At 35.4% G+C, this 70,276-nt stretch overlaps 3 protein-coding genes and 1 long non-coding RNA gene across 5 annotated transcripts; 1 reads left to right on the plus strand and 3 right to left on the minus strand.

Moving 5' to 3' along the window:
* Positions 1-14,510: 14,510 nt before the first annotated feature.
* On the minus strand, positions 14,511-21,262 carry LOC128236729 (uncharacterized). 2 transcript variants are annotated; one of them, XM_052951806.1, is made up of 4 exons: positions 18,925-21,262; positions 16,399-16,534; positions 15,486-15,668; positions 14,511-15,172 (listed from the first exon to the last, which is right to left on the minus strand). In XM_052951806.1, the coding sequence occupies exons 1-4, from the start codon at positions 18,925-18,927 to the stop codon at positions 14,901-14,903; spliced, it is 594 nt and encodes a 197-aa protein (XP_052807766.1). In that variant the 5' UTR covers positions 18,928-21,262; the 3' UTR covers positions 14,511-14,900. Both variants share the same exon structure in this region; 1 of them encodes a protein (XP_052807766.1).
* A 9,715-nt stretch (positions 21,263-30,977) lies between these two features.
* On the minus strand, positions 30,978-32,477 carry LOC128230178 (uncharacterized). The gene is made up of 3 exons (XR_008260180.1): positions 32,343-32,477; positions 31,430-31,612; positions 30,978-31,116 (listed from the first exon to the last, which is right to left on the minus strand). It is a non-coding gene; the product is annotated as an uncharacterized LOC128230178 (long non-coding RNA).
* A 1,747-nt stretch (positions 32,478-34,224) lies between these two features.
* Positions 34,225-37,204, minus strand: LOC128238055 (toll-like receptor 1). The gene has a single exon (XM_052953634.1). It carries the CDS (start codon positions 37,108-37,110, stop codon positions 34,897-34,899), a length of 2,214 nt encoding a protein of 737 aa, XP_052809594.1. The 5' UTR covers positions 37,111-37,204; the 3' UTR covers positions 34,225-34,896.
* A 4,271-nt stretch (positions 37,205-41,475) lies between these two features.
* Positions 41,476-45,423, plus strand: LOC128227857 (uncharacterized). The gene is made up of 3 exons (XM_052938759.1): positions 41,476-42,220; positions 42,672-43,060; positions 43,732-45,423. The coding sequence occupies exons 1-3, from the start codon at positions 41,476-41,478 to the stop codon at positions 45,421-45,423; spliced, it is 2,826 nt and encodes a 941-aa protein (XP_052794719.1).
* The last annotated feature ends 24,853 nt before the right edge of the window (positions 45,424-70,276 follow it).

Genomic DNA, 70,276 nt, shown 5'->3' on the forward strand with positions numbered 1-70,276 from the left:
GTGATATTGGCAAACATGAATTAATCTGCCCCAGCTCACTTTGTTGTGGAGTCGAAGTAAAACTTCTTGCCGTCGTAACTATCAGACTTCTCAAGCTCGTCCCGCGAACCGACGGAGACCAGAGCGTCCATGTCGAGTTGGTATGGCTGGGTAACTTCGATGGAGTAATAGCCATCACTTGGAAAGCAGATTCCGATGACCAGGAAGTCGCCACTAAAATGTTAGAGAAAGAAACGTAAGATAACAAACAAGACAAACATTTATGTTATCATACATGTGAAACATTCAATTCTGTTTACCCATTTGTGGACGCATATATGCATTGACATTTAATGACCACCAATACAGTGGTGGATTTATCTTCCATGGACTCCTACTTGCTGTAATCAATCATCATCATCATCATTTCATTATCATTATCATTATTATTATTATCATTATTATTATTGTTATTGTTAAAATTATATATCCTGTTCTTAATTTTATTATTATATTCATGACTAATTTCTTCATTTGCTTAAAGACGCTTGTCCAAAATATTTACAGTAACACACATATTAGTTTTAACGAAGGTTCAAAGGTATGAATTTATATGAAATAATTGATCTTTACATACTTTACGTCCTTGTTAATGATTTTAATAAACACTATGAACGTGGTAACTGTACATAAAGAAGTAGTCGTACATTGCCATATCTAGCCGTACACAACGCAAGACGCCACTCTTCCCGCAGGTAGCAATCAGGAGCATCCGCCGTCAGATGGTCCGGTCGAACCACGTGGTACTTCTGCTGGGAACCATCCTCCATTTCCTGGTACCAGGTGAAACCGGAAATGAGTTCACCGTCTTCGCTCCCTTCCCAACCCGCATCGCTTGTTAGGCCGGAGACGGTGTATCGGCCTCCACCGAGCTGAGTAAAAAAAACAGTTAAAATATGTGTAAATGGCAATTTCCGTGATTAAATAAAGAAATAGGTATATAAACAGTTTAATATGTATGAATAAAGATTGGAACAAGTTCATGTAAATATATATGCGTAAATATCCATGAAGTAGTACTCATTTTAATAAAACAGTATGGCCTCGTCGAATCCAACATATTTCAAAACAAGTTCAGAATTTCATTTTTAATTTAGTATCGTAGTGAAATGTTTGAGAGAGTAAAATATACATGCAATTTTATGGAAAAGTATTTTGACAATGTCAAAATGTTTAGGTAAATAATGTCAGAACTTTTGAGGTAAAAAATGTCAGAATGTTTGAGGTAAACAATGTTAGAATGTTTGAGGTAAAAAAGAACCAAGCTATTCAACATTTTTGTTATATATTTTTAAATGGGAAATATATTAAATACAATTGTGAAAACTAGTGACTAAGAATTTCTTCAAAGTTTTTAAATGCTAACATATTTTTAAAATATCACCACAAAGCCGCAACACATAATTGTTGTTTGAAGAATGTCAAAGATATTGGCACCCGAAACCATTTCTAATCTTATTATGATTCTTTAGGAGCCAAAGATACATATTGCTTAGAAATTTTGCATAGCTCTCAAAAAATGTCCACAAATTTTGAAGAGCAGTTGTATATATTTCTTCAAATTCGTTACACCTTGAAAAGACATACAAGAGAAGAGGTATGTTTTGGTATTCAAACCACATTAAATTTTGCTCTGTGAAAGTTCCTCAATTATATAAGTTTTGATTCCATACCTTTCCTATGATGAAAATACAACTGTACTTAACAAAGGACATAAACAGACATATACTTTCTGTGATCCTGTGTACATGACTGTGTTCATGACTGTGTACATGACTGTGTACATGACTGTGTATGTACATGACTGTGTACATGAATGTGTACATGACTGTGTACATGACTGTGTATGTACATGACTGTGTACATGACTGTGTACATGACTGTGTATGTACATGACTGTGTACATGACTGTGTATGTACATGACTGTGTACATAACTGTGTACATGACTGTGTACATTGTCTTATCTCATATGCAGTAATTTCCCTTGGCGCAAACAGAGAATATTTCCGTCACCACGTACGAAAACTAGCTGTATATCAGCTTTTGAGAGTTTAAGTTATTTATACACGTTTTATATTATTGGCGTGTTGTTTTGTTATTACTAAAACAAAGTTTCATATCTACAATATACATTTAAAATAAATGAATATTTGACGATTTTGAAAAAGCCGTCATGTAATTCTGATCCTGTTCACGTGATACGCGCAAACGACAGGGAAGGGAAGTAACCAGGGTTTGGAGTTTGTACCTTGTCATCGAAGTTGAAGCGTGCATCTCTCAGCTCTGTCAGAACAGAAAGAAAGTAGTCCGTATCCCTCTGTTCAGCAACAGCGGCGCTGTCATAACAGGGGCTGTTGTGAAAGCCGTCGAAGTAAATTTCGCTGAACTTCTCTGGGCCTTGCCATAGTGTGAGACCTGACTGTACTTCGGATCTGGAATTGTAGATAAGAACAGTAGCTTATGTTGTCAGCGATGTGAATGCGATTGATATTATTTCGATAGGAGAAAACAATGTAAAATACTTTTTCAAGTCAAATGTTTTAAACCACCTGCATTTTTTTTAATACGGCATTACCGTTTCTCAAGAAAGAAAGAACTACTATCTTAATTCAGTATTTCGGGGCAACACTGTATGTGTGTTTGAATAACTTTACTGGCTATGTTATCTTATACCTGCGGTTCATCCGAACGTGTGTTGCTATTATGGTATTATTTTATTGTGTATGTATTACATGAGACTTATAGATACAATATCATACTTGTCCCATGGTGTAGGTAGGCTGTTATCCCCGCATGAAGGGTCAGTGACATCGCCGAAGTTGTTACTATTGCCAATAATTACCAATTTGGAAGCCTTTCCGCTGTAGTTTGCCCTAAGATTGGCACTGGAAAATATTTCTACTGTATTTTCTTTCTCAGAAGATTGGACTGAATGTGTACAGTATATATTACAAACTGCTAATTTAAATTTAGAAATTTAATGTCAGTGTAATACGAGTTTTACTTTGCCTTGAACTTATGTGAGAGAAGAAATAAAAAATGTCTGGAGATATCTAGTGATTAATTATTATAAATAACGGAACGCTCCCAATGTAAACTGCTATTAATATATCTTATTTTTTATCATTTCCGTTTGAAAGATGTGAATGTTCTAGTGATTTACACAAAACGTCCAAAATGTGACAAAAACTACTTACTTTGTTAGAACGAATCCATTCTTGCTACCCACGACACTGCGGATAATAAACACCGTTAAAGTCACTGTTTAGAATAAACATTTTGACTCTAAATCGACCTTATTCATATGAAGTTAAAAAAAGGAAAACTTAAGTTTAAACTTATTTCTTTAAGCTCGATTGTGACGAAAGCTGGCTTCTAATAGAGTCACGCTCAATTCCGTTTCCTGGGTAGAACACAGTACTGGAGTCCATTATGAGAGGCCGTGAGAGGGTAGCCCTGGTGGGGATCGAACCATAGCAACTTGATGAGAGACGGACACCTTTACCTTCACCTTTACTCGACCTTGGAACCCTTTGATTTACACCATTTAAGTTTTTTTAAAGTCGCTGTGGACACTTAAACTGTATCATTTACTTACAAAAATGTTCCAATTTTATCACATTTAGCAATGATTAATATTTACCTGACTCTCGAAATGTCCACCACTCCTCCCTCTATCCAAATGTTCATACCACGATTTTTGTAGCCAAAAATAATTACTATTTTAATACAGGCTGTAGTTTAAAAATAAAATGTAAAACGCAGAACATGTCTTATGCACCAGTCAATTGTAACCACGGCCCCCAGGTCCGGGGAATAGCCGGTACTTTGACTTTCGGTCCAGCCAACCCCGGGTTAAATCTCCGCCCTGCGGGGACGAACTTATGGTCAAATCCCCGCCAAATGCCCCCGCACCTCAGGGAGCCTAAGTAAGGCAAATTCCCCGCTATATTTTGCGCGAAGACAAAACCACCGCATTCACCCGGCACTGCGGGGCCACCTGAAAGGTAAAAACACGGCCCATTCCACGGCTATCCCCTGTATACCCCCGGACCGGGGATGGGGGGGGGGCATGGTTACAATTGACTGGTACATTACGTACGCATACGTTTCAGGAAAAGTATCATCTCTCACAATGGAAACCACACTTTTATGGAAAACTTAATCCATGTGAACATTTCTCATTTTTGCAGAATACCTTCCACGGGTCCTTCGGTAAATTTTGTATAAATTGTATGCCTTTAATTTAAAAAAATACGTCACAGTCGATATACGATATATCGTAATTCAAAGGGACTCGCTCATGCTTTTTTAAATGCACCTTTTTGTATTTTTTTTCTGCATTTTAGATATCATATATAGAGTAAAATAATGATAAAATATTTAATGTTTATTGATGTATTACCAGGAAAACTTATTTTAGGTCCAAGAGCATAAGCAAGTCCCTATAAATCAAAACACAGCGCCAAATTTGCTTTTTGCATTAGTGATCATTTGTTTTATTTGATGAAAGGTTTCTATCCATTTAGTCGGACTGTGAAATAAAGCATGCATGCTTACTCGTTTGTTTCAATACTTCAATACATCTTATAGTAAAGTGAAATACTCGTACAGCTATAAGTATAAAATTACCTGTAAGGTTTGTAAATGTGAGCCACTGTTTCTCAGAATGTCCATTGGATCTGCTAGGGGCTGAGTGACCCCACCTCCGGCAGTTGTCCCGTTTGGGTGCAATATCCCACCATATTTTATTCCGAACTGAGAGAAATAACATAAGTTTGAAGCAATATGTGTACAAGCTAAACATGTACAACCACACCAGAATATAACAACATCTATCTTCGTATGAGTAAGTATGGTTTGCCTTATTTTTATGGCTAACACTCAATTGTATGTTGTAGCAGTGAACCAATCCAATGCAAACAAACTAAAATTCCCAAACTGAACGAATCTTCAAATTATCTGACAACCATTTTCTTAACACAAGAATTGAAATGATGTACATTGTATGATTTTCAACTGCATTCGGTTTGTTTAGTCAATGTAAATTGAAAGCAGTTTAGAGCAAAGCCTTTTGCTTTCATACATACATTTAAATTGGAGTGTGCAACGTTGTTGTACACCCCGCGGTGGTTGGTTCGGTTGTTCTCCCCCTCGGCCATGAGCCCCAGTGACGCAGACGCTCCAAACGGAAAAAAACAGAATCCAAAGCCTTGTCCTCCAGCTGCCGCGTTGTTTACGACTTTATTCTTGGATTTGTAATCCAAAAACTCGATGGTTTGCTGTAAATAATTATATACGATACAAGTCAAATTAAATTTAACGCCTTGCTGCAGTTATTGCTGAAAAATGGGAAACTACCAACTGTTTTGGTTTGTTTAGGAAAGGTGCGGGTACATACTGTTTGTCTGAGAAAACGGTAACAGATTTAAGCACGTTTTCCAATTTTCATATACCAAAAAGATATGGGCAAAGTGCCACTTATTGTTGATATAAACACAGAGTAAGTTTAAAGTAAAGACTGCTTCAGCCTAACATTAAACAAGAACAACATATTTCCGAAGCACACACACACACACGCACACACACACACACGCACGCACACACACACGCACGCACGCACGCAAGATCGATCAAATATGTTGCCAGGTTAGTGCATGGGTTAGGGAACTCTCTGTTTACCAATGCGTTTTGGGTTCAATTACAGGATGTACGTGAGCTTGGTGTATGGTCACAAAACCGAACAAGCGGGGGATTTCCGGATACTTATGTTTCCTGTAACAACACAAGACCACACTCTCGGAAAACATCGTGCCAACGAGATTGATTTAGAAACGTTAATATAACTTCCTTTACAATCCTTGTAAATAAGTAAATAAGGCGTTAAGGCGTCCGCCTACGGAGCGGGAGGTAGAAGTTCGAGTATCACAAGGGGCTTGTTCTGACATGGCCGGTTGCCGACCCAGCAGCTAGTTAAATCGAGGGGTACCGATTGCCTTCCTGCCCGGCGCCTGGCATTTGGGATAAAGGAATCGGGGTAAAGATGTTCACGAATGTAGGTGTCTCATAAGACCAACGGGCTGGCCCTTAACTAAAAGGGGTGGTACTATAATAAACAAACACTTTACTTTTTACTTTACTTTATTAAACTAAAATTAAGTAGTGTTTTTCTGAACTGACTGTTATAAGCTGCTTAAATATCTTAAATTTTGAGCAACTTAAAACACATCTAGGTGATCATACTCATTATCTTGTGGGTCCAAGGGTTCAGGGTTTGTTCCTTTCAGCGTGGAGATAGCAAGATTACCATTCAATACGTTATAGGTTTCACCTCCCTCTTCAAGGAAGAAACAGTGGCCTTCTGTGTGGTAAGCAACATTGTCTACAATCTGCAATGAAATCATTCCTGTCTCTGAACTATCGCTGATGCGTTTTTATACAGCCCGCGTCAGAATAAGCCTTGTTGTTTGAATATTCTGTTAAAAGGATTGCTATCAAACTCTTCCAGAAAATGAATGAGATCAGAAACCGTGAAAACCATCACTTGTTACGACTACAACAAAAGTAGCGACGACTGTCTAATACATTATATACTCTTATCTAGATTTTTTTATATCAAAATTTATTTTATTTCAATCTGCTTCGTAACCAATGCGTAAAATATGGTGTAGTTGGTATTATTTTACTTAAGTATATGAACTTGGGTGAAGTCATGGCCCCAATTTCTCGAAACTTCTTAAGTCTCTTATAACTGGATTAAGCTAAACCCACTATTTTTGTCTTTCAATATTTTGCGTTTATATACTTTTTTAATTGTTTTAATACTCAAAATAAGAATTATCATTACGATTATCACAATAAACAATTTTTCATATGTAAAAACATCACTATCAGCATGTATTTTGTCTAATTGAAATAAGCAACTTAAGCCTGTGAATCTTAAGAAGTTTCGAGAAATTGGGGCCTGCTTTGTGGGTATTGGTTCTGCTTGTAATGTGATCGTGTGTGTTAATTCAACATTAGCTAATTACTTCGTACTTACCTCTATACCCGTAGCTCCATGAATCGTCACACACCTTGCAAAAGAATGATGGATGACACTTTCCCGTATGTACGGAGGGGATGATGATACATCCGTACACAGGTGGAAATGTATCGGGTAGCGCCCTTTCACCGCCTGTTGACCTACATATCGTAGTTCAGCGTTCTCGATATGCACGAGTTCATACCCGTTGAAGATCTGTTTACGGTATAAGGGAAACATTATTGGAATCATAATTATCAGATTCAATGTGTTCTCATTCAATTTTCTTCCATCTGTACGACATTAAAATAACCGAAAAGTACATAACACAAACTGCATGTGTTTACAATAAAAGCTTTTGATACTGTTTTCGATAAGAATATTTGAGTTAATCTTATAATATATATATATATATATATATATATATAATCCTTATAATATATATATATATAATCACGCGAGTAACAAACCATTAGAAAATCGGTTCATTATTAGCAATGCTGTACATATAAGTCTGTACAATTTTGAAAAACCCAACACATTCTACAATATCATTATTAAGATACCTTGATATGACATCCGAATTTATCTTGAAGATCATCAGAATCCTCTACGACGTCACCTTGGATAACAATGTTTCTAGTCAAAGCGCCTACTTCACCCCTCATATCAACAGTACCGACATAGTCAAGTCCACCGTAATGTGTATACTGAGGTCGATCTGATGAGAGTAACATAAACACACATATATTATGGATAAGATATGAGTTTCTGGTGAAAACTCAGAACCACATATTTCTTAAAATTTGGTTATTTTATTATAATCATATTGTTTTGATCGTTTTTGAAAACATCAATACATTTTATAGACAAATTATACATACACGTACAAAAACATCACACACACATAACAAACGGGTAAGGCTACAAGTTATAACGATATTAGTTTCAAGCCTTCACAGAATATAGGCTCAAGGCAAGTCAAACAAATTGTCCCGGTTTATTTTTCATAATTCGAGAATACATTTCTAATAGCAATCTTTAGCCAATAGCCGCACAAGTCTTGCCTTCATCAGACATTTTTTTTCTTTGTACAACTGTAACATGATTCCTCCTCATTTTTGGTGGGTAAGCGCTATACGTTGTATAAAGCATATCCATCAACATAATAAACGCTACAATGGCAACTAAGGGACACGCCAACCCAGTGACTTAAAACCTAACCAAGATCCTGTTGAGAGGCACACGGATCAACACCAAACAAAAAAACAAACATGAGACACAACGCTGCAAGAAACAGTAACCAAAGTATGAACATAGACGAATCTTCCTTGGTAGATACTGAAGTAATCGCTTTGGCATAGTTAGTGCAAACTAATGACGATCTCACTGGAGGTTTAAACCGGTTAACGAGTGCTAACCCCCACATTTTAACTCACCTTTAGCATCCACTCGGAACTCATTATCAGCACAATCAGTACATAGAACCACTTTGGCCTCTTCTGCTTGTCCGTAATCATAGTCAGTGGACGCGAACACCACATTCTCACCTGAAAAAAGAAGACAATATTAGTCTGGCCAACTAAGATGTATTGAAAATTGTGTGTAAAATGTATTGATTGTCATTGATTGTCAAATTAATTTTCGTGTAAAGTAAGGTGAATAGGGAACATGAAAATTAAGAACAAATTTCGAAATGCTAGTAACGACACTGTGAGGGAGCAAGAATTGTGACGTCACCACAAATGTGTACGACCATGGCGATCTTGACACAACAAAAGGTATGTTTTTTAATATTTTCTTTAGTAAATTGAATCAAATTAAAACAAGACCTAGCGCATGGTACGCCACATGATTTCAGCTATCACGTGGTATACTGTCTGTCATTCTTGATGTTTTAGTTTTTGAGAGCATTCAAAAACAAATTTGGAACCGGCGATGCAGACGACCACACATTTTGTTAATTTTGCAAAAACAATGATACATCGGCTAGTTTCAACTGGTTCTTTACAAAAAAGATATATAAACAGCAAATATATGCCAGTTACAATACCTTTTTCATGGCGAAATGATGTTTTTGAAAGAAATCGTACAATATTAAATTATGCGAACGACCACACTCGAGAACCACACTATTTTTTTATCTCATTTTGATAGGAGTGCGAATAAAGCTTTAAATACTTCATTTGTTAATATATATGGTATATCTTTTAGATGGAGAGTCGACAACCTCAGGTCTGCAGATATTGTGGCAAGGTCCTTGCGAACATTTCCACACTGCGACAGCAGGAAACAACACATATTGGAACGGGCAAGGGTTATATGTGCTGTGAAATGTTTTAAAAACAAAGTTTTCGTCGTCGGCTTTTGTTGTCGTAACGTCATAACCGTGTCTCTAACTTCATTATATTTTACACAAAGCGTTGTATATGTATTACCAGTGTAAATAAGCCAATGTATAGCGTGGCTGTTTTTGTTCCTAGATAGAAAAAATATAGCGGTGTTTTATCTTCTTGTGTTGCTGTTCTTTAAAGGGGTTATACACCGTATGATGAAATGAGCGAAAAAAATTGTCACAATTGACACAATCTTGGCATCGATGTTTACAATGCATTGAAACTAACTAACTGAAGTACCACATAGTTTACAATTAATTTATTTTTCGCATTTTTTCGTATTTTTCCATTAAAAAAGATTACTAGGTATGTATACCTAGTATAATTCATTCTTATTCGTGATTGATTGGCTAGTCGATGTTATCACGTGATATTACTAAGTTAGGTATATTGCTTAAATACTGCAATTGTATAAAGGGTAAGCCTTCGTAGCACAGTGGAAATAATACCGGACTGCAATTTTGAGGACACCGGTTCGCACCCGGTCTCCGACTCCATTTTATTACATTTTTGTATTTTTGCGAGAAGTCGTTTCCAACCAATGCTGATCTTCAAAAGCATATTCGACGTGAAAAAGCAGGGGTGTAACTGTCACGAATGTGGGATGTCTTTCTCAGAAAAGTCAAACCTGAAGGCACATTTGGATATGCACAGGGGGGAGTCAAGGCTTAAATGTCCTGAGTGTGAAAAAGTGTTTCGGCACCGGAGCAGACTTTCCAGGCATAAGAAAATTCACAAAAGCAACATGGATTAATTACAATAATGCTCTATGTTACGTTTGATCAATCTTAATACTACTTTTCCTGTTGTAACATGGTTATTAGAATAACATATTGTATGTTCTAACAATATTTTTTTTAAAGTTATCGCCGTAAGTACATAACCAGGAAGGCATTTTCTGTACGGTTCTAATAAATTCTTGCTTTTGTTTGAGGCGATGAGTTTTTAGCTCGACTATTCGAAGACTAAGGAGAGCTATACTACTCACTCTAGCGCCGGCGTCAAACCTTGGTTAAGGTTGTGCATGTAAGCAGCTTTAAGTCATTTTCTCAGCAAATACATGTATTGCATTGAAACTTTAGATATGTGTTCTCAACTATACAACCTAATTCATTACTCAAGCGAGATAACTCTATCTTGTATATAATTCAAATTATTGCCCTTTATTATTCAACATAGACATTCTGGTTAAGGTTTTGAATAGAAGCACAGTTAGGTTACGATCTCTGCAACTACTTGATGTATTGTATTGATACTTTATTCAATGGTACTCAACGATCGAGCGTGCTAAAATAATTAAGTAAGATACCTGCATTTTGCATATTATGCAAATTATGGTCCTTTATAATTTGATTAAGAAATTCTGGTTAGGTTTTGCAGGTAACCACATTTAAGTCAATATATCAAGCAAATAACCCATGTATTGCATTGAAACTTTAGACACATGATTCCAACTATCCAATCAACCGACTTAATAAATCAAGTAAGATAACTCTATTTTGCACATAATGTAAATTATGGTCCTTTATTATTCGACTAAAAGATTCTGGTTAAGGTTTTGCATGTATTACCAAAACTTTGCAATCCAAACTTAAAAGCGACGGAATAGTTGAGCGCGCAGTCTCTGTGACAGCTCTTGTTATAAAAGATCATTATACTGTGATAAATTTTGTGATTTTTTTTTCTCCATAACTTTAAAAGTAAACTTTTGTTTTAGTCTGAGTCGATGGATTTGCATTAATGATTATTGTAATGTGATTCATTTCACCTTTTTGTGGTTTATGTTTAAGTTTTGCATGTAAACAGGCTGATCAGTAGTACATGCTATATCAATCTTATGTTGATGTGATTTATACTCTGTGATTCTTTATTGTGATTAGTTTGTATTTTTAAAATAATCACAATACATGTTTTCAAATATCAGTTTTATTTGATTTATCTTAGCAAATATTGCCATATAATAACAATTATTGCCATTTAAGTGACATGTCAATACAGAATTATGGCACAACGCATATTTAATCAGAAACAACTTTGTAATTGAGTAATGACTACACATGTCCTTCGCTGGTTATAAATGAACTACCCAGTAGCATTTGAAGTTGCTTTTCGATTGCGTCCATTTCGGTGCATTATGTGCATTGATGACCACGTTTAGAGGTACATCAACATGGACAAGGTCAGACCGTCTGTTCTTTCTCCGGTGAAGTCTCAGCCCAGTTTTCTTCCGCATCTTGTTTTATAGCTGAAAAAACGGTATGAATTTGTTTAATGTAAATCACATGATTTTATTTAAACATGCTGCACTATCCATTGACAAAATTTTATTGTCAGTTATCAAAATATCAAATAAAACAATTTGGACCACAAGTAAACACGTGACGAGGTCTGAACACATTTGATTAAATTGCATTCTGGATGAAAGCTTGCGGGTCTTAAATTTGCAACGCCAATTTATTTCGTTGATCAGTGAAAAACTGACCATTTTATTTATTGTATATCAACACAAAACATAACAATTTGAGATTTTTTTACGCATGTAAGATTATATAACAAATACTATTTTTAACGGAATGCCGTTAGGGCCATCGCCTGTGAATGTGTTGATCTGAAACGCGATACTCGATAGTACTCGATAGTACGTGTGAAAAAGGGAAATCACGAAACTACGATGGTGAAAACTCGACAGTACGATGATGAAAACGCGATAGTACGATAACGAAAACGCGATAATACGAAAGTACGTTGATGATAATGCGATTAACTTTCGTGTTTTCACCATCGTACTTTCGCGTTTTCACCATCGTACTATCGCGTTTTCATCATCGTACTGTCGTGTTTTCATCATCGTACTATCGCGTTTTCATCACCTTACTGTCGTGTTATCATCATCGTACTATCGCCTTCCGGTGCGCATGCGCATAGAAGAATTGACCCTCCATGGGACAAAAGTCGGTTTCAGTGGTCCTTGTATTAAGTCATTGAATCATGTCGTCAACTGAAGCTTTTATAACGCATTTTGAATTGAACTGAAATACTGCTCATTAAAAGTTTAAACAACGATTGACACAATAAAGATTTAATAATGAATTGCCTTTATACAATAAAACCAACCAGTCAAAACAGTATCTTCGAACAGTTTTCCAAATGCAATACCTCTGAGGTCACATCATCATCATCATCATCATCATCATCATCATCATCATCATCATCATCATCATCATAATTAGCAGCAGCAGCAGCATTTTAGACACTTTTTAAGAGTACAACGTATAAGACTGATATATTACAGATACATTTTACAGATATTACATTGGTGGTTGAAGTAGAAATAGTAGTAGTAATAGCAACAGCAGCAGCAGCAGCAGCAGCAGTAGAAGAAGCAGTAGAAGTAGCAGTAGTAGCAGTAGTAGGAGTAGTAGTAGTAGTAGTAGTAGTAGTATAGTAGTAGTATTCAGTTGTTGTAGTGGTGGTGTATGGTAGTAGTAGTAGTAGACGTAGAAGTAGTAGTAGTGGTGAATGGTAGTAGTGGTAATCGTGGAAGTAGTAGTACTTTTAGTAGTAGTAGTAGTAGTAGTAGAAGTAGTAGTAGTAGTAGTAGTAGTAGTAGTAGTAGTAGTAGTAGTAGTAGTAGTAGTAGTAGTAGTAGTAGTAGTAGTAGGAGTAGTAGTAGTAGTAGTAGTAGTAGTAGTAGTAGTAGTAGTAGTAGTAGTAGTAGTACTAGTAGTACTAGTAGTAGCAGTAGTGGTGAATGGTTGTAGTGGTAGTTGTGATAGTGGTAGTGGCAGTGGCAGTGGCAGTGGCAGTGGCAGTAGTAGTAGTAGTAGTAGTAGTAGTAGTAGTAGTAGTAGTAGTAGTAGTAGTAGTAGTAGTAGCAGCAGCAGCAGTAGTGGTGAATGGTAGTAGTGGTAGTTGTGGTAGTGGTAGTGGCAGTGGCAGTGGCAGTGGCAGTAGCAGAATCAGTAGTAGTCATTTATTCATTCATAAAACAGACAGGTGCTCTTCCTAGGTTTAAATGACAAGGCGTCATCTTACTTCAGGATGTGTCATTCGCTTGACCGCTGTGCTATTGTTAGTGTTTTTGTTCTAAACGAGTGGAGAGTTTACGAGACGTTTCTTGTCATTAAGTTGGTCGTAATTATGGTCGTACATTTACGATAATAGCAGATCGTAAAAATGCTATGATGATGACGAAACCGCGACCGTATGATGATGAAAACACGACGATACCATTCTATCGTGTTTCAGACCAACACATTCACAGGAGATGGCCCTAACGGCATTCCGTATTTTTTGCCCAGTAGTGCTAAGAGCACATAATCAGTGTAATTTGAAACAAACCTTGGTGTATTCAAGCGTGGCTGGCTTTTCTCAGCATGAATAGCTCATATGTACAGGCATGTTATGCGGTCGTGTCCGCAGTACTTAAACAGAACTAGCCTGATGTGAACGTTCCATCTAAAAAGTATTATTCAAAAGCAAAATGTTAATTGATGGTGTCTGTCAAGACATAAACAAAGTTAGTTAGTTATTATGTTTTAGATGCAATCGTTCAAAAGGTTCCATTTTATGTTATTATCAATAGAAAAAACAACAACATTGACATCACGGAGGTTTTATTCGCACCCAATTCATATTTAATTTAAAAAGTGTGGTCGTTCGCATAATTTTATATTTTAATATTGCCTTCAAAAATATCAATACGCCTGGTAACGGTACTCTAAATGGTATATATTTGCTTTAATTTGTGTTTCTTTGTAAAGAATCAGGTGAAACTAGCCGTTTTATCTACGACACCAAGAATGTCAGACAGTATACCACATGAAATCGTAAATTATGCGGCGTACCGTGGGCTATGTTTTGTTTTACTTCGATTCAAAATAATAAAGAAAACATCAAAAACATACGTTTTGTTGTCTGAATTTCTCCGTGGTCGTTCGCATTGTGGTCACGTGATTATTTTTGCTCCCTCACAGTGGTAACGAGGTCAAGACAAGACATCGTAAAATAAACAAATTAATGTAAATACTTTTGGGAATATGTATGACATCGACTTAAACTCTTACCGATTTAAATAATATCCGGTTAAATTTATTTTCATTTCAAATGAAACAGGCAAATTCGTTTGGAAATATGTATCAAAGTCATCAAAATTAAGGTTTCGAAGACTTAATTTAACTAAGGCGGCCCAACATGCTGACCGATGCTGTTTATTCATTAAAACGTCTAGGTTTGCTGTATTACTATTTAGTTCGTATTAAGTTTGTCAGCCTTTTATCTTTGCTGTGTGATATACAGGTCTGACTCTTAATCAGAGTCTTGGCTAAGGAGTAATTGTATAGATGTTTCACATCAGGAATTTTAATGATGGAAATGAAATTAAATGGTGGATTGCCTTTGTACATAAGTCCACTCATGGGTAAAACTATGGTGACACTTTTACTGATACTTGGTATCGAACACGCGGTCCGTTATAAAACGTTGCATTTGCTTCCACTTCTTACCTGGCTGCCAAGTGGAAACATCATCCAACACTGATACTTTGGGGTAGATAGCGTCATTGTCACCTACACGGAAATTGTCTTCCTGTTTCCTGTAGTCTGAAATGCCTATACTCTCTGCGAGAAATAAGAGACCATTCCCTGCGTCTAGAACTGCGGTCGATGTGTGGCCAAGAGCATTGACCTCTTCTTGGAAGCTAATTGGATTTCCTGTTACAAAATGAATATTCAAATTTAAGTAAGCCTATGCCAGTTTTAAATATATAATCTGCTATTCTTGTTTTGTTTCTATTTGTTTTTGCAAATTAAATGTCTTTTTTGATAACATTGAACAAAATCAGGTAATTCCAGGAAAACAGCATTTTTTTGAGAAAATTATCGGCAGCTACTTTACTGAGAACGATCAGCACGGCATTAACGTATAAAAAGCATTCAAATTATAGAAACAATTCCCAAAATAAAAATAATCGAACAGTAATGGACCATTTTAAAGAGCGTTTATAACTTCAAGTCTTTACAATACCTTTCTGATAGACACATGCCCATGTTCCTTTGTCAGGTACGGATCGCAGCAAACCATTTCCAGTGACTTCGCCATAAATCAGCGTTTCGAAGGCGTCAAAGGCAAGCTTGACATTAATCTTTGTCGGGCTAGCAACACGGCGACGTTGACTAGCCAAAACCAGGATCTCTCCGTCTTGCAAACCTATGTTGCAAAGTTATGAGTGTCATTGTGTATAGTTCTTTTGATTAAGAGGATCTAATAAAAACGATACTATTGTAATTATACAATATTTATGCGAAAAGCTACAAAAACAAGCTCAGTAGCAAAAAGTTCAAACATAAACCCGGTTTAATGGCACTGGGTCAACATGGCTAAGATTATGTAAACTAAACACTACCGTTCTCAGTCTCTGTAACACTGGAAATTGACAACATTAAAGAAAACATATTTCACCACAATGTGTTGATGGCAATGATATGTGAGTGTCTGCTGACAAATTATGGACTTGGCTATTAGTAGATTGTTATTCGGCAGATTAACTGGCCTGCTAACCGTATACAGTATTCCAAAGTTTATCTTTTGACCAATGTCTGGTTAATGCATTCAGTCGTTGATTAATTCAAGCATACATTTACTCAAATACCTTCAATCGCCCCCAATCACTTGCACATACCAGCATGAGATCTCATGAATTAATTATTTAACACATTCACTCCATCATTCATTCTATTATGCACTAAATTTTATTTACAACTATCCACTCATAGGTTTAACATTACTTGTGTCTCCCAACTTGGATTGCGGTTATCAAGCCGTTTCCTCAGAGTACTCCATTGTTAACACCGTGAAGACGAGATTTTTTAATATAACGTTGTAATATAAATTAACATAAACTTAGTTTCTATTTACTTGTATAAGCTTACTCCCTTACCACTGAAGAGGTCAGCGAGCTTTCTACCGTCCCACTCAACGTGGTAGACGTCAAAGTCTTGCAATTTCGTGCCATCCGCTAAGAACTTGTATGCACCTATACCATCTCTGTATTGCCGATAATTCGACCCGTCGCGCTAATATAAAAAAATAAACATCAAGATATATAATTACATATCTAACTAAAGATAGTTCTGATTCCGACACTGATTGCTTTTAAATGCATCCGACCCATGAACAAATATAAGGTGGCCGATTTCCGCCATTTCTTTTTTGTTTCATGTTTATCTGGTATTGTACACCTTTGCAATAGTACATTGTTAAAATAACTTTACTAGTGTAGTCAATTATTCCGAAGTTGTCAAATGTTCACTGCCGATTATTTCAACGGCAGATCCCGCACAACTGCATTATTACACTCTTCCTGTTACCAGCATAGTTCTTACAATCCTTCTTTTAGCATCATTAGTATTTGCATGGCCTCTACACTTGTTAAAACCCTTCAATTTTGTATAGTTTTGTATTTGTATGACCTCTACACTTGTTAAGCCTTTCTATTTTGTATCTGTTTTTATATTTTTGGAAGGCAAGATTAAGTATTTATAATTGTCTGTCTCAGATTGCTGTTGTTTTTCTAAAAAAAATATTTTTAAAAAAATAACCTTCTATTGATATATATTGTTCAAAGAATAAGTACTATTATTATTTATTCATACATGGCATCTTGTTCATGTTAGTTTATAAATGTCCCTGGCATTCATATATACGTATATAAGACTAAATGATGTTCATTCCACCGACCGCCTTCTATATCATTTTCAGGAACATCTACTGAAGACCAGATAATACTGGTCCAGAAAATCGTTCATGTTTAATAAAAAATAAAGTTATAAAATAAGTCAAAATCAGTTATAAGGATATTTAGCTCTCTTAAAAATCCCCTAAAACACATTCGTGGGGGCTTTTAAAGTTGACCCCAGAATAAGTGCATAATTGCTGTGTTGCCAGGAGTTAAATATTTACTTCTGATGTCCACATAATTAAATTCCATTAGAGCTTGAGGGCTAATTTACATAGCATTTAATTTTATTGTTACAGAAAAGAGAAATGCTATTAAAATTTCTAAACCGCAAGGAAATGAATGCAATGTTCGCCTCCTGTAAGTATACAATGTTTCAGAACGGCGACTCATCGATGTTTGTTTGATCAGTGCACGGGCAGTGAAGTCCGACTTCCCGATTTCGACTTCCCGATTCGGACTTAACCATTTTCCACACACTAAGCTTCAAACACTGAAGAACAGCAATTCTAACATAGAAAATGTTATTATCATTATTACACCTTTCTCTGGTACTTTCAGTCTAAAGATCCGCAAAAATAACGCTTCCAAGACTATTAAACAAAATTTTCCTTCGGCGGTGTTTGTGTACCGTGGGTATTCAAACGATGAATGCAATTAAAGCGCAACCTGAGTGTTAATATATTAAGAGGTTTTTTTTATCAACCTATACCGTGTGAATATTTAAAGAAGTTTATAGGATCAACCTAGACAATGTAAAATGTTAAGTGTTTTGTAAACTTTAAAGTATATTTTAACTCGTTCTTTGATAAGTTTTTCACTTCCTAGTTGTATTTTATAGATAAACAATGAATAAACCCCATCATTTTTAGTATGAACAGCCGTGTTGCTCAGTTGTACGCGCCATATTGGGTTTGGCCCGTAAAACACAACCTTCCGTTTGGCCTTAGGACAAGTGGCGATCGGGATGGGCGAACAACAATCTTACATTAGCAACATATTCCACAAAATATATTGAGCTGGGCTTTAAATAACAAATTTACCGAATATCTTTATAAGGAAGATTCAAAACAATGTCACCATAAGTTTATATTATGAAATACGATGGCTTTATTTGATCATAACTGCTAACATATGTTCATACTAACGTACTATAGCAAACATTCATCTGATATTCAATTAACCTTTAAATTATTCAATAGTTAACGATGAGATAAAAACAAAATACAAAAAATACAAACAGTCACTTCCATAGGTAATAGCAATGTTATATGTTGTTACATTCTTCATACTACGTTACATAACTAACGGAGTATTAAGGTCCCGAAAACAGCGAAAACATGTTCATAACAGAAGCACAGACATTGTTCCAAGTACTTAAAAAGTCATCTTCCATTCTCAAACGTCCTTATTATTCGAACATTTCTCTTCTACAATTCTTCTTTACGGGTGTCATCAGCTTCAAATAAAGTGTTTCCCTCACTAAGAATACTATCTGTTAATTAATCATAAGCGCCTGCCCATATTCCTGCAGGCGATACACACCTTGAGTATAAGCATCGGACAATTCTATATATCATCAAAGTGTGTCAGATATATACAACATTCAAAGAAACATATTCACTTGTTAACAATATGATATAAAAGCGAGACGACATAACATTGATGCAAATGATACAATCTATAACCTCCACACTTAATTACAATGCTATTCAACCTTAGATATACCATTAGATTTGGAGTTTTAAAGTCCCGATTTCTTCGAGAACACGTCTATTATAGAAGCGCAGACATGGTTCCAAGTAGTTTTAAGAAGATACCTTCCATTCTCATAAGTCCAAATTATGCGAACGTTTTTCTTGTACAATTCTTGCATTGTAGGTGTCAGCAGCTCTTCTTGGATTGTGTCCTTCACTAAGAATATAATCGCTTTATCCATTATAAGGGCCTGTTCAAATTCCTGCCGGCAATACTCGCTTTGGGTATACGCATCGGACAATAATATTAGAACCATGGCCGATTTCCGCAGAGAATGGACAATTTCGTCGGAGATGGGACGTCCTGGTATAAATTCCCTATCTCCAATACATACTGTTGTTCTGTCTATTCCAATTGCATCTTGCAGATGTTGATCTAATGGATTGATCACGTTTCCTCTTAGGAAAGGCTCGTCCTGACTGTTGAATGATAGAAAAACAACGAACCTCAATTCATCTTCGCCTGCTTTAAGTAATGCAATGACGTCTTCTTTCTTTTGTTTATGGTTTATTCTACGTTTTGTCAATACAACGACACAGATTGTTAATATCGCAAGTAATGGTGCTCCTACGCCAAACCCAATCCATAGTCCTATTCGCTCTCGTTTTTTACATATGTATTGTACTGATGATATAACGGAGGCGTCTATAACTGTTATCGTCCCGTCTTTGCCAACACATGTTATTGATTGACTATTTCTTCTTTTGAAATCCAATAGCCATTGAACTGACTGAAGATTATTGCATTCACTACATGGGAACCTATTATGACTTAAGTCGACCAGTGTTGTTTTGTTGTGCTTAGATTGTATAATTTCATCAATGACGTCTCTTGATTCATCATTCAACGTTTCTATGGTATTATATGATAAGTTAAGATATCGTATTTGCTTTGCTGTTTTTACGTTTAGATCTAACGTACGCAAATAATTGTGTGACAAGTCTAAATTTCTAAGCAGAGTGTTGTGGATGAACAAGTCTTTTGGTAAATAATTAAGGTGATTGGATGAAAGGTTTACAGTCTGTATCTTTAAAAGACTATTGAAAAGTACACTGAATAGCGATTTGTTATTAAAACTCATAGATTGTAGCTCGTTGTAAGACAGATCAATTGATTGTAAATCATTAAAAACGGTGAAAAAATCCGGATGAATGAATTTTAGATTGTTTCGGCTGAATGAAAAAGATCTAACGTTCCTTAACGGTGCGATAGTTATAAGCTGAGTATCAATAATTTGAAGGTTGTTACCTTCGAATGATATATTTTCTATATTCCACACGTAGTTGGATGTAAAACTGATATTTCTTTCATGTTTAATTATCATAGGATGTCCGCTGTTACAAATATTATTTAAGAATAGTTTTTTTGTATGCCGTAAAAACGCATAAGCGTCCAAACTATAAATGTAATTTTGCCTGTTAGCAATATTCACGAAGCAGAAAGGCCTTATCCTGTTAGGCAAAATCATACCTGTAACATCAATTATATCGAATGAACAAACGGCTGTTTTATCTAAAAGTACATTTGTGAACTGCTTTATGTTGCTTGAACGTAAAGACAACTTCCTTATTTTTGCACAATTTTTTGAAAATTCTTGTACATCAAATGTTGATATCTCTAAAAAGTCTAGGTCAAGCACCTCGACGGGTCTTGAACCGACAAAGCGCCAAAACGAAGCATTTAAATCAAATGAACCCTGTCTCAATCCGACGGATCTATGCAAAGCTAATACTCTTAACTTTGTCATGGATTCTTTTTCATACATTTCATATATATTTTCCGGCAACATGGTATAACATTCCGATACATTAAACACACGAATGTTATCGAGTCCTTTAAGCCATCCTCGGTGTATATAAGTTCCCGCAACGCTCAGATGTAACTCAGATAGTTCTTTCAAGCCCAAGAAACAGTTTGATTTAAACGTGATCTTATAATCGTAAGGACTGTATATAATTAACGTTTTAAGTTTCTGATAGCTTTTGTCGGCAAAGGTATTATTGTCCAATGCTATATTCCTGTGTACACATTGTATTGTTAACGAACCAGCGTTCCCTGAATACACCGTAGGAATCATATTGTTGCACACATAGTCCTTGCCTTGGTGCCAACACGTCCTTGTCTGATTGGTGCAAGTAGGTGGTCCTGCCCTTACTTGCACAACGGTTAATGAAAGCGTCATGTAAAGAATGAACATCATACTGAAATTATCAGTGTCTAAAGATGTGAATACTTCAATCTGAATAAAGTCCTCGATCTTCCTCGCTTGCACAGAGAGTATTAAGAATATGATTTTATTCAGATTGGTTGCCATTCGTTCAACTAACACTTCCTTAATTTAAATGCGAAATATTAAAAGAAAGTTCAGTTTTTATTGAGCTCTATTGATAAATACTCAACCCTGAATGCTTTAAGCAATTAAGCGCACTATACCTCGTTATTAAATATTATTTGTAAAGATTTGGTCGACGAACGTTATCTATTACATTGAAAAGCCGTAATTATACCAATTTTGAAAGATAAGCAAACAATGGCGTAATGATCGTTACACGGAAGTGTAAAACGACTACTAAACATATTTTTTGGGAGATTTACGCCAAAGCCTTTATTAAAACTCCATTGCAGGTGGGTGTGCATTTATTAAATGATCATCTATGAATCAAAGTCACCACAGTACAAAAGAAGCTAGCATTTATGCATAAAATCATTTAACTGTTTCCATAATGAAGGGAGACTATTACATAGAGAACGTTTTGAGTGGCAATGGTAAGAGAACATAGGGAAAACTAGAAGGTTTGTTGTATTGTACAAATTTACACGCGTGAGCAATGACACTGACCAAAAAGGACCGCACATTAGAAATACGTACAAAGGAAAAAAATAGGGAAAACGTAGCAGCAAACCATTGACTGGTATGATCCCGTATAAGATCACATAGGTTACTTTAACGATCCCGTATTACAGCCCATAGACTACTTTAATAAGACACGCATTAGATCCTTCTTACTGTAATTGTTCATGTTACCGTTCTTGATTAGTGGTTTGCATAAAACATGTGGTCTGGGATTTATTTGGATTTTAAATATCTGTGAGCGTTTAGCCTCATTAAATTTGGTATGGATAGACAGATAAAGACATTTTCTTCATGCGTATATTGGATATATCGCCTAAAAATCAACAACCAAGAAAAAAACGACGACGGAAGAGAAACAGCAGGTCGCTGACTCAGGAGGTGCACGTGGATCACGAACACGGATCCGCCATTACACCGTGTGATGGTATTCAGAACTATCCTAGTCAGCAATACATAAACTTTAACCCGGCTTACAATTCATCTTTTTGGAGTAACATTTTAACTGATACCAATATGCAAAATTCATTTGGTTTTCCAAGCGCCCAGTCGCAACTCTACGCATCGAGCCCGCCACCTGCCCACGGTGGAGTGTTCCCGGGAGCCTTGATGTTGTTCCCAGCGCAAGGTGTACCACCATGGGCTAACCAAATTATCGAAGATATGAAACACATGTCGTGCGTTCGATTAAGTGCGACATCGAATGAAAACTGTTGTGAGTATTCGAACATTTCGGACTTGAAAGTAGTGTCTGTACAGTGTTTAATTCAATTATCAAATATATAAATGATTTGTTTCCTATTTAGTATTTATTCACGTTTTATTTTGTGTAGTGTATTTTATTTTTCATACGATATGTAAACATGTTTAGTTTATTGATAAATAAAAAATTACACGCATGTAAATAAAGAAAAATCAGATCGTCTTTTTGTCTTCTTATCTTTTCCGCAATTATATCCTTCATTACAAAACACCGTAGAAATTGTAGGTATTGCATTAAATCAAACAATGTAATGAAATCAAATTACAATCGACTATCAAATAATCAAAGCGTCATTTAACATGAAACCTGCTGATATTTACTAAATATGAAAACACTAATTCAGCAAGCATATACAGAGAGCTTAATTCAGCATGAAGATCGATTCCTTTAACGTTCGATTGGTGAAATATGTTGCTGTCTTACACTGAAACAGTAATCACCGCCGCTATATATAAGCATTATAAAAATGACGTCTGAAAATACTTCGCTCCTAACGATGTATAATTGGCATTTTACCTTGATGTTTATGCGAAACTCTCTGCTGGGCCTAATTGTTGCGCAACAGTGACAGTGACGTCATTATCGTTTCGTGTAGCTCTGTAAACTTGCCATATTTAGCTCGGTCGTATGTACTCATGTCTTTAATGGAACATGAAATTAATTAGTTTCGATTTTAAGTTTAATCTTTTATTGACAAATCAACCGGTGTGAATGCACGGGTATTTTTTATATTGAGTGCACATTCCATTGTATACCTACACAGTGCAGTTAAATTACATTATAAAGAACATTATCTTCGTTAATAAGGTTGAAAATAACTAATCATATTAGCGTGACACAAAGATATGTTATAAATGAAACATGTTGTCAACGCTTTAATTTGCCGTTTTCTTAAAAAATCATTCAAACAAATTGTTCAGGTCTTAATGTGCATACACTAACTTAATTAATTCATGGAAAAGAAAAAATGACCCAACTCAACTCAAAACTTGTTATATTTACTCATTCAGCTTACAATGTATGCAACAACATCAATAGGATATATGTACGTGTATAAAAGCTTAGCAATGCCACCTCGTCTACTTTGTTATTCAGACAGCGGTATTAAACACCATTCAGATTCGAAACACAGAATCTTATAATGCAATTAGGTGAGTGCTTATGTTATTATATTTTTGAATCAAATTGGTACTTTTTAGAGGTCAGACCCTATAGTATTCTTCCTACGTGAATTTCACTAGCGAATTTTAACAGTCCTTACACGGACCATTGATTTCCTTGCTTCAATGGTGCTATAAGTTAACCCACGCCCTCATATGTGCGTGTTTAAACGAGGAAGAGGAAGAGAGATGCAATTGAGGAAGCTTGAAAATACTCAAATTCAAGTGTGACCAGTGAATTAGTCTTATTGTATATGTATGTATATCAACATGAGGTTGGAAGTATGAAGTATCCACATTTAGACTGATTTATGCTTATGCAAACATGGGACTTACGTTTCAGGACTATGAATATATATCATCACAAATTCATACTAAAAAATGCGAACTATGGTTACAAACAAATGTTATAAGATACAAGTTTCTCACAAGATTATTTCTTCAATTTCAAATGTCCTTTAATTAACTCCCCACAAATAGAGATGATGCAAAAAAATATTTTTTTCAACAAGGGCGTAAACCAATGCTTTGTTGGGTCTATTCACCTTTATTCAACTTTCCATCAGTGCTCTTGTTATTATAACGTAATTATCCTATTTTTGCTATGATCATGCTTTTAATGCGTCGATGCGTGTCCTATTGTATTGCCATATATGTACGAATATATGTAGGTACAATGTTTGAATTAAATTCACGATGTTATTTTATATCACACTTAATTTACATTTAATGTTACTTAAACGCTTTTGACATATATTTATCTTAGTTAATTATCAATGAATGGGAACCAGTGATATAAGACTGTTGACAAAACATCAGATCGCAGTTTTTCACATTTACGTTCTAAAATGGATGTTTTATGAAGAAACACTCAATTTTCTTAGAGCATTAGTAACGCCTTCAGCTAATAAAAATCAATGTCCCTTGACTCATCTAGCATAATGTATGCCAGATTGAATTATTTTTTCCATCGTGGCTATATTCACTGGGAATGCATATCCGATGTGGAAACAGAACGTGATATCATATGGTTCTCAGAGATACAATGCCATATTGTACAATGATTAATTTTAGCATTTTGTTATTATAATATTTATAAAGGATCCCCCTTGCAACACCAGTGCTGTTAACACGGGTATGTAGTTCAACGAAATGCATGTAGTTTAAAATGGAACTGTGACTATTTCATTTAACGAAATGCGAAATGGGACGGGAGTAACAATTAACTATGTTTTATTTTAAAATTTAAAAATAAATTAAATGTGACAGACAGAGTCAGAGGGGAAAAGACAACCAAGAATGAACAAGCAATGTCTTTAATTAGGAATACTATTGATTCAGAAAGCCGAAACTGTACATAAAATATGGTTACTCAAAACAGTAAATGAAACCGTGTCAAGAATATGTGATGTGATTGTGTATACAACATTAGAACCGGGCAAGGCAAAGGATTAATCTAAATGGTGTATTAACACGTATTAACTGAGGTGAAAGCAGGTTATCACAAAGTGCTGCATGGTTGTGCAGTTTTAGACATGTTTGGGCAAGTGATATATAATACTGATGTTGTGTGCTAAAGTATTGCGACTGTATTCGTCGTCCAAATGCCTCCATGAGCGAAGTTGTCAAATTGTCTACATTATAGGATACTCAATAAAAGACCATTAAAAATATAAATTCTTGGACGCAGTTAGCAGGTGTAAATCGACCAAAGTGACTTAAATATAAATGGTTTTAAAAGTGATCATATTTATGGAAATAAGGCTAAAAGTACATCAAAAGGACGATTTAGCGGAGGTATATCAGTTTATTTTAAGTCAAATCTAGAAACATTCATTAAAATTGTTGATAAAAGGCAAGAGGGAATCTTATGGATTGAATTATCGTCAGATTTATTTCTGTCTAATTGCCCTAGCTATATATGCCATACATATATTCCACCATTTATGTCGAAAGTTTTAGATATTGATATTGACTTGTTTGAAATTCTGAAAACTGATTATAACTTTTATTGTTCTCAAGGAAATGTCTATTTTACAGGTGACTATAACAGAAGGTCGTCAATTGAAATTGATTATTTATTAGTTGATAGATACATCAGTAATAATTTTATTTTTGCGGAGGATATAAGATTCCCCAAAAAGGAATAATAACGATAAATATGGAAGAAAATTATTGGATTTATGCATTAACACAGGTTTATTAATAGTAAATGAGAGGTATAAAAACGATATACAGGGAGAAGTTACATATAGCTCATTAAATGGGTCAAGTACTGTAGATTATTTATTAACTAACTTTGAGAACTTAAGATGCATATCGGACTTTAAAATATTAGAGTTCAATGAATTCTCTGATCACCCTCCTCTTTATTTTTGTTTAAACACTTATACTTATGACGAGCCCGTAAACACAGAATCCAATAACAGTACTTGTTTTACCTACATAAAAATGGACGAGTCGAAACCCAACCACTTTAATACTTTACTATCAGATGACAGTCTGAAATTGGAGAATTTGATTTCATTAGTCGATACGGCAGGTGTTGACCACGTAGTCAGTGAATTTACTACGCTTTTGAATGAAAAAGTAATCGAGGTATTTACTATGACATATCGGCCAGCGAAAGGTCAGAATAGCAAAGATAAACAACCATGGTTTAATTCTCAATGTCGAGATGTAAAACAAAACTTTAATACAAAATGAAATTATATACTAAGACTATATTAAATCAAATACAAATAATACAAATAATTTAGAATTAGATGACTTATTTAGACATTTAAATATATGTTTGATAAGAAGACAGACTCTTACCAAACAATGAATGATTTACCCGAATATGACTTATACGCAGAGGAGTTCGATTGTGATTTTACGCAGGAAGAATTGCGTTCTGTAGTTTTTAATCAAAATAACAACAAAGCCCCAGGCTTAGATAATATACCAACTGAAATATTTAAAGGATCGTATGAGATTTTATCTCCACTCCTCTTGCGTATGTATAACAAAATTTATGCGACAGGAATCTACCCCGATTCTTGGGGAAAGGGCATTATTACACCAGTTTATAAGAAGGGTGACCCAGATCTTGCAGAAAACTATAGAGGAATAACACTTATAAACTTTCTTGCAAAAATTTATTCACAATTGTTGCTTAATCGTTTGACAAAATGGTCAAACAAATACCGAAATATATGTAAAAACCAATTTGGGTTCCAAAAAGGAAAGTCAATTATAGACTGCATTTTTATATTACAATCAGTAATTAATAAAGTTCTTAATTCAGGTGACAAACTGTATGCTGTGTTCGTAGACTATGAACGTTGTTCATTAAAGAAATATGTTGTGGCATAAACTGGTGGCTGAAAATATCCATAGCCGCATGGTGACTGCTTTACAAGCAATGTATAACTCAGTAAAATCGGGTGTACGACTTAAGAAAGAGTAATCGCCCTTCTTCGACTCAAACGTATGGGTAAAACAGGGGGACCCTAGTTCTCCAATACTTTTCATGATGTTCGTGAATGATTTGATAGAAAATATTAATGATAACATCGATGATATCTTCAATTGTAACGAACTACGTCGTTTCCATTTACTTTACGCCGACGACCAAGTCGTATTTGCAAAGTCAGCTCAGTCGTTACAATCAATGTTAACAGACATAGAAAACTATTGCTACATTTGGGGGCTCAAAATAAACACAAATAAAACAAAAGTAATGATATTTGAAAAGGGACGCCTTAGCAAAAAAGATTTCTTCATATATGGGGAAACGCTGGAAGTAGTAAAAACGTTTAAATACCTTGGTTTAAATTTATACAAGAATATACAATGGTACCGAAGACAAAAATCAATTGCTCAGCATGCATCATATGCACTAAATAGACTATTTTCTATATGTTATAAAGTTGATTTACCTATAAATCAAAAGCTGAAGTTATTTGACTCCCTAGTTTCATCGATTCTTCTTTTTGAGAGTGAAGATATTGGCTTGCACCCGTGCCCGGATTTGGAATTAATTCATACCAAATATTTAAGAAAGTTATTAAATGTTAAGAAATTAACTTACATGTCCGCATTATATGGTGAACTTGGTAGATTTCCGTCGATAGTTATCCGTAAACTCCGAATGCTTAAATATTGGGCCAAAATACTAAAATCAGACAAAAATTTACTTATACGCCGAACATATACAATGTTAAAATGTGACTCAGACAATACTATTACGTATGGTGGCAACAACTGGGCTCACCAAGTTAAAATTATCCTACAAGAGCATGGCTTAGAGAATATTTGGACTAACCAAAACGACATAGATATACCAATGCCGAAAAAAAAAACAGCGATTGTTTGATATGTATCATCAATCATGGTATGCCGATATAAATATGCATGCGCATAGAAGAATTGACCCTCCATGGGACAAAAGTCGGTTTCAGTGGTCCTTGTATTAAGTCATTGAATCATGTCGTCAACTGAAGCTTTTATAACGCATTTTGAATTGAACTGAAATACTGCTCATTAAAAGTTTAAACAACGATTGACACAATAAAGATTTAATAATGAATTGCCTTTATACAATAAAACCAACCAGTCAAAACAGTATCTTCGAACAGTTTTCCAAATGCAATACCTCTGAGGTCACATCATCATCATCATCATCATCATCATCATCATCATCATCATCATCATCATCATCATCATCATCATCATTAGCAGCAGCAGCAGCATTTTAGACACTTTTTAAGAGTACAACGTATAAGACTGATATATTACAGATACATTTTACAGATATTACATTGGTGGTTGAAGTAGAAGTAGTAGTAGTAGTAGTATAGTAGTAGTAGTAAGTTGTTGTAGTGGTGGTGTATGGTGGTAGTAGTAGTAGACGTAGAAGTAGAAGTAGTGGTGAATGGTAGTAGTGGTAGTGTGGAAGTAGTAGTACTTTTAGTAGTAGTAGTAGTAGTAGTAGTAGTAGTAGTAGTAGTAGTAGTAGCAGTAGTAGTAGTAGTAGGAGTAGTAGTAGTAGTAGTAGTAGTAGTAGTAGTAGTAGTAGTAGTAAGTTGTTGTAGTGGTGGTGTATGGTAGTAGTAGTAGTAGACGTAGAAGTAGTAGTAGTGGTGAATGGTAGTAGTGGTAATCGTGGAAGTAGTAGTACTTTTAGTAGTAGTAGTAGTAGTAGTAGAAGTAGTAGTAGTAGTAGTAGTAGTAGTAGTAGTAGTAGTAGTAGTAGTAGTAGTAGTAGTAGTAGTAGGAGTAGTAGTAGTAGTAGTAGTAGTAGTAGTAGTAGTAGTAGTAGTAGTAGTAGTAGTAGTAGTAGTAGTAGTAGTAGTAGTAGTAGTAGTAGTAGTAGTAGTAGTAGAAGTAGTACTAGTAGTACTAGTAGTAGCAGTAGTGGTGAATGGTTGTAGTGGTAGTTGTGATAGTGGTAGTGGCAGTGGCAGTGGCAGTGGCAGTGGCAGTGGCAGTAGTAGTAGTAGTAGTAGCAGTAGTAGTAGTAGTAGTAGTAGTAGTAGTAGTAGTAGTAGTAGTAGTAGTAGTAGTAGCAGCAGCAGCAGTAGTGGTGAATGGTAGTAGTGGTAGTTGTGGTAGTGGTAGTGGCAGTGGCAGTGGCAGTGGCAGTAGCAGAATCAGTAGTAGTCATTTATTCATTCATAAAACAGACAGGTGCTCTTCCTAGGTTTAAATGACAAGGCGTCATCTTACTTCAGGATGTGTCATTCGCTTGACCGCTGTGCTATTGTTAGTGTTTTTGTTCTAAACGAGTGGAGAGTTTACGAGACGTTTCTTGTCATTAAGTTGGTCGTAATTATGGTCGTACATTTACGATAATAGCAGATCGTAAAAATGCTATGATGATGACGAAACCGCGACCGTATGATGATGAAAACACGACGATACCATTCTATCGTGTTTCAGACCAACACATTCACAGGAGATGGCCCTAACGGCATTCCGTATTTTTTGCCCAGTAGTGCTAAGAGCACATAATCAGTGTAATTTGAAACAAACCTTGGTGTATTCAAGCGTGGCTGGCTTTTCTCAGCATGAATAGCTCATATGTACAGGCATGTTATGCGGTCGTGTCCGCAGTACTTAAACAGAACTAGCCTGATGTGAACGTTCCATCTAAAAAGTATTATTCAAAAGCAAAATGTTAATTGATGGTGTCTGTCAAGACATAAACAAAGTTAGTTAGTTATTATGTTTTAGATGCAATCGTTCAAAAGGTTCCATTTTATGTTATTATCAATAGAAAAAACAACAACATTGACATCACGGAGGTTTTATTCGCACCCAATTCATATTTAATTTAAAAAGTGTGGTCGTTCGCATAATTTTATATTTTAATATTGCCTTCAAAAATATCAATACGCCTGGTAACGGTACTCTAAATGGTATATATTTGCTTTAATTTGTGTTTCTTTGTAAAGAATCAGGTGAAACTAGCCGTTTTATCTACGACACCAAGAATGTCAGACAGTATACCACATGAAATCGTAAATTATGCGGCGTACCGTGGGCTATGTTTTGTTTTACTTCGATTCAAAATAATAAAGAAAACATCAAAAACATACGTTTTGTTGTCTGAATTTCTCCGTGGTCGTTCGCATTGTGGTCACGTGATTATTTTTGCTCCCTCACAGTGGTAACGAGGTCAAGACAAGACATCGTAAAATAAACAAATTAATGTAAATACTTTTGGGAATATGTATGACATCGACTTAAACTCTTACCGATTTAAATAATATCCGGTTAAATTTATTTTCATTTCAAATGAAACAGGCAAATTCGTTTGGAAATATGTATCAAAGTCATCAAAATTAAGGTTTCGAAGACTTAATTTAACTAAGGCGGCCCAACATGCTGACCGATGCTGTTTATTCATTAAAACGTCTAGGTTTGCTGTATTACTATTTAGTTCGTATTAAGTTTGTCAGCCTTTTATCTTTGCTGTGTGATATACAGGTCTGACTCTTAATCAGAGTCTTGGCTAAGGAGTAATTGTATAGATGTTTCACATCAGGAATTTTAATGATGGAAATGAAATTAAATGGTGGATTGCCTTTGTACATAAGTCCACTCATGGGTAAAACTATGGTGACACTTTTACTGATACTTGGTATCGAACACGCGGTCCGTTATAAAACGTTGCATTTGCTTCCACTTCTTACCTGGCTGCCAAGTGGAAACATCATCCAACACTGATACTTTGGGGTAGATAGCGTCATTGTCACCTACACGGAAATTGTCTTCCTGTTTCCTGTAGTCTGAAATGCCTATACTCTCTGCGAGAAATAAGAGACCATTCCCTGCGTCTAGAACTGCGGTCGATGTGTGGCCAAGAGCATTGACCTCTTCTTGGAAGCTAATTGGATTTCCTGTTACAAAATGAATATTCAAATTTAAGTAAGCCTATGCCAGTTTTAAATATATAATCTGCTATTCTTGTTTTGTTTCTATTTGTTTTTGCAAATTAAATGTCTTTTTTGATAACATTGAACAAAATCAGGTAATTCCAGGAAAACAGCATTTTTTTGAGAAAATTATCGGCAGCTACTTTACTGAGAACGATCAGCACGGCATTAACGTATAAAAAGCATTCAAATTATAGAAACAATTCCCAAAATAAAAATAATCGAACAGTAATGGACCATTTTAAAGAGCGTTTATAACTTCAAGTCTTTACAATACCTTTCTGATAGACACATGCCCATGTTCCTTTGTCAGGTACGGATCGCAGCAAACCATTTCCAGTGACTTCGCCATAAATCAGCGTTTCGAAGGCGTCAAAGGCAAGCTTGACATTAATCTTTGTCGGGCTAGCAACACGGCGACGTTGACTAGCCAAAACCAGGATCTCTCCGTCTTGCAAACCTATGTTGCAAAGTTATGAGTGTCATTGTGTATAGTTCTTTTGATTAAGAGGATCTAATAAAAACGATACTATTGTAATTATACAATATTTATGCGAAAAGCTACAAAAACAAGCTCAGTAGCAAAAAGTTCAAACATAAACCCGGTTTAATGGCACTGGGTCAACATGGCTAAGATTATGTAAACTAAACACTACCGTTCTCAGTCTCTGTAACACTGGAAATTGACAACATTAAAGAAAACATATTTCACCACAATGTGTTGATGGCAATGATATGTGAGTGTCTGCTGACAAATTATGGACTTGGCTATTAGTAGATTGTTATTCGGCAGATTAACTGGCCTGCTAACCGTATACAGTATTCCAAAGTTTATCTTTTGACCAATGTCTGGTTAATGCATTCAGTCGTTGATTAATTCAAGCATACATTTACTCAAATACCTTCAATCGCCCCCAATCACTTGCACATACCAGCATGAGATCTCATGAATTAATTATTTAACACATTCACTCCATCATTCATTCTATTATGCACTAAATTTTATTTACAACTATCCACTCATAGGTTTAACATTACTTGTGTCTCCCAACTTGGATTGCGGTTATCAAGCCGTTTCCTCAGAGTACTCCATTGTTAACACCGTGAAGACGAGATTTTTTAATATAACGTTGTAATATAAATTAACATAAACTTAGTTTCTATTTACTTGTATAAGCTTACTCCCTTACCACTGAAGAGGTCAGCGAGCTTTCTACCGTCCCACTCAACGTGGTAGACGTCAAAGTCTTGCAATTTCGTGCCATCCGCTAAGAACTTGTATGCACCTATACCATCTCTGTATTGCCGATAATTCGACCCGTCGCGCTAATATAAAAAAATAAACATCAAGATATATAATTACATATCTAACTAAAGATAGTTCTGATTCCGACACTGATTGCTTTTAAATGCATCCGACCCATGAACAAATATAAGGTGGCCGATTTCCGCCATTTCTTTTTTGTTTCATGTTTATCTGGTATTGTACACCTTTGCAATAGTACATTGTTAAAATAACTTTACTAGTGTAGTCAATTATTCCGAAGTTGTCAAATGTTCACTGCCGATTATTTCAACGGCAGATCCCGCACAACTGCATTATTACACTCTTCCTGTTACCAGCATAGTTCTTACAATCCTTCTTTTAGCATCATTAGTATTTGCATGGCCTCTACACTTGTTAAAACCCTTCAATTTTGTATAGTTTTGTATTTGTATGACCTCTACACTTGTTAAGCCTTTCTATTTTGTATCTGTTTTTATATTTTTGGAAGGCAAGATTAAGTATTTATAATTGTCTGTCTCAGATTGCTGTTGTTTTTCTAAACAAAATATTTTTAAAAAAATAACCTTCTATTGATATATATTGTTCAAAGAATAAGTACTATTATTATTTATTCATACATGGCATCTTGTTCATGTTAGTTTATAAATGTCCCTGGCATTCATATATACGTATATAAGACTAAATGATGTTCATTCCACCGACCGCCTTCTATATCATTTTCAGGAACATCTACTGAAGACCAGATAATACTGGTCCAGAAAATCGTTCATGTTTAATAAAAAATAAAGTTATAAAATAAGTCAAAATCAGTTATAAGGATATTTAGCTCTCTTAAAAATCCCCTAAAACACATTCGTGGGGGCTTTTAAAGTTGACCCCAGAATAAGTGCATAATTGCTGTGTTGCCAGGAGTTAAATATTTACTTCTGATGTCCACATAATTAAATTCCATTAGAGCTTGAGGGCTAATTTACATAGCATTTAATTTTATTGTTACAGAAAAGAGAAATGCTATTAAAATTTCTAAACCGCAAGGAAATGAATGCAATGTTCGCCTCCTGTAAGTATACAATGTTTCAGAACGGCGACTCATCGATGTTTGTTTGATCAGTGCACGGGCAGTGAAGTCCGACTTCCCGATTTCGACTTCCCGATTCGGACTTAACCATTTTCCACACACTAAGCTTCAAACACTGAAGAACAGCAATTCTAACATAGAAAATGTTATTATCATTATTACACCTTTCTCTGGTACTTTCAGTCTAAAGATCCGCAAAAATAACGCTTCCAAGACTATTAAACAAAATTTTCCTTCGGCGGTGTTTGTGTACCGTGGGTATTCAAACGATGAATGCAATTAAAGCGCAACCTGAGTGTTAATATAGTAAGAGGTTTTTTTTATCAACCTATACCGTGTGAATATTTAAAGAAGTTTATAGGATCAACCTAGACAATGTAAAATGTTAAGTGTTTTGTAAACTTTAAAGTATATTTTAACTCGTTCTTTGATAAGTTTTTCACTTCCTAGTTGTATTTTATAGATAAACAATGAATAAACCCCATCATTTTTAGTATGAACAGCCGTGTTGCTCAGTTGTACGCGCCATATTGGGTTTGGCCCGTAAAACACAACCTTCCGTTTGGCCTTAGGACAAGTGGCGATCGGGATGGGCGAACAACAATCTTACATTAGCAACATATTCCACAAAATATATTGAGCTGGGCTTTAAATAACAAATTTACCGAATATCTTTATAAGGAAGATTCAAAACAATGTCACCATAAGTTTATATAATGAAATACGATGGCTTTATTTGATCATAACTGCTAACATATGTTCATACTAACGTACTATAGCAAACATTCATCTGATATTCAATTAACCTTTAAATTATTCAATAGTTAACGATGAGATAAAAACAAAATACAAAAAATACAAACAGTCACTTCCATAGGTAATAGCAATGTTATATGTTGTTACATTCTTCATACTACGTTACATAACTAACGGAGTATTAAGGTCCCGAAAACAGCGAAAACATGTTCATAACAGAAGCACAGACATTGTTCCAAGTACTTAAAAAGTCATCTTCCATTCTCAAACGTCCTTATTATTCGAACATTTCTCTTCTACAATTCTTCTTTACGGGTGTCATCAGCTTCAAATAAAGTGTTTCCCTCACTAAGAATACTATCTGTTAATTAATCATAAGCGCCTGCCCATATTCCTGCAGGCGATACACACCTTGAGTATAAGCATCGGACAATTCTATATATCATCAAAGTGTGTCAGATATATACAACTTTCAAAGAAACATATTCACTTGTTAGCAATATGATATAAAAGCGAGACGACATAACATTGATGTAAATGATACAATCTATAACCTCCACACTTAATTACAATGCTATTCAATGTTCCATTCTTCCTACGACATAACATTAGATTTGGAGTTTTAAAGTCCCGATTTCTTCGAGAACACGTCTATTATAGAAGCGCAGACATGGTTCCAAGTAGTTTTAAGAAGATACCTTCCATTCTCATAAGTCCAAATTATGCGAACGTTTTTCTTGTACAATTCTTGCATTGTAGGTGTCAGCAGCTCTTCTTGGATTGTGTCCTTCACTAAGAATATAATCGCTTTATCCATTATAAGGGCCTGTTCAAATTCCTGCCGGCAATACTCGCTTTGGGTATACGCATCGGACAATAATATTAGAACCATGGCCGATTTCCGCAGAGAATGGACAATTTCGTCGGAGATGGGACGTCCTGGTATAAATTCCCTATCTCCAATACATACTGTTGTTCTGTCTATTCCAATTGCATCTTGCAGATGTTGATCTAATGGATTGATCACGTTTCCTCTTAGGAAAGGCTCGTCCTGACTGTTGAATGATAGAAAAACAACGAACCTCAATTCATCTTCGCCTGCTTTAAGTAATGCAATGACGTCTTCTTTCTTTTGTTTATGGTTTCTTCTACGTTTTGTCAATACAACGACACAGATTGTTAATATCGCAAGTAATGGTGCTCCTACGCCAAACCCAATCCATAGTCCTATTCGCTCTCGTTTTTTACATATGTATTGCACTGATGATATAACGGGGGCGTCTATATCTGTTATCGTCCCGTCTTTGCCAACACATGTTATTGATTGACTATTTCTTCTTTTGAAATCCAATAGCCATTGAACTGACTGAAGATTATTGCATTCACTACATGGGAACCTATTATGACTTAAGTCGACCAGTGTTGTTTTGTTGTGCTTAGATTGTATAATTTCATCAATGACGTCTCTTGATTCATCATTCAACGTTTCTATGGTATTATATGATAAGTTAAGATATCGTATTTGCTTTGCTGTTTTTACGTTTAGATCTAACGTACGCAAATAATTATGTGACAAGTCTAAATTTCTAAGCAGAGTGTTGTGGATGAACAACTCTTTTGGTAAATAATTAAGGTGATTGGATGAAAGGTTTATAGTCTGTATCTTTAAAAGACTATTGAAAAGTACACTGAATAGCGATTTGTTATTAAAACTCATAGATTGTAGCTCGTTGTAAGACAGATCAATTGATTGTAAATCATTAAAAACGGTGAAAAAATCCGGATGAATGAATTTTAGATTGTTTCGGCTGAATGAAAAAGATGTAACGTTCCTTAACGGTGCGATAGTTATAAGCTGAGTATCGATAATTTGAAGGTTGTTACCTTCGAATGATATATTTTCTATATTCCACACGTAGTTGGATGTAAAACTGATATTTCTTTCATGTTTAATGATCATAGGATGTCCGCTGTTACAAATATTATTTAAGAATAGTTTTTTTGTATGCCGTAAAAACGCATAAGCGTCCAAACTATAAATGTAATTTTGCCTGTTAGCAATATTCACGAAGCAGAAAGGCCTTATCCTGTTAGGCAAAATCATACCTGTAACATCAATTATATCGAATGAACAAACGGCTGTTATATCTAAAAGTACATTTGTGAACTGCTTTATGTTGCTTGAACGTAAAGATAACTTCCTTACTTTTGCACAATTTTTTGAAAATTCTTGTACATCAAATGTTAATATCTCTAAAAAGTCTAGGTCAAGCACCTCGACGGGTCTTGAACCGACAAAGCGCCAAAACGAAGCATTTAAATCAAATGAACCCTGTCTCAATCCGACGGATCTATGCAAAGCTAATACTCTTAACTTTGGCATGGATTCCTTTTCATACATTTCATATATATTTTCCGGCAACATGGTATAACATTCCGATACATTAAACACACGAATGTTGTCGAGTCCATTAAGCCATCCTCGGTGTATATGAGTTCCCGCAACGCTCAGATGTAACTCAGATAGTTCTTTCAAGCCCAAGAAACAGTTTGATTTAAACGTGATCTTATAATCGTACGGACTGTATAAAATTAACGTTTTAAGTTTCTGATAGCTTTTGTCGGCAAACGTATTATTGTCCAATGCTATATTCCTGTGTACACATTGTATTGTTAACGAGCCAGCGTTCCCTGAATACACTGTAGGAATCATATTGTTGCACACATAGTCCTTGCCTTGGTGCCAACAAGTCCTTGTCTGATTGGTGCAAGTAGGTGGTTCTGCCCTAACTTGCAGAACGGTTAATGAAAGCGTCATGTAAAGAATGAACATCATATTGAAATTATCAGTGTCTAAAGATGTGAATACTTCAATCTGAATAAAGTCCTCGATCTTCCTCGCTTGCACAGAGAGTATTAAGAATATGATTTTATTCAGATTTGTTGCCATTCGTCCAACTAACACTTCCTTAATTTAAAGATTGCGAAATATTAAAAAAAAAGTTCAGTATTTATTGAGCTCTATTGATAAATACTCAACCCTGAATGCTTTAAGCAATTAAGCGCTCTATACCTCCGTATTAAATATTATTTGTATAGATTTGGTCGACGGACGTTATCTATTACATTGAAAACCCGTAATTATACCAATTTTGAAAGATAAGCAAACAATTGCGTAATGATCGTTACACGGAAGTGTAAAACGACTACTAAACATATTTTTAGGGAGATTTACGCCAAAGCCTTTATTAAAACTCCATTGCAAGTGGGTGTGCATTTATTAAATGATCATCTATGAAAAGTCACCGCAGTACAAAAGGAGCTAGCATTCATGCCGATAAATCATAACAACAGGTATTTAACTGTTTTCGTAATGAAGGGAGACTATTACATAGAGAACGTTTTGAGTTGCAATGGTAAGAGAACATAGGGAAAACTATTAGGTTTGTTATATTGTACGAATTTACACGCATGAGCAATGACACTGACAAAAAAGGACCGCACATTAGAAATACGTACAAAGGGAAAAAATAGGGAAAACGTAGCAGCAAACCATTGACTTGTATGATTCCCGTATAAGAGCCCATAGGTTACTTTAACGATCCCGTATTACAGCCCATAGACTATTTTAATAAGACACGCATTAGATCCTTCTTACTGTAATTGTTCATGTTACCGTTCTTGATTAGTGGTTTGCATAAAACATGTGATCTGGGATTTATTTTTATGTAAAACCCAGCATGTGTAAAAATTCTTAACTAGTTGGCAGTAATAATAAAACAACTATAGTAAATTTTATGTACATTTTTGGTACAGGCAAATAATAGAAGAAACCTATTATTCAATGATATTGTTTAAGTCGTAACCGTATAATCACTGTCGTGACCACTAATCATCTGCATTTCCATAATGTATCTAAATAAATAGATATACAGCTTCTTATATCTATTATGATTCATAATATTGTTATACGTGAACATTCTCCATATTTCTTGAATTGTTATTGATATTGGGGACCTTGTAACAATGATCACACGCATGAATATTATTTTTAATTGTATATATTTGTTTGACGAGATGCCATTTGCATAAGTCGAAATAAACGTCTGTTCTTCTTCTGTTAATATAAAGTAAACACTATCAAATAGGGTATAAACGGAAACGATGTAGAAATATACATTTTTCATATTCATAAACTTACAGAGTTCAGCGGTGTTAATGACTGCGCTAGCAATAACTTATATTGCAGTGTTATTAGACCTTAACAATATGTCTAAATTTCGTTTCAAACGTTTTTAACAGTATTTGTCTGGTCGCGTCGAAGAGAGTTCCGTTGAGTATTTCAACATGTAAACTTATCAGAAACTCACCGGTAAAAAAGAGAATATCGTAATATTCCAAAATCAAAACCAAAAAGAAACTAATAATGAATCTCGAATAGTTCTATAAATAATAAAGTTTCATTTTGAAGCTGTGCTGACCCCATATAATTTAAGTATCATATAAAACGGTAGTGCCTGCTGTATCCTATGTGCTATATAAAATAGCGAACAAACGGAATAGATATGATCGATACATGTGGTTTATTTTGAATACAGGTTCAATAAGTCACATGGCCCGTGAGAAGAACAAAAAGAATAAATTAAATTAACATTTGCAAATAAAGAAAAAGTATTGTAGTTCGTGTTAGTGTTTTTTATTCGAATGAAATTGAACTTCAGATGGCTTCTTTAGTAACATAGAAGTGCTTCTTCTTAAATAAATTGATAGTTTCTTCTTGTACATAATAACGCTTTCAATTGATACTAAACTAATATTGAGTCAAAGACCATTCAAAATGCATATAATTGACTATCGAATACCTGAAACTTTAATTATTCAACATGGGATGACATTAATATGATTGCTTCCAATTTTCTAGATGACGTTAAGCCAGAGGGTATTTTTGTTACATTAGTGGTCCCCATGTTTTGAAGCTCAATGTGAGCTGTTGTGAATTACAGTTATATTCATATATCACATTAACAAATGTTGCTATGGTCTGCATGTTATTGACGTTATTGTGTTTCCCTGCGTTGATGAACTTTACAAATTGGATAAACACAATGAATTATTAATTTATTTGATCGCCAGACTACCCCCTAGACAATTGTTTCAATCTGCATTATACCCTTAGATAAAATCATAAAATCTCTGTCGTTTGAGTTCGACTTATGGAGTGGACTATCAATTACTGTAACTTGGAATATTTTGTGGTTCCAATAATTTTTTATTGATCCTTAAATGAAAATTAAATGTTTGTTATAAACTTAATCTTTCAAGAGGGAGTTTAGATAGAGTCGCCAAAACTCGTCATGGGCATAAAACGTTGCTCCGAACGCAGTGAAAATCTTTCAGAACAGGTTAGTCATATAATATACATTTAAATGGCTACCAGAGGGTAGGAGACACCTACTTAGTGTTATTGATTAGAGGCGTTAGTTTATTCATTAACTTACATATCCTTTCGTCTATACATTAACTCCTACTTCGTTTCGTTCCTACATAAACTCCCATTTTGCTTCGTGTATACATTTACTACCAATTATCATCGTCTTTACATTAACTCCCATATCGTTTCGTCTATACATTAACTCCCATATCGTTTGGTCTTCACATTAACTCCAATATCGTTTTGTCTATACATTAACTCCCATATCGTTTTGTCTATACATTAACTCCCATATCGTTTGGTCTATACATTAACTCCCATATCGTTTTGTCTATACATTAACTCCCATATCGTTTGGTCTTCACATTAACTCCAATATCGTTTTGTCTATACATTAACTCCCATATCGTTTCGTCTATACAATAACTCACATATCGCTTGGTCTATACATTAACTCTCATATCAGAATTGTAACAATCAGGTCGATTTTAACTCTTTAGTAGTTAGCATGCTGATAAAATACAAAGCTGTTCTTATATACCGAATGCTATATATTATAAGTTACTGGTTTAGTAATTCACCCGATATGGGATATACGGGGCAAAGGAAACCACATCGGGTGAGAGCGAAGCTCGAATCCGAATATTATGGTTTCTTGCGCCCCGTATATCCCGTATCGGGTCATCTACTAAGCCATTTACATATATATCACGTCAACAACCTGTTTCCATGTTTATTTTTTTCATTTATTCATCGGAATAGGAAAATAAACGCCATTTTGGTGCAATATAAATTCGGTGACCCAATATAGGAAAATATGGGGTCACCGCATGACCAGTCCTGGATTTATTGCGTTACGTCATTTATGTTGGAGGCGTGATATTGAAAGTTGTCCTCGTCAACGATGGTACGTCTTGAATATAGTATACGTACCTAGAATATGGCGTACGGTAGAAATGAGAGAAAACAAAGGAAGCTTTAACTGTGAAGAACAGTTGTGTGTACATTCCGGTTCCTGCAATGTTTGCCTAACGATATCGTGGCATTTGGTCCCATAAATCATTGAAATCTAGAAACAAACATCCAACAAAGTTGAACAGAATGAAAGTCATTTGGCTTGTTTTATAGAAAATAATAAAATCACATAATTGAACTTGAAAAATACATCTAGTCACTTTACGTGACATCTTTGTTATGGTTTAAACGATTCGTTAGTTCTGGGATATAGCCTTTCCAATGAAAACTAAAATAAACAAATTTGCGATATTGCAACTCTCTTTGTTTAAGATTAATACATAGCGTAAACACAATTTGTGTTAAGGCAGGCGATGTTAAGCATGGAAAAACCAAAATATATGATATAATGCGACCAAAGCAGACACAAATGCAATGTCAATCAAGCTGACACAAAAATTTAGCTACCTTTCTGATTTGAATACTTATAGTATAGGTCAACACATGTGTACACGCAAATTAAAACTTTCGGAAATACACCGCTTTACAGTATACGTCATTTTACGCAGTTTAAATACTCCTTTCACGCGTTTTTATCATAATTGTGGCTCGGTCTCGCTTACTAGGATGCCTGCGAGAGTATTTTTGTAAACTTTTTGAAATTGTTCTTTTCTATACGTTTAGGCAATTGGTTGCATTTTTAAATCTTTATTTATCACAATTTCCGACATTCGTGAGCTACAAACTCACGAGACATTTGTGTTTAAGAAGAATGAAGTAAATATTTTGCAAGAAATCCATTTATCAAAGTTAAACATGACTTTACTGTGGTTTATTCTTATTATGCGTTGCGGTGTTGTGTTTGGGGATGAGGTGGCCGAAAGAGCAGTAAGGGAATTTAAAGAATTGTGCCCACTAACGCCGATATGCCAATCGCGCTCGACGACGACACCAACAACAACAGCAAAAACAACAACAACAACTACTAGTACAGCATCAACAGTGGCATTTACAAACACTTCTAGCATACCGGATTTAAACTATGAGCTCTATGACTCGCATCCCATGGAATATTACAATGTTCCCCCGGAGTGGCACACCGCAGAGGAGTCGGCGCCTCGTGGCTCATACGTTTGTTGTTTTGATTGTTCATGTGATTCCAACTGTGGCTTTGATTGCTGTCCTAATGTTCTGGAGGACTTTATGGGTCCTGCTGAGGTAGAAGCGACCCGCCAGTGGCAGTGTGTCCATACGCAATACAGAAAGTCGGCAAATGGTTACATTTATGACTATAATTCTTTAATGCTTGTTGGACAATGCCCAAGCACGGTCAACAGCCAAGACGTGAGTGAAAAATGTATGCAGGAGTACGACGATTATGAATTTGTGGAAGGTCCGCGGTACTTTGTGCCAGTGTATTCTAGGTTTACTAATAGGACGTACAGAAATATGTATTGTGCAGAATGTCAAGGGGAAACGGATGGTGATCTTAAACCATGGGGTATGAATCTGGCATGTGAATATGGCAACGCGTTATTGAACAGGTTTACGGATATCCCATGTAAGTTATAAGAGCCCTTTACAATTCACACTTAATCAGTTTTAACACTTGTTCATTTACGAGCACGCTGCACGGTTTAGTTACAACATATTAAATATATATTAACATGGTAAAATACAAACATTCCGCCGAAGACTTGTAACGATATCAATTGAATTTATTTTAGTTTTTAAATAAAAAAAATATAGGGCGAATCAAACTTTAAAGCAACGATTTATTAGTATTAACTTAGATTAAGATTCAAAAGATATCGAGAAAATATATTATATTATAATAGTATTGTGACATATGCATAAATAATAGCAAAGCTTGTGTTTTTGAACATATTCTACATTTTATATATGTTTCGGAAATAGATATTTCATCAATTTTATCTTTATCTGATAGGGAGATATACGATACAATGTAGATGTAGTTTAAAAAGATTCCTGTTCAAAAACGTTTGTTTTAGCCCTTCTTGATGACCGAACGGACTGCTATATTTTCTTCCAACCACCAAAAGATTTAAATGCGGGGTTAGAATATTGCCCTGAATACACCAACAGATGCAACGTAACGGGTTTATGGACGACGTATGACTCCGATATTGAGGCAGCCTGTTTGTCATACCGTTCTGTTTACTATGACTACAACAACGTTCATTGTTTCTTGTGTAATGGTGGAGATGCATCATCTGTCTCTACCTATTGTACTGACCAGGACGGAAGTACCGATCCTGCTCCAATGTACTCATTCATCTCGTTGCTTGATTTTAATGACCTTGAAAAACCCATGCAAGCGGAAAGGGCAATGTTGGCTGATGAAAACTGTGATCAGGGCTATATACAAGATCCTACTGAGGTAAGTTATTTAACGTTTGCACAATCTATTTAAAAATGCAAGTCACACGTAACATAAAGTCTGATATGTAATAAGTAAGCTCTTTGAGTTATTTTTCAAAGTTGGAAAAAGAAGTTCACAAAACGAATAGAACTGTTATGATCTGACGCTTTTCTGGCGTCCTGTATGACGTCGAATTCGATGTGGAAACATGTGATGCAAGTGTATAAACCAAATGAGATGAGAGCATCTTTGCTCTAATGTCGCTTGGTACCTACCAGCATTAACCCCCATTCAGAACTCATCGGCCATTTCCCATCGAAAACAACCTCAGATGTATATGAACGGTTTGCAATGTCAGAAATCTTTACATTTAAACTTCGGGTAGTAATTTCAATTTTCAATTTAACTTTTTTTAATTATGACATACCCTTGAGAATCGTTATAATTTTCTAAATATAGCATATATATATATATGTCCAACAAACATGTTAACTTAAAACACTACAGTTAGTTTACACTATTATTCTAAAATTTACGAAATACTTTTACTGATTCACCGGCATACATCTGAGGTTGTTTTCGATTGAAAATGGCCGAGGAGTTCCGAATGTATTAACTAATACACATAACGATAGATATATAAATATATATTTCTTAGGAGGTTGTATTGCCTACTTGTTGTATTACAGGGTGTGTGTAGACGTATCTCTTGCGCCAAAGGACAAATTCTTGTGAAAGATGGAACAAATATTCGATGTGAGTTGGCATTTGAAACTGCAGTTGAGTCGATTGCGGTAAACTTTCATTTGAGCTATGCACTAACTTTGAAGAAAGATTTCGCTTCAATTAACCGTCCACATTATAATAAGCTACAGACAGTTGCCATAGAAGATGTTTACACTAAACTGGAGTTTTTGCCGTTTCTAATATCAGGTTTAAAGTTTTATATGTATACACAACTAAACACCAGTGTCGTAGAGCTGCTGGATGTTTTAAATAAAACCGACGATGAAGATATTTGGCCACACATTAAACAGACATATGTTTCTGTATCGATTCTAGTGATGACAAATCCAACTATAAGTGAAGTCGGTGAAATGCTGCATGGTATGGCTCAGGTTTATACTGCCTCAGATGATCTTTACCTTGTATTTGACTTGCAATACACAACAGCCCTAGATTTTGGACAAGTCTCATACAATAACATAAGCCGCAATCACATTGATATGCTATCAATACCCTTATGGATTAAGTCTGGGATTGAAAACTCGTTTGCTGACGAACACGGTAATGACATACTAGTGTTTGAGCAAGGTGACCCTTACGGATATCACCAACCTTTTTCAAGTCTTGAAATAGAAGTCTGGCCGAATCCAACATGTCCAAGAATTAATCTCCTTTCGGGTGAAACCCAAGAGAATACTATTGAAGTGCTGTTATCCGCATATAACGAAGAAGACAAATCTGAAAAGCGTGGACTCGTATGTTATGATGATTTCATCAAGAATAAAATTGACACTCCGATAAAACCAAGTTACCCCAGTTCAGACCAGAATGCTTTAGCATGGATAACAGTTATCAGTATGAGCTGTTCGATTATTTCTCTTGTTGTAACCATAGCTGTGTACATGAGTGTGCCAACAATGCGACATCTTCCTGGCCTGAACAACATCGCGTTATCAGCATGCCTGATTCTATTTTATGTGTTTGCTATGATAAGCTTTGTTAATTTTGATATATCCTTAATTACTTGTCAAGTTCTAGGTGCTGCATTACATTTCTCTTTTCTGGCGTCCATATTCTGGATGCTCACATGTACATTCCATTTCACATTGATGGTCACATCTGATATAAGCTTTTCAGTATCTTTAAGTATCAAGAAACAGTTTCTGAGATACATTATTTTCGTGTTAACCGCGGCGTCTGTCGTTGTCCTTATCAACATTTCTATAAGTTACATAACATTAGATGACAACTCCCTTGGATATGGTGGGCAACCGTGTTTCATAGCAAAACCGTTTCTCATACTGTATACAGCTGCTATTCCATTAGGTTGTATTATTGTTATGAATATTGCGATGCTAGTATACGCGTTGTATACTATTTCGAAACACTCAAGCGTTAAACCACATTCAACGCGACGGAACATTAGTACGTTAAAGATATTTGTAAAACTGTCTTCCCTAACCGGAATTGCTTGGCTGTTTGGATATATATACCAACTAACTCATGAAACCGTGGTGGCCTATCTCTTTGTTATTTTGACAGCATGCCAAGGTATTTTCATGATGGTTTCGTTTGTTTTAAACCGCCGGGTTTTTAAGTCAGTGTATGAATCAAAGTCTTCTTCAAAGGAAATGTCAACACGACCCTTTGCTTGACGAATCAGTCTTCCAAGTTTCTAATAATTTCTGTACTGGAAAAGTATTTAGTATGTGGTAAAAATAAACCATGAAATCACTTCGTTGTAACCACACAACCAGTGGCGGATCCAGGCTTTGATGTGAGAGGGGGGCGTAACTTAGGGGTGTAACCATTTACTTTTCGCCCGCATTTTGAGCGTTTTTTATTATTATATTCTCCGATATTGACATAAAAAGTAAACATGGACGATTTGAGTGGGGTGCGCGCCAAAAGCATATGATTCCCTAACAAGTGAAAGAAGAGCTAATTTTCTGCTCAAATGCTCAAACTTCAAAAAGCATAAAAAACAAATATACAGCAAATCAGACTCTTGATGAGTTTTGTAAAGCTTATTATGTTTTTAGATTCTTTCAGCGTATGTGCAAGCATGGATAAGATTATGGAAGTTATATAGATTAAAGCGTGGTTTCATTAATAGTGGTATTTTCCAAAATTAAAAAAGACTCGACTTTCCAATACTACTTTCATCATCAGAAGGTCCTTACATCTCAAAAGAGTTACTTCCAAATAACTAAATCAACTCATTTAAAACTTTACAACTAAGCATAGTTTAAAAAAATTACACTGTAAGGGACATATTTTCGTGTGGTTTATGTTTTGATACAGATTTTTGTCAAACATTTAAAAAAAAAATTCAGAGCAAAATTGTTATTACTCGAAATAGTAAATTGTACTCAGTTGTAGTTTGCATATTTAACTAGCTTATAAAATTAGAACACACAAATTGTGGTAAAAATTTATCGAAATCACAAAAAAAAGATATGAAAGAACCAGAAGTTTCTTCCCATTTATGATAAAGCATACGCAGTTGAATTGAAATTAATTAAAATAAATTTAGTACGCATTAAAAAAAGTACACTACAAACTATTTTTTTTAATAATGTTTACACATGATGCGGTTTAACCATAGTTATTCAAAAGCGGCGCGCACTTTGGAATATAGGAAAACATTAACATACCGTGGAATCACAGCCAACCACAGCGGGTAAACAATCATGTGTGCATTATTCAAATATAGTTTGATGATAGCAAATACATGAATATAACTGTATTTGTACTATTTATTGTTTTAACTTGGCCGTACTAAAAGACAAAATTCTTGATAACTATTAAGGGTGCGTCTTATATTCCACTGTTTTAATTGTGTGATGAAATAAGAAAAAACCCGTGCGCTTGTTTCAAACGAAGCAAATATGAAATATTTAAGTGGATGTCCAAATGTCCACTTCATGTTATCAATGTTGATTTGTTTTATATGTATGTCGAAATAATAAGAAAACTAAACGGTGTGGGCGCATTATAATGAGGACAACATAATCACAGGGACGTTACGGCACATTCGGCTCAGATACCTAAAGGTTGAACACACCAAGCTTTGATTCACAAATATCAGATGTGTCCTTATATGAAACCCTCGCAGCTGTTTTACAATAAAATGATGAAGTACACATTTTGTACACATGTATAGACACAATTGGATTTGAACCATCAGGATGTAAGTGATGTGCAGACATAGAAAAGAAGGCGTGTTTGGCTTTTGGCAGCGTTCTTCAATACATACATTACATCTTAAATTTGAATCGTTTCTAATTCCCAAACTGTTTGAGTTATTAGACTACTCAAAATATTTACCCCTGTATAAAATATGATCTGGCAGTACTTTTAGCTTCTTGATGAATATGAGGACGGTCGAGTTCTTAACGTAAATGTCATTTTTCCACAACGTGCAGTAGTGATAAACTACGTCAAGCATGCGTTGCAAGCGATTTATCGACATGAAATACTATGTAAATCCCAATGTAATCAAATTTAAATCGTTAATGTGTTTAGGTAACATTCTATTTAGCAAACATATTTAGTTATGCCATTAAATACGTTTAAGGGCTGTCAATACATATATATTTACATGGGAACAACAATAAGAGATACTTTAATTTTATTGATATCGAACTTGTTTGTTTAATGCATTGTTAAACATATGTCTCCCCCATTAATATTTGCTTTGTATATGTGTATATTGCATGGGTTTTTTTTGGATTTTCTTCTTTTTAAAACTCAAGGTATGGATTTTTAGAAGTCTATGAAAATGTTGTCAATGTTGATGCTGATGTTTTTATTCCTTCGTTTAAACAAAGAGCAATTGATGATTTTTTCCAAAAGTGGCAGGAAGGGATAAATGACAATGGTGTACTGACCTTATATGTCCATGTCAAAAGTTCACTTGATATTGAACCGTATTTAGAAAACATTATTTTAAATTAATGCCTGTATTATTTGATGTAAAAAAATTGTTGAATTGTGGAAAGAAAATTTGTGAAATTATTTGTAAAAAAATCTGGAAAGATGTTATTAATGCATATATGTTATACATTGATAAGTTTTGTATAGACAATGTTAATCAATTTATGCATATGCCATTATTCTACAACCACAAGTTTGGTAATGGAAATTATGTATTTATTCATACCCTATACAATAAGGGATTACGTTGTGTGAAAGATGTTTTTAATGCCAATGGAAATATGTATAGCCTGATGGAAATTGAAGCAATAATTGATAAGAAGGTCAACTTCCTACACTATAATGGATTTATTTCTGCGATAAATGCCTATATGAGGCATTCTAAATTTGTGCTTAATGACTTTAACTTTTTAGAATGTAGTAACCCATGTATGAACACTTTTATAAACCCAATTTTGACAAAAGAAAATGTAAACCGATTTCTATATAAAATCTTTGTTAATAATAATGAAATTCCAACAAGTCAACATAAATGGTTATTACAATATGAAAACATCTATATTAATTGGAAAAATGTCTATAGTTGTGTATTTAAGTGTACAAAAGATTCTTATATTCAATGGTTACAATTAAGAGTTCTTCATAGAATATTACCAACAAATTCATTATTATATAAAATGAAGCTGGTTGAAAATGATATTTGCTCCTTGTGTGAATGCCATGAAGAAACTCTTTTACATCTCTTTTGGGATTGCAATAAAATACAGCCGGTATTGCAGGATATGGCACATAAGTTGAATATTAATGACTCAAGTATTGTCATTAACAGTATGTTTGTATTGTTAGGTTCTGGCAACAATAATTTCAAATTTGATATACTTTTATTAGAATATAAGAAATTTATTTTTCTGTGTAAAAGAAAAAAGTGTGTTCCAACAGTAATTGGTTTCAAAAATAGCCTTCAGTTAGCATGGAAGGTTTATGAAAATACAAATATTTCAGATAAATTTAAAAATGATTGGGCAATTGTAAGAAATTTGTTCTTGTAACTACACTTTTCAGATTTCAAGTTTTTCATACAAAAGAATAATACAATGTATCATATAAACAATTATATCTTTTTTTACACGCATGTTCTATGATATTTATTTTCTCTTCCTCTTCCCTTTTTTCCCTTTTTTCAGTCGTTCTTGATTTATATGCACACTCGTAGTACGTTAATTATTACTGATTACTGGTACATAAATTTACTGTTCTGGTATATCATGCTTGTAAGTTTTGTATTATGTAATGATTTACTATGAAATGTAAAATGCATATAGATTGTTGAATAAAAAAAAGTTTGAGGAAAAAAAAAATATTTCAAGACACCTTAGAGTTGCCCTTACCACACAACGCGTGTCTGCTCATAGTCTAAGAGTCCATACATGAAGGTATGGCCAAAATAGAATTGAAAGTATGCCAAATTTGTAACGTTAATGTTATCGAAGATGAATTCCATATCCTTATTTGTCCTTTTTACCAACAAACTAGAGAGAAATATATAAAGCATTATTATAGACTACGACCTAGCATGTTTAAACTTGTACAGTTAGTGTCATCAGAAAATAAATCTGAACTTTTTATGTTAAGTAAATATATATACGAAGCTTCAAAGGCACGTTCAGTACATTTAATGCCATGAGATTTGTATCTAAGATTTATACCACTATTCTCATTATGTTACTATTCACTATGTTTTGAACTAAACATCATCTGTCAATTATATTTGTATAGTGATATTCTGTAGCTTTTTGCATATATAATGCTTTATATCCTTTATAATGTTAAACTTTATATATTCCTTATAAGATCCATCCTATGTGCTATTACTTTATGTCTTATAGTTTGATATGTTAAAATGTACTTATATGTCACAAGAAACTAAGTAGTTTACGTGAATAAAAATCTGTTCTGTTCTGTTCTGTTCTCTTTTAAAATAGCATCGTTTCTTATTATGTACTTCTTTGTCTCATAAACTCATGTTGTCATGTTATTATGATCTGGGTTCTTTGAAATAAACTTGTGAACTTGTAGCAAATTCAAGGGAGATAATGCGACGTGTGAAATATCGTCAGCGAAGGAAGGATTACGACCCTTTGTTTAACACACGGATCATCCTATCTTATCATTTTCCAGTTTATCTAAGAGTGCATCTTCATTATTTATACAGTAGATAATGTAAGCTGACAATACGCCTCCTTGTCTCACTGATTTAAGGACTGGTATTTTAATGGAATGTTCTTCGTACAGTCTCACTACACATTGTATTCCCATATAAGCACATTACCGAATCAATTTTCCTGTAATTCCTAGTCGTCATAGCTTGAAAAAGAGCCCTTGGTGCCACCAGGCATCAAATTCAGAATTCTGATCGAGCTTGCTAACATAGAATAAAAAAATTCGATTCGGTGGTACACAGTCCTGGAGGTAAAATCACCAGTGGCACAGCTTTAAATTTTCTGAAAACCTTGTTGTTAATTTGCTGGGAAAATCGGTCGGTGTAGTGATAAAAAGTCATGGAGTCTATTCAGTAGGAGTCCCCCTTTCCTTTGTATAATGGTATCGGTTATCTGTTTTTATCCATTTAGCTGGATAATCTCATTTCTTAAGAATAACATTAAATAGCTTGGTAGGTGCAAAAAATACGCTCTCGTCGCCATATATTACATTTTCATTCAAAATATTGTCTATTCCCGGGCGTTTTCATGTCTGGCAAGGCTGGATCGCACGCTGCATATCTTCGCGGGGATATTCACAGTATTGACATCAAATTGGCATGAATAATAACGAAATGTTTTTATACCGGTATTAACCTTTACATATATATATATATATATATATATATATATATATATATATATATATATATATATATATATATATATGCTTTATAAACGAGCGAACATAAGGAATAGATATGATAGATACATGTAGTTTATTTTGAATACATGTTCTATAAGCCACATGATCCGTGAGAAAAACAAAATACACAAAATCAATGATTTACAAATAAAGATAATGTTATTGTAGTTCGTGTTCGTTTTTTTTATTCCAACTGAAATTGGACTTAGGATGGCTTCTTTAGCAAAATATAAGTGCTTCTTCGTAAAAAATGATAGTTTCTTCTTGTACGTAATAACGCTTTCAATTGAGACCAAACTAATATTGAATCAAAGGCCATTCAAAATGCATTTAATTGATTGTCGAATACCTTAAACGTTAATAATAAACATGGAATGACACTAATACGAATGCCTCCAATTTCCTAGACGGCGCTAAGCCGGTGTATTAATTACACCGGATCATTCATAATTTGAATATCAGAAACACAATCCGACATGGCTGTATTATCGGAGGGGAATAATTACACGTATATAAAAGGGTGAACGTGAACTGGTTCTGCTTCATTAATAAATGTCACATAGCATTACCATTCCATATGGTAATAAAGTTCACAGTATCTACACAATGGTTAATATAAAAAATGGGCTGGAATGGGAATGGCCGGATTTCTTTTCATGTCGACTGCAGTTTCAAGTGCCACTTCGCAACGACAGTTTGTTCCATCTTCCACAGATGTTCGTCCATTAAGAACAAGACATGCTTCTACATTCATCCTGTAATAAAAAACAACATATATTAGTCTAGGTAATTGTTGCATATAAAAACCTTTGCTCAAACACATTATATTGCGAAAGGTAATGCTATTGTCGATTAAAACATGTATGTGATATCCCCCAATGGTCTTTTTGTACTCTATATAGGTTCTTGGACTATGTAACGCACTTCATAGCTACTAACTGTCCATTATTTTAAAGAACGGATTGCCCAATATGTGAAGAATGGAAGTCTTTGTTTAAGCAATGGGCAGTCAGTTAAAACAACATTGCACAGTATTATAACCGACATAGAGTACTAAAAAGGCAATGAATGACGTCAAAGGCTTATAATGATACACGGTTACTTTTTTTTTTAAATCGATATATATTTCATTAGTTTGTTGATTCAGTTTTAAATGCAATATTTTTTTATAAGAGAAAAGTAGATAATGTGTGCAAACACCAGCAACCTGATGTGTATACATGTAACCACTTTTACATATTTTTTCAGTCACCGTTGACTCTTAAAGTGATACTCATCAAAATCAATACATTCCGATGTATAACAAATATAACTTTTGAGTGATAAACCTTTTACTGCTTCCTAAATGATGCATTTATGGAAACTATTAATTAGTGATTATTCTGACATATGTTATGTCAATGATGTATTAAATGAAGACGGTGAAATTTGTGGGGAAAAATGTATCATAAATTACGCTATAGGCAAAATAAGAATAATACAATTCAAATATAAAGTTTTAAACAACATTTTTTTCCGTGCAACGTTATAAAGCATAAGTGGGGTATGATTAACTCACCAAACTGCAATATTTGCAACACGTGTGAGACATATGAACATGTTTTCATTGATTGTTTATCAGTTATCTCTGTTTGGCAGAACATTTCAAATGCCTTTTCAAAATACGGGTAAACAAGAATATAAGAAAGATTGAATATATTGTACTTGGATATAATATAACTAATCCTGAATATTTTTATTTAAACCTATTATTCGCCACTCTAGGTTACAGCATAGCCGCCTAATGCAGACCCTAAATTCGGGTGACCCCATTACCTCTATCATACACCGGCGAACTACCACAGCAGTGTAAACCGTACTCAAATCTTCGGCTTCTGATTACCGCTATCGTACAGCGTTGGAATACCGCTTATTTTTATAATCTTGTACATGTTTTGTTAAAAATCTCCCGATTAAAATGTGTTAGCAATTAGGTAAAATGTTATCAATTTTGTAACAGTATAAATTTATAACACAATTAAAGAAATTAAATACAAACATTATATAGTACATAAAATTATATAACATAACACCCTTATAAATCAAATTTGCATTTCACGAATTAGTGACATATACAGTATCCCTAATTAGGTAATGTTCTAGTGAAAATGTACATTTTTCCTTTTACTTAAACCCTTTAATAGACACATTAATACAATAAAATGCATTTTATTGGTTTTATTATGTAACGGCAATTAAAATATTCACTTATTAATATATATGACATTTCGGCATAACTACGCTCTGGTTGAGTTCGGAAAAATACAAAACTCTCATTAATACACTACGGATATGATGAATTTAGAACAAATGTAGGAATAACCGTAGACGTGTGTTGTAGTAATTTGATTGAAGACAATCGTCAGTAGGTAAACGCACATGCAAAACAGCGCAATGGTAATCCTGTGATATGTAGGTTGTGGTAATTTTCATCTTCGGTGTTGGCTACTTTTTAATGTTTATAAAACTACTATAGGCGAGTTATGTAGATAGGAATTACTTCTTTGAACAAGTTGTTAAAGTACATAAAGGATAATATTATGCATTAATACACTCTGGTAGTTCTAGTACAAACATTTCAGGTATATGTATTTCAAAATTGCCGGAGACGTTTAATGTTATGATTATACCACGTGTGCATCCATAGATACACTATGGCAGTTTTAACTTTTGTAGTAACTCGATATTTATGTCTGTTGTTTTCCTCATAAATACGCTACAGCTAGTATTTGATATTTCTAAAACAGCATTTTCGTACTACAGTAGTAGAAAAAGGTTTTCCAAAATATTTCAAAAGTACAATGCTTAAAAAGATGTTTGTAAGGCAACGTTGCGAAATGTTTTTATTATTTCAATCATATTATGCATGTGTGTGCTTGAATCTGAGTAAATTAAAAAAAATCCACATAAACACTCTCTGGAATGCCATGTGTAACTAAACTATGTATGTATAAATACGCTATTTTAGCCATGCTTAATTTTAATGCAGACATCACATTATCACAGTTTTCTATGTAAAATTCAGTAATAAAACAAAAAGTGAAACTTATGATTTAAGAAGTGGTGTAACAATGTTTGTGCGTCTAGTTCATTGTTGTTTGGGTCCTTGACGTGTACCCCTTAACAAGGCTTATTTTTTACTGTTCAACTAATGGGCTTGTCAACCCAGAAAAAGAGTATAAACATGCTTATTCCGGTAAACAGGCGGTCATTTTTATTCCCGACAAAATAAAAGCACTCGATAATACTGGTGTTATCTTAAATGTAAGCTTCTTGAGTGAAATTCAGCTGAAAATTGGTGAAAATGTTCTACTTTCGTTTGTAAACATGCATGTGTTTGATGGGAGTATCGGTTTTATAAGTTCATAAACAATATGTTTACCAAATAATTGAAATACGTTCGATGATTAAACCTATTTATATGGCACTGCATTCCCCGATTTCTCAAATAAGCCCTCATAATTGTGATATTAGATAAAATAACGAGTCATACTTACGTTTTATGATGATATCCGTTCTTTTGCTCTAGCTCGGATGTGTCATTGGCTCTTTTTTATACACAGCTCCTAAAAGAGCTGGAGCCACTGTTTCGCACCTGTGTAGTCGTACACATAAGAGCGGTAGGACATACAACAGTGTGTGTATACCACGTGATAAACTACGTCATAAATGCTACGTCGGAAGTCAATATTTTGCCTTAAATGATGACTGAAAACAAAGATAACTTTATTTCTTTATTTCACCATTTTAAATAAAACAAAGGGCATTCTACGCCGCTTCTTTGTTTAATTAACGGGTTTGATTAGGTGATTTGTTTCCTCAAACGAATCTGTTTCGAAAATAATGTTTTGATAGTGCTCCATCCGGCGGTGGTTTTGTGAAAAGGTTTGTCGAAGTGTTTTAAGAAACTAAACTATCAGTCAAACTATATATAGTAAAATACAAAATGCGGGGCTATGTAAGCGCCGTAGACTGCCCTATGTTTTATTTCAAATGGTAAATAAGTAGTAAATTAAGTTATCCTTGTTGATATTGCTTTTTGAGGTAGCATTTATGACGTAATTTATCACGTGGTATACAGACACTGAACAGGCTGTCTCAAGGTGGGGGTCATACGTCGTCCATAAACCCGTTACGTTGTATCTGTTGGTGTATTCAGGGCAATATTCTAACCCCGCAGTTAAATATTGTGGTTGTTGGAAGAAAATAAAGCAGTCCATCCGCTCATCAAAAAGGGCTATATACAACAGACGTTAAATGTAGCAGACTACATTTTTAGCCCGAGTCAAAGGCTGAAGACCAGTGATGGGGCAAGACTCAAAACTTATACCTTTACATACAGTCAAAGCTCGCAATGTCGAAGTCTCGCTAAAACTCCGTCATAACGTTCGATATAACCGAAATACAAAAAGTATATAACAAGACCCAACACATTCGAAACACGTTCGATATAACCAGAACATCGAGACAACATACTTCGACATAACGAGTTACGACTGTACATCCTTTGGCCAAGTAAAACTTTAAAAATGGAATTTATTCTGCCGAAACGATATTCGTAATGTTTTTATAAATATGTTTGATGTCAAAGGCTTTGCTATGAATTATAAATCTTTCACGCAAATCTTCGTTTTATATGTTTTAGACTTCATCTTAAATTCTTGAAAATATACGCTTTTGTACATTTGGATATTTATATACGCTTTAGTAAGAATTTCATCTGGGGTGGTATTCAATATCCAACTTAAGTCAATCTTATGGTCATGCATTAATGACTTCATTTACTCTTTTGGTCAGTTATTAATACATGTAACAAGTCATCCGACTAGCTACATCGTTCTAAGATCCATTTAAGACTAATATTGAATACCAGTCAAGAAGAAACCTTCACGCATACTCAGAGTGTTGTTTCTGATTTTGTTATTACTTCGTAATATTTACTTTATATCGTTAAAGCTGTACTCTCACACATATACCATTTTTACAACTTTTTTTTATTTTTTGTCTTGGAAAGAGCAAATTTTTGCACAAATGTATGCAAACCAATAATCATTTTGCTGACAAAAAATCAGATCGCAGATTTTCATATTTTAGCTTAATGTTTAAAATTAATGTTTTATGGCTAAAACAGTTACTAACGGTTTAGAAAAAGGCATAAATCACCATTTTTTAACTAAAGTATAAAAGTCTGCGATCTAATTTTTTGTCAGCAGTCTTATATACCTGGTTTCCAGGATTCTCGCAAAAATTGGCTCGTTCAAAGGCAAAAAAAATGTTGTCAAATCGTTCAATCTGTGAAAGTGCAGCTTTAAAACATCCTTGGCAGATGGTACTTATTTTATGATATATAATTGTAAATGCTTCAAAAGTATACATTTATAACTGAATTGTGTGACATACTCGTAAATGAAGAAGTGTTAAAACCGATAAAGTGCGTCTTGTAAAGGGCTCTTGTAACTTACATGGGATATCCGTAAACCTGTTCAATAACACGTTTCCATATTCACAAGCCAGATTCATTCCCCATGGTATGAGATCTATGGAGGCTATTCGTTGCAAAAAGTCCAGACGTGTATGTGTGTATTTTAGGTTTGTAACATTGATGATTTACCAATTTACATTTTACAACCGCCAACTCATCGGTTGTATGTTTACATTTTACACTGCACATTTTCATTTTTCATTGTACCAATTGGAGTTTTATTCTCGTTGCATCTATTCAACAGACGATTATGTCGTGTTTATAAAGTTGTGTATGTTAAACACACGTCATTCTGTGAAAGTAACATGCCGACTTTTACATTGCGGTGTGTAGAAGACAGATTTCAGTTCGTAGTTCTACAAAGTACATTGTATGGTGGTGACTTTTCATTCGAAGTTCAACATGTTGACGAGATGAATTTAATTTTATTTATAGATAGCTCCGCCTTAACCATGTCTTAACTCCTCCTTACGTCTTTCGGAAATTTCCGCTATCACTCGGCTCTATTTAAACCAATTATGGATACTTTGGACCATGGACATTGCGAACGTTATTATGGACATTACGAATCATCTATATTATGACATTATGGACTATGATTTGGAAACAGGATGGATTATAAATTATTTCATGTCGAATAAAATAATATATGATATTACAACATGTTTTTTGTCTATATAATAGTAATTAATACGCACATATGACATGAAATGAGATGTATGCAAAATGATACTTGACTCAAACACAACAAAATGTAAGTCATTAGCAATAAATTATACTTCAAAAATGAAAAGTCCAATTGTCTTATTTTTCTTTTAAAGCTGCACTCACACAGATTGACCGTGTCGTGTTGACAACTATTTTTATTTTTTGTTTTGGAATTAGCCAATTTTTGCGTAAATGTCTGGATACCAGTGGTAAAAGACTGCTGACAAAAGATCAGATACAGTTTTTCAGTTTTACGTTCGCAAATTGATGTTTTATGGCTAAAAGTGATACTACAGTAACGTTTTAAGAAAAATGAAAAATGTCGGCAGTTTTCCAAATAATTTAGATCTGTTTTAGTGTGAGTAATCTTATTATTTGTATAGAAAGCATTGCTGCCAAAATCAGCCGAGTCTGGGACAAAAAAGGTTGTCAAAACTGTCAATCTGTGAGAATGCAGCTTTAAATTACTATAAACACTATTTTAAATTCTACCATTAGAGGACACTTTCTTGCCTTTTTGCAATGTTTAAGATTGCAAGTAATATTAGATAATTTAAAATTTACGAAGAAAAAAATCTAAATTTTCATGACGTTGAAATTATTCACTAAGATGCCCCAGAGGTTTCTTACCTGGTAGCTGGAACTGTATGGATAAAATACACTTAGATTACAACTTCATATAACTCGTACATTATACTGTAACGAATATTATTTTATAGGTAATTAATAAAGTATTTAATGATGAAGTCAATTCATTGCTAATAAACAATTATTACTTGCTGCTACCTTTTATACCCCACCCACACTCAACAGTCAGGGTTTTTTTTCACATTTAGGTGAAGCGGACCTAGCCCTTTTGGAGGGGAAATTCGCGCGTTTGTTTTTCTAATCTAAGACTCACGATATCTATTTGTTCATGTTCTTGAAATCCCCCACTTGATTGTTATGGTTCACAGTGGCAGATCCCGTAATTCATAACTGGGGGACACAAGTGGGTTGGAGGGCTGTTCTTCCATCCACATGGATATTTTGTTTCAATGATGTATTGAAATTACACATTTACACCATACATGCTTATTAAGAAAGTAAATGTATAACATCAGACAAAACTAGGTGGATATCATTATGATGTCCATCAAAAGTTTCGTGGGTTTGCTGGTGCAGGTTTTGAACAAGGACTTGCGTTAGAGGGGCGTTACTTAGGGGCACAACTTTTTGGACATGTTCCCTCGAGTGGGCATGACATTAATATGTTTAAAATGTGGGAAGTGGGGTTTAGGGGTACTCCCCCTAGAATATTTTAAATATTTTTAGTCTGAATTGGTGCATTATGGCGTAATTAAGTTTTTTTTTTTCTGAGAAATATTGACAAAAAAAATAACCTTTAAGTTTACTTGCGGGCCAATTGGAGGGACACAGGCCCTACAGCCCCCCCCCCCCCCACTGAACGACCCGCCCATGGTCCACTTGTAAATCAAATAAATGAACAATTTTTGCTTGCTTGGGTATATAAGTAAAAAAACAACTGACAGTGGCAGTATAAATCTGGGTCCGTGAGCCAAGCTCAGATACACAGAACTGCAATTGACTAAATAATATGGTGATTTATAACCCATTGAGGAACATTGATCGTCAAAATAAAATAAAAGATGAAGTTAATTTTATTTTTTATTGTGAAACAAAGAGAGAGTACTCGGACTTACAACCGGGAATTTACAGGAGGTAGGCGAAAATGTTATCTCCCTTGCTTGATTCGACGGAAATAAACGAAAGAAAATCTGATTCGTTAGCTCCGCCCATTCACCTTCGTTTCTTTCGGTGACATTTACCATATAAGGTACAGGCGAAATCGTCTATCCTTGTAATTCTTAACTTGTCAATTGACTTTTGTAAACCTGGACTTGTTGGACTGCAAATGTTCATTTTACGAATGCAAGTGTCGACTGTAGGATTGCAGTTTTACATATGCATGATTCGGCTTTCTAAATTATATCATCATATTGTTAAAGGCAAGTTATACGATCTATGTTTTAGTGAATTTATACAAGGTCGAACTGACAAATATACATTTTGACTACTATAATGACAAATGACAAATTAATACGGAAAAACTGACGAATAGAAACAACAAATAGCACGTCTACATTGACAAATATAAGAGACATTTAGTACGATTAAGAAGCACATTGTGGGAATTACACGTCTGGACTTTTGGCAACGAATAGCCTCCATAGAGATCACCATCCGTTTCCCTTTGACAATCTGCACAATACCCTTTTCTGTACGTCCTATTACAATGGGTGTATACCACTTGATAAATTGCGTCATAAATGCTACGTCGGAAGGTAAAATTTTGCTTCGATTGAAGACTTAAAACAATGATAACTTTATTTTCTTTACCATTTGAAATGAAACATAACGCAGTCTATGTCGCTTACGGGGCACCGTATTCGGTCTTTTACAAATTTTGATTGAGAGTTTATTTTCTCTTAACACTTCGACAAACCTTTTCACGATACGGCCGTCTGACGGAGAACTGTCAAAACATTGTTTTGAAAACAGGTTTGTCGAAGTGTTTGATGAAATTAATCACCTTTTCAAACCCCGGTTATAAAACAAAGGTGTGGTTCGTTAAGCGGCATAAGCGAAAAGTTATCTTTGATTTAAGTCTTTATTTTAATCAAAATATTGCCTTCCGACGTAGCATATATGACGTAATTTATCACGTGGTATACACACACTGCATTGGTAAACCTAGAAGATACTGACACAACGTACTGAAGCCCTTCTACAAAATCATAACTGTTGTATTTCTTTCTACATTTATCCCAACATTCTTGGCTGTTGAATTGATATTGGCAAATAATCCATTTTTTCTTTTTCTATATTTGATTTTTCTTTCATGCTTTTCGATCAAATATGTTTTATCAGTGAAATAACAACAGTGAAATTTTCACTGCAAAATAAGGAGTGAAAATATCAACTTAAACAACTTCTTTAAAAATCCATGGCAGCTACTCCCCCTTGATCAAAAACTTAACACGTCACTTTTGAACCAGAACATGTTGCCAGACAATAAGTAGAAATTATATAAAAGGTTATATAAAGAAATACTTGTAAACAAAACAACCTACCGTTTATTACAAAATGGCAATCCTGTTTTTCAAACATTTCTTAAACTTCGGAGCTGAATGTTCGGATATTTTCTTTCATACAAAACAAATTACATATGAAAACATATTCTCGAAGAACATAAAAGTATGTTAAATAATCGTTCAAATGTCTGTTTGTCGTTGTAATACGTAATTCGAACTTTCCGGAAAACCCACACAACAATAAACATATTTAACTGATAAGTTTCTAACCCCACTCAAGCCTCAAAATGTGTCAACAACCTAACGTGGTCTTCACCCTTTACCTGGTTTTGAAGCGAATCAGATTTTTCTCGAACCGTAATGGATGACTGAATACACATGTATCATGAAACACACACTAAAACTAAGAAAAAAGTTTAGCCAATGATTATCCGCAATTGTTTTGCTAACAATTTCGACCTTTCAAATGTTCATTGAAAAACATCCGATATTTTTTTTTGAAAAATGACAGCTACGTCATCAACTATAATTTCGTGTGATGGGCGTCCCACGGGTAGCAGCGTAGAAAACACTCTTTTCAAAAAAAATACTTCTGAAACTCCGAGAATGAGCATAAAACCCCCCAGAAAATATGATGCTTCGCCACTCGTGGAAATATGACATTCGTGAAATAAAATCTTACACTGAAATCAACAAATATCCTCTATGCATTTGCAAATTGGTAATATAGTAAAGAAACAAGCATTTGGTGAAACGTTATTACTACAGAAATATTCTTATTTACAATAAAAGTCCACTCCAAATTGCTATGACGAAGTAAAGCGACAAAGCTTTTAACGAATGGTATCACAATAATCTAAACAAACATCGAGGGAGTAGTTAAAGAAATGTAATCATTAATTATTTATTATGTATTTGCGCAATTCCATTGATGTCCGGAATATAATCTGATTGAAACAACGTAATGCCAATACCATTCGATACCAAGCAAAATGATGCAGTGTATACAATAATAGACAAGAACACTATTGCTGAGCGACTGTCCTTCGGCACGGTCTGCGGTGTTGTGAGAAACCACCAGGCTGAGCTTGGATTATAAGTATCTTCCATGGTCGCTCGTGTGAAATAGGTTTATCCCAACCCGAGCGCTGGGTGTTTTGTGGAAACGAGTTTACCTAGGTCATACACACTTGATGAAAGAGACAATACGACACAGGGCAACACACATTACAAACTATTGTTATTGGTAAATGTTCGGATAACCCCAGAGGCTAGTAAAGAACTCACCAATTGGTGAACACTTGTGAACACTTGACCAAAATGTATTATCTAAATGGTTAGATTATTCTGGCATCACACACAAAAACCACAATACAACGAAACAATGAAATACAAAGGCAAACACATGTCGTTTCAAAATATTTCGATAAGGCCTTGAAACAGTCAATGAAATAAGTTCGCTTTGGAATTACAGTTTTATAGCATATATGAATAAAAGATCTGTTTGAACTATGTAAATTGTAAAAAAGAGCAACTATCACCTAGTGACATGCAAAATAAAGAACCTTCTCACCTAGATTTTAAAAAAAAAAATCATAACGAAAAGAATTTCCTTTAAAACTAGGAAAATGATGCGGTTTTTTAAATTATTTTTTTGTAAAGAAGTCAATTTGCAATATGGATGAATTACGAACATTTAACCGGTTATTTAAACAAATTTCTGAACAATCCGGATCGTAAATAACAAAATCAAAAAAAATCGTGGTTTTCAATTATTCATACATAAGAAACAACATTTCAAAAATGCGATACCTCTTTCCAACATTGAAATTGTATACATGTATATATCTATATGTATCTATTGTTAGCTCTAAAAGCAAATTAAAAATTCGTAGAAAGAGAATGACATATTTTTATTATTCATTTATTTGTTCATTTCATGAATTAAAAGTTCGATAAAAAGAAATCCTGCTTGTTTCGATAAATTACAGTACAGCGAATACAAGGGCGTTCTTTAATGTAGGTATTTAGTAATGCCTAGGCAGAAAACAACAACTCACACTTCTCCCTAAAGGAAGTAAAGTGTCAATTATTATCCTATCAATATCCCATATAAAGTCACCTAACATCGACATAGTATCCAGATCCAGATCAGTACAGTAACATCTGGGGGTTTTCGAATCATTTTTGGCACCGACTTCGTGTACAGAGGCACGTTTTGGTTGTGTTGTTTTTGTATGTTAGCTCACCAGAGCACGAAGTTATCAATGTGAGCTATTGTGATCGGTCTTGACCGGCGTCCGTCCGTCAGTTCGTCCGTCCGTCCGTCCGTCCGTCCGTCAGTCAGTCTGTCAGTCCGTCCGTCAACAATTGCTTAAAAAACTTCTCCTCTGAAACTACCAAGCCATATTCAATGAAACTTCACAGGAAGCTTCATTGGGTGACCATCTACAAAAATACAACAAGGGGTCACGATTGATCAACAACAACAATATCAAAATGGCCGACTTCCCGTTTTGCTATAAAAAAACAACATCTCCTCTGAAACTACCTGTCCAAATTCAATGAAACTTTACAGGAAGCTTTCTTGGGTGACCATCTTCAAAAATACAACAAGGAGTCACGATTGATCAACAACAACAACAACAACAGCAACAACATCAAAAAGGCTGACTTCCTGTTTTGCTTTAAAACATCTCCTCTGAAACTACTGCTCCAAATTCAATGAAACTTTACAGGAAGCTTCCTTGGGTGACCCTCTACAAAAATACAACAAGGGGTCATGATTGATCAACAAAAACAACAACAAAACGGCCAACTTCCTATTTTGCTTTAAAAAAACATCTCCTCTAAAACTACCAGTTCAAATTCAATTAAACTTTACAGAAAGATTCATTGAGTGGCCCTCTTCAAAAATACTAAAGGTCATAATTGATCAACAACAACAACAACAACAACAAAATGGCCAAAATGTTAAAATCTGATAGTTATGTTAAGTTTACTCTTGAAGCAAGGGCAGTAAGTCTTGCTATATGGTCTCCCTTTTTGTTGGAGATTCCACTTCTTTATATTTTTAGTAATGAGGGAATATATTTTAATTCTTATTTAGTCCTCAACATAGTCACTTAAAGGTTATTATTGTTCTTTTTTAGGTTCATAGATTCAAATAATTATAAACAATTTAATCTTTAGAAGAAATTTCATTTTTTACTTAAAGATAAATTTAAAAATCAGACTTTTCCATTGAACTTAATGTAGATTATTCTAAGCTACAATCATATCTTCTGTGTGGATAGTGAAAAAGGCTTTATGTCTTTTAAAAAAAAATGATTTTGAAAATGTGATGGAAGGTGATGTTGACCTAGATGGAAGAAGCAATGATATTAGTGGAAGGTGCTGAATGTGTTCTGATATTTGATTTTTAGAGCTTAAGGCAGTTTGTTGATTTTATTGGATGGTGCACTGTTTGTTGTTTGTGTATCTATACTGAAAGTTCTTTCAGTGTGCAAGCAATTTGACATAGCTTTGTCAGTGTGCAGGCAATCGAACGAAGTCCTGTGTGTGTGCAGGCAATTGAACTACACGGCGGGTAATCATTGGAGCCATAACATTTTGTTATGTGTTGAAAATGCTCCAACGCGTCTTCCGTTATAGTGCCAATATGTGGAATATGGATGTAAACAGTGAGTATGGTTTCTTATTTTTCATTTTTAGAGGTTTATACGAGTAAATTTAAAAAAATGAAGAATGTAGTTCCACATAGGAATGGCCATGAGTTGTTCTAAATGTAAAAGTTTTAAATTAAATTTAATATCTGATCTTCTAGAACTTGCATAACTTGCTAGACGTTAGTGTTGACAACGTACAAATCTGGATTTCGTGAGAATTGTTCTCATACCTTAGGTTTAAGCATTTTCTTTACATGTGTGTGACTTTTTTATTGACAAAAGGTTGCCGCGTTACAGATTTTAGAACTTTGTTTGTTATACTTGCTGCAATATGCTCGATTTTCTGAACGTTGTGGTGCCAATGAATAGGTTGTGGTGCTCATGAATAGTAATTTAGTAGGAAACGAATTGTGAAAAAAACTGTAGCAAATTCATAACATGAAAATTAGCAATTAACTGAATTAATTTCATTTTCGATCTTTTTAAAGTATGACCAACTACCACACTGCTTCGCGAACTTTAAGGTTCATTTTGTGTCTAATAAATTAATACTTGAAAATGATCGTGTAATTACAATTCTGTATATCCAGGTATTATAAGGCAAAAATCTAACGATTGTGTTTACATATTTTCAGATGGGTGTCTTTAAAGAGAAAAAGAGGCGGGTATATTCATGTCGAGAAAAAAATCACTCCGTAGTTCAAAACTTGCAAGAAAAGGCATTTTACAGTCAATCACCTAAATTAACAAGCACTCCCTTCCCATCTCCGATCTTCTTTGAGAACAAATATCAAGATATATTAATTACCAAAGTTAAACTCTGTTACTCAGGTGAGCGATTTAGGGCCATTATGGCCCTCTTGTTGTTGTTGTTGTTGTTTTTGTTGTTTTTTGGGGGGTGGAGGTCCAGCTATGGGGTCGGGTGCATTGTTGTAGCAAGTGATTTTGTGTGACCCAGCTACCAGTTTTTGTTCAAGCGAACCTATTTATGAGTGGTCTTTACAGTGGGAATATCAGGGATTTCAAAATCGCATTTATAGCCACAGTTATTGTATTTTAATAGTCTCAGTTGGTTTTTATATTTGAAACACATATGTTTATCATGCAATCGTCACAGGCTTATTAAAATGTTCATTTCTTTGGAACAGAACATTAAAATTTAAAAAATAGGGATAACATGTTATGATGTTTTTATGTAATTGTTTATCAAATACCGGGTAATCCATGTGCACGTTGTCCATGTCCGCAGTCCGCGTATATTCAACATGAAACAAATAAATACATTCCACTTTAATCGCACAGTAAAAGGGGATGTAAGTGGACGGGGTTTGGCTTGAAAACATACAGAACTAGTGATAGCACTCTAATTTTGGAACAATTAATGACCAACAATGATATTGCCCTAAAGCGAATCGTTACGGAGAATGAAATGAAATATTAAAGCATACATTTATTCTATTTCATCGGTTTTCTACATGGAAAAAAAAAACATTTTAATAAAGCATACATGAATTTTTTTATTCCATTTTCCTCCATATCAAACAAATTTTGTAAATTGCAAATCAATTTTACTTAAACAAATTTCTGAACAATCCGGATCGTAAACAACGAAATTAAAAAAAGCGTGGTTTTCAATTATTCATACATAAGAAACAACATTTCAAAAATGCGATACATTTTGTTTTAAATGAAGACTTTAAACGCAGATACCTTTACTATTTATTTAACACATTAAATGAAACGTTTCTCAGTCTACGCGGCTTGCAAAGCTCCGCATTTGGTATTTTAAGAGTCTGAATGAGAGCTCAATTTTTTAAAACACTTCGAAAAACCATTTTACAAAACCGTCGCCTGATGGAGCACTGTCAAAACATTATATCGGAAACAGGTTTGTCGAAGTGTTTGAGGAAACTAATCAATTTATCAAACTTCGGTAATAAAAACTAACGTGGTATACACACATTGGTTCATAACGCTCTTTTGGGACGACAGTTGCGGACAGTAGGCGCTTTAGTCGCTCTATCCATGACGCTCGCCGGGGATGACAGTTGCGGACAGCAGGCGCTTTAGGCGCTCTATTAATGGCGCTCGCGGGGGACGACAGTTGAGGACAGCAGGCGCATAAGGCGCTCTATTCATGACGCTCGCCGGGGACGACAGTTGCGGACAGCAGGCGCTTTAGGCGCTCTATTCATGAGGCTCGCCGGGGACGAGAGTTGCGGACAGCAGGCGCTTTAGGCGCTCTATTCATGACGCTCACCGGGGACGACAGTTGCGGACAGCAGGTGCTTTAGGCGCTCTATTCATGACGCTCGCCGGGGACGACAGTTGCGGACAGCAGGCGCTTTAGGCGCTCTATTCATGACGCTCGCCGGGGACGACAGTTGAGGACAGCAGGCGCATTAAGCGCTCTATTCATGACGCTCGCCGGGGACGACAGTCGAGGACAGCAGGCGCATAAGGTGCTCTATTCATGACGCTCGCCGGGGACGACAGTTGCGGACAGCAGGCGCTTTAGTCGCTCTATCCATGACGCTCGCCGGGGATGACAGTTGCGGACAGCAGGCGCTTTAGGCGCTCTATTAATGGCGCTCGCGGGGGACGACAGTTGAGGACAGCAGGCGCATAAGGCGCTCTATTCATGACGCTCGCTGGGGACGACAGTTGCGGACAACAGGCGCATTTGGCGCTCTATTTATGACGCTCGCTGGGGACGACAGTTGAGGACAGCATACACGCGGAAAATCGGCATTATTGTAACATTTTATACCGTATTCATAACGTTCACATTGGACGACAGTTGAGGACAGCAGGCACATAGAAAACTGGTTTTAGTATAACTTTTGGCTCGCTATTCATACTACTTTCCTTGGGACAACAGGCAAAGGGAATATCGGCATTCGTATAACGACGGTAACGTACAAAGGGCACATGGAATACCGGTCCCAAAATAACTTATGGCGTTCTTTTCATAATGCTGTATTGCACTGAGAAAAAGTAGATGAAAGAAACCTTCAAATGTACATACACCGTTTAAAACGCGATATGAATAGCATGGGATCGGCTCTATGAATTATTCTTTCACTAAATGAACTTAGATAATGTCAACTACTTTGCTTTGTTGTAATAACAGTTTTGTCATTAACATATATGAAAAATATTATCAGTTCTTATCGGAAGGTAATTATCGTGTTAATCCTCAGATGCATGAGTGCGTCGTGAGATGACATTGCACTTACTTTTTCCCTCCATCAATAAATAGGCGAATCGACATCAGTATTGAATTTCAGCAGCTTATACTCATGTTCTTTAGAAAATTATTTTGGTTACGTCTGTTATGAATTTCCTGTAGTTTTAAGTCGGTTAGTTAAGAAAACAAAAATGCATGGCAGTGTTCAACGTGTCATACAAGACATATTTTAGTTTTTCTTAGGAATAACCGTAGGGTTATAGGCAAAAGGCATCAATTTACATCATATTACGATGAAATCTAAAGCCCACTATTGAACCAATACCATTATCATTATATCATTAAATGTTGTTGTTTTTTTTAAATCACACATGTGACATATTAAAACAGATAGAAAATGAACAACTATTAAATATTATATATATATATATGTTCATACGTGTTCAAATGAAGATAAGTTTAAATGCCGCGATAAAGATCCGTGCAAAATGCTTAGGATGGTTTCCTTTGTTTTTGTCTTCAAATTAACTCCAATATTGGGAGGGTAACAAGTAGGATGACCTAAACCGTTCAATAACTAACCTGATGAAATTCAACGCTATTTACTATATTACTCGCTAGTTATTGAACGTTGCCCTTGACAACATGGTATACGGAGCAGTAACGTCACTCACTACCTATACACTTTTCAAAAACTCGGGTTGTGTGTACATAACTTTTCATAGGTCCCCTCAAAGGTTTTTTGTATCCACTTACATCTGAAAAAGACACGGGTCGGAAGGTAGGCATCTTACATTCTATTTTTTGTGAACCCGGATTAATCAAAATATTACTTCACTCTAGATATGATATGTAGATTCACGACTTGACAAAAACTATGGTTGATCATTTGTGGCATTTTGTGTTTCAGTGGCGAAATAAAAATATAAGACATTAGTGCATTTGTTCTAAATATCCTTTCACACGCAATTATGCAACATTTCTTAGGGTTTCCTTTCATGGGGTTGTTTGAAAGTTAAGAGAAATTTTTATATTTATAAATTATACCGGTCATATTTTTGAGCGTCGTTATGCTTCTTTTGTTATAAAAATACGATTTCCGTGACTTGAATATGCTGTGCAGGAGGTAACTTGCACTGTCCGATTCTGCCGTTCTGCCGACTGTACAGCTATATGTCGGTATCGGGCCGATGTTGTGCCGACTGTACAGCTATATGTCGGTATCGGGCCGATGTTGTGCCGACTGTACAGCTATATGTCGGTATAGGGCCGATGTTGTGCCGACTGTAAAGCTATATGTCGGTATAGGGCCAATGTTGTGCCGACTGTACAGCTATATGTCGGTATCGGGCCGATGTTGTGCCGACTGTACAGCTATATGTCGGTATCGGGCCGATGTTGTGCCGACTGTACAGCTATATGTCGGTATAGGGCCAATGTTGTGCCGACTGTAAAGCTATATGTCGGTATAGGGCCAATGTTGTGCTGACTGTGCAGCTATATATCGGTATAGGGCCAATGTTGTGCCGACTGTGCAGCTATATGTCGGTATAGGGCCAATGTTGTGCCGACTGTACAGCTATATGTCGGTATAGGGCCAATGTTGTGCCGACTGTGCAGCTATATGTCGGTATAGGGCCAATGTTGTGCTGACTGTAAAGCTATATGTCGGTATAGGGCCAATGTTGTGCCGACTGTGCAGCTATATGTCGGTATAGGGCCAATGTTGTGCCGACTGTGCAGCTATATGTCGGTATAGGGCCAATGTTGTGCTGACTGTGCAGCTATATGTCGGTATAGGGCCAATGTTGTGCCGACTGTGCAGCTATATGTCGGTATAGGGCCAATGTTGTGCTGACTGTGCAGCTATATGTCGGTATAGGGCCAATGTTGTGCCGACTGTGCAGCTATATGTCGGTATAGGGCCAATGTTGTGCCGACTGTGCAGCTATATGTCGGTATCGGGCCAATGTTGTGCTGACTGTGCAGCTATATGTCGGTATAGGGCCAATGTTGTGCTGACTGTGCAGCTATATGTCGGTATAGGGCCAATGTTGTGCTGACTGTAAAGCTATATGTCGGTATAGGGCCAATGTTGTGCCGACTGTGCAGCTATATGTCGGTATAGGGCCAATGTTGTGCCGACTGTGCAGCTATATGTCGGTATAGGGCCAATGTTGTGCCGACTGTGCAGCTATATGTCGGTATAGGGCCAATGTTGTGCCGACTGTACAGCTATATGTCGGTATAGGGCCAATGTTGTGCCGACTGTACAGCTATATGTCGGTATCGGGCCAATGTTGTGCTGACTGTGCAGCTATATGTCGGTATAGGGCCAATGTTGTGCTGACTGTGCAGCTATATGTCGGTATAGGGCCAATGTTGTGCTGACTGTCCAATGTTGTGCTGACTGTGCAGCTATATGTCGGTATAGGGCCAATGTTGTGCCGACTGTGCAGCTATATGTCGGTATAGGGCCAATGTTGTGCCGACTGTGCAGCTATATGTCGGTATAGGGCCAATGTTGTGCTGACTGTACAGCTATATGTCGGTATAGGGCCAATGTTGTGCTGACTGTGCAGCTATATGTCGGTATAGGGCCAATGTTGTGCCGACTGTGCAGCTATATGTCGGTATAGGGCCAATGTTGTGCCGACTGTGCAGCTATATGTCGGTATCGGGCCGATGTTGTGCCGACTGTACAGCTATATGTCGGTATCGGGCCGATGTTGTGCCGACTGTACAGCTATATGTCGGTATCGGGCCGATGTTGTGCCGACTGTGCAGCTATATGTCGGTATAGGGCCAATGTTGTGCGGACTGTGCAGCTATATGTCGGTATAGGGCCAATGTTGTGCTGACTGTGCAGCTATATGTCGGTATAGGGCCAATGTTGTGCCGACTGTGCAGCTATATGTCGGTATAGGGCCAATGTTGTGCCGACTGTGCAGCTATATATCGGTATAGGGCCAATGTTGTGCCGACTGTGCAGCTATATGTCGGTATAGGGCCAATGTTGTGCCGACTGTACAGCTATATGTCGGTATCGGGCCAATGTTGTGCCGACTGTACAGCTATATGTCGGTATCGGGCCGATGTTGTGCCGACTGTGCAGCTATATGTCGGTATCGGGCCGATGTTGTGCCGACTGTGCAGCTATATGTCGGTATAGGGCCAATGTTGTGCTGACTGTGCAGCTATATGTCGGTATCGGGCCAATGTTGTGCCGACTGTACAGCTATATGTCGGTATAGGGCCAATGTTGTGCCGACTGTGCAGCTATATGTCGGTATAGGGCCAATGTTGTGCCGACTGTGCAGCTATATGTCGGTATAGGGCCAATGTTGTGCTGACTGTAAAGCTATATGTCGGTATAGGGCCAATGTTGTGCCGACTGTGCAGCTATATGTCGGTATAGGGCCAATGTTGTGCCGACTGTGCAGCTATATGTCGGTATAGGGCCAATGTTGTGCCGACTGTACA

The sequence above is a fragment of the Mya arenaria genome, chromosome 1 (genome assembly GCF_026914265.1).
Source record: "Mya arenaria isolate MELC-2E11 chromosome 1, ASM2691426v1".
Lineage (NCBI taxonomy): Eukaryota > Metazoa > Mollusca > Bivalvia > Myida > Myidae > Mya > Mya arenaria.

Bases quoted from the DNA above. Each gene is read 5' to 3' on its own strand.
- LOC128236729 (XM_052951806.1), bottom strand. The intron at 15,669-16,398 runs GTAAGGGAGTAA...TTTGCAACATAG, and splicing joins GCTCGCTGACCTCTTCAGTG to GTTTGCAAGACGGAGAGATC. The intron at 15,173-15,485 runs GTATTGTAAAGA...ATTTTGTAACAG, and splicing joins GGCATGTGTCTATCAGAAAG to GAAATCCAATTAGCTTCCAA.
- LOC128238055 (XM_052953634.1), bottom strand. From the start codon at position 37,110: ATGATGTTCATTCTTTACATGACGCTTTCATTAACCGTTCTGCAAGTT.
- LOC128227857 (XM_052938759.1), top strand. From the start codon at position 41,476: ATGACTTTACTGTGGTTTATTCTTATTATGCGTTGCGGTGTTGTGTTT. The intron at 42,221-42,671 runs GTAAGTTATAAG...CGTTTGTTTTAG, and splicing joins CAGGTTTACGGATATCCCAT to CCCTTCTTGATGACCGAACG. The intron at 43,061-43,731 runs GTAAGTTATTTA...GTTGTATTACAG, and splicing joins ATATACAAGATCCTACTGAG to GGTGTGTGTAGACGTATCTC.